At 39.7% G+C, this 59,705-nt stretch overlaps 2 protein-coding genes and 17 non-coding genes across 19 annotated transcripts; all 19 read left to right on the forward strand.

Annotated features, from left to right (window-relative positions):
- Window positions 1-13,983: 13,983 nt before the first annotated feature.
- LOC134326585 (piggyBac transposable element-derived protein 4-like) lies at window positions 13,984-16,369 on the forward strand. Its single transcript, XM_063008750.1, has 2 exons — window positions 13,984-14,205; window positions 14,436-16,369. The coding sequence occupies exon 2, from the start codon at window positions 14,992-14,994 to the stop codon at window positions 16,288-16,290; it is 1,299 nt and encodes a 432-aa protein (XP_062864820.1). The 5' UTR covers window positions 13,984-14,205; window positions 14,436-14,991; the 3' UTR covers window positions 16,291-16,369.
- Window positions 16,370-24,015: 7,646 nt separating this feature from the next.
- On the forward strand, window positions 24,016-24,087 carry trnaq-cug (transfer RNA glutamine (anticodon CUG)). Its single transcript has one exon. It is a non-coding gene; the product is annotated as a tRNA-Gln (tRNA).
- Window positions 24,088-24,862: 775 nt separating this feature from the next.
- Window positions 24,863-24,934, forward strand: trnaq-uug (transfer RNA glutamine (anticodon UUG)). Its single transcript has one exon. It is a non-coding gene; the product is annotated as a tRNA-Gln (tRNA).
- A 1,094-nt stretch (window positions 24,935-26,028) lies between these two features.
- trnaq-cug (transfer RNA glutamine (anticodon CUG)) lies at window positions 26,029-26,100 on the forward strand. The gene has a single exon. It is a non-coding gene; the product is annotated as a tRNA-Gln (tRNA).
- A 775-nt stretch (window positions 26,101-26,875) lies between these two features.
- Window positions 26,876-26,947, forward strand: trnaq-uug (transfer RNA glutamine (anticodon UUG)). Its single transcript has one exon. It is a non-coding gene; the product is annotated as a tRNA-Gln (tRNA).
- Window positions 26,948-28,041: 1,094 nt separating this feature from the next.
- trnaq-cug (transfer RNA glutamine (anticodon CUG)) lies at window positions 28,042-28,113 on the forward strand. Its single transcript has one exon. It is a non-coding gene; the product is annotated as a tRNA-Gln (tRNA).
- Window positions 28,114-28,888: 775 nt separating this feature from the next.
- On the forward strand, window positions 28,889-28,960 carry trnaq-uug (transfer RNA glutamine (anticodon UUG)). Its single transcript has one exon. It is a non-coding gene; the product is annotated as a tRNA-Gln (tRNA).
- A 1,242-nt stretch (window positions 28,961-30,202) lies between these two features.
- Window positions 30,203-30,275, forward strand: trnak-cuu (transfer RNA lysine (anticodon CUU)). The gene has a single exon. It is a non-coding gene; the product is annotated as a tRNA-Lys (tRNA).
- A 1,885-nt stretch (window positions 30,276-32,160) lies between these two features.
- LOC134326175 (maternal embryonic leucine zipper kinase-like) lies at window positions 32,161-37,485 on the forward strand. Its single transcript, XM_063008370.1, has 17 exons — window positions 32,161-32,333; window positions 32,891-32,942; window positions 33,065-33,165; window positions 33,871-33,961; window positions 34,397-34,552; window positions 34,630-34,747; window positions 34,852-34,937; window positions 35,055-35,171; window positions 35,261-35,404; window positions 35,490-35,558; window positions 35,812-35,904; window positions 36,098-36,196; window positions 36,372-36,446; window positions 36,533-36,631; window positions 36,758-36,844; window positions 36,971-37,069; window positions 37,181-37,485. Exons 1-16 carry the CDS (start codon window positions 32,161-32,163, stop codon window positions 37,046-37,048), a joined length of 1,638 nt encoding a protein of 545 aa, XP_062864440.1. The 3' UTR covers window positions 37,049-37,069; window positions 37,181-37,485.
- A 4,084-nt stretch (window positions 37,486-41,569) lies between these two features.
- On the forward strand, window positions 41,570-41,641 carry trnaa-ugc (transfer RNA alanine (anticodon UGC)). The gene has a single exon. It is a non-coding gene; the product is annotated as a tRNA-Ala (tRNA).
- A 139-nt stretch (window positions 41,642-41,780) lies between these two features.
- On the forward strand, window positions 41,781-41,852 carry trnat-cgu (transfer RNA threonine (anticodon CGU)). The gene has a single exon. It is a non-coding gene; the product is annotated as a tRNA-Thr (tRNA).
- A 560-nt stretch (window positions 41,853-42,412) lies between these two features.
- On the forward strand, window positions 42,413-42,484 carry trnaa-cgc (transfer RNA alanine (anticodon CGC)). Its single transcript has one exon. It is a non-coding gene; the product is annotated as a tRNA-Ala (tRNA).
- A 96-nt stretch (window positions 42,485-42,580) lies between these two features.
- trnaa-ugc (transfer RNA alanine (anticodon UGC)) lies at window positions 42,581-42,652 on the forward strand. The gene has a single exon. It is a non-coding gene; the product is annotated as a tRNA-Ala (tRNA).
- A 761-nt stretch (window positions 42,653-43,413) lies between these two features.
- Window positions 43,414-43,485, forward strand: trnaa-ugc (transfer RNA alanine (anticodon UGC)). Its single transcript has one exon. It is a non-coding gene; the product is annotated as a tRNA-Ala (tRNA).
- Window positions 43,486-43,642: 157 nt separating this feature from the next.
- Window positions 43,643-43,714, forward strand: trnat-cgu (transfer RNA threonine (anticodon CGU)). Its single transcript has one exon. It is a non-coding gene; the product is annotated as a tRNA-Thr (tRNA).
- A 2,599-nt stretch (window positions 43,715-46,313) lies between these two features.
- trnak-cuu (transfer RNA lysine (anticodon CUU)) lies at window positions 46,314-46,386 on the forward strand. The gene has a single exon. It is a non-coding gene; the product is annotated as a tRNA-Lys (tRNA).
- Window positions 46,387-47,197: 811 nt separating this feature from the next.
- Window positions 47,198-47,269, forward strand: trnaq-cug (transfer RNA glutamine (anticodon CUG)). The gene has a single exon. It is a non-coding gene; the product is annotated as a tRNA-Gln (tRNA).
- A 326-nt stretch (window positions 47,270-47,595) lies between these two features.
- On the forward strand, window positions 47,596-47,667 carry trnaq-uug (transfer RNA glutamine (anticodon UUG)). Its single transcript has one exon. It is a non-coding gene; the product is annotated as a tRNA-Gln (tRNA).
- Window positions 47,668-55,297: 7,630 nt separating this feature from the next.
- On the forward strand, window positions 55,298-55,370 carry trnak-cuu (transfer RNA lysine (anticodon CUU)). Its single transcript has one exon. It is a non-coding gene; the product is annotated as a tRNA-Lys (tRNA).
- The last annotated feature ends 4,335 nt before the right edge of the window (window positions 55,371-59,705 follow it).

Genomic DNA, 59,705 nt, shown 5'->3' on the forward strand with positions numbered 1-59,705 from the left:
GGTATCTGATCGATATCGGCGATACTGGCCCTGTATTTACTTGGTATCGGATCGATACCAAATTTTGCAGTATCGCAAACCACTAATACAAATGTGCTAATGGAGATGTTTTACTGCTAAGCTGCTGTTCAACTCCAGTCCAGTTGGTGGCGCTGGTGCGTCCTAAGTTGTTCTGCCAACCGCCATTAAACATCATAAGAAGAACAAGAAGCTGCTGTGTTTGTACTGTAGAGCCTCATCTGTAAGTAAAATATGTATTTAATTATAACCCTTATATTTAATTATAACCACATTCTAATTAATAATAAAACTAGAGTTCATAATAAAACATCACTGTGAGGATTTGAGGAGCTTTAACTCCAGTTTTATTTAAAAAAACAAACTATTAGCTGCTCCGCTAACTGTTACCATCACACATGATTCAGTACTGATGAACCGATTCATTGAACCGATCCAGCAAAATGAATCAATTGAGCGGAACTGATTGAGTTTCTTCATGATTAAATCTCAGTTTTATATAAACACGTCATATTTTTAAACTTTGTTTATAGTTGAACTTTGTTTACAGTTGAAATTTGTTTACAGTTGAACTTTGTTTACAGATGAACTTTGTTTACAGTTGACAGTTGTTTACAGTTAAACTTTGTTTACAGATGAACTTTGTTTATAGTTCAACTTTGTTTACAGTTGAACTTTGTTTACAGTTGACAGTTGTTTACAGTTAAACTTTGTTTACAGTTGAACTTTGTTTATAGTTGAACTTTATTTATTGTTGGTATTTGTTTATAGTTTATAGTTGAACTTTGTTTATAAGTGAACTTTGTTTATTGTTGAATATTGTTTATAGTTGAACTTTGTTTATAGCTGAATAGTCTGTCTGTCTATTAGATCTTTAATAATGCAGTCAGCAGAAGAGGGAGACGTCACCCCTGTGGATCTACAACATGAAGAATTTCAGAAAAAAATAACACAAAAGGAGGATGATGATGATGATGATTTCTTCTGTAAGTAAATATAGAGCATGATGCCACTTTTCCACCGTGAGGTACAGTACAGTGTCTGGATTTAAGTTTTAATCTAACTAGGATTTATTTATGATTAGTGTTAGGATGAATCTTTTGGTTCAAAAAGGTCCTGAAGAAAGCAGTCGGGAAGTCCAGAAAGTACTCTTTAAAACACTTTATTAAGTGTAAAAATGATCTGTGAATATATATCAGAGCTAAGCCGACCGGCGCTCCTTACTCCTGCAGTCTAGAAAAACCACGTAAGAAAGAGGCAGACCTGAGCCCGCCATCCTTTTTTAAACTAGTCTAGGCTCCTCCTCCTTTACTGCTGGTGGAGCCAATGAAGTGTGCTAAAAAGCCCCGGGCTCCGCCTCCCCCCTTCGGTATGAGTCAGGGGGGGGGGATCCGGGTCACGGCGTCATTTTGAACACTAGACCATGTGGCCTGGATGTAATTTATGTTTAATAATGATGTTATGTTAAAAACCTAACAACTCCCCCTTGAAAGCATCTTAATGCTTTCACAATAACTTTTAACTATAGGTTAGGTGTTTCTAGATCCCAGGAGATAAGGATAGCCGTCAGCAACCCCCCAATTTAACCCCTTCTGACTACATGGCCACTGGGCTGAATTTTATACAATAAAACGTTTCTAAAAATAAAAAGGCTACCAATTAAACTAAAGGAACCGTACCTATCGCAACAGCTCCTAACCCTAAAACAAACGAACAAACAAAAAATAATAAAAACAGGAAATCAAAATAAAGTAATTAAAAAAAATAGGAAATCAAAAAGAGAAGAAAAATAAAATAAAAACAATGGGTGCGTAGCTTCTACAGGAAGTCCGTTCAGGTTGTCCTCCACCAGACGGAGCTGCAGATATTCAGAAGGGGCCCATAGCTCCTGTGTCTCTGCATGACTCCTAATGTCTTATGGATTCTCCCCTGTCGGTCTTACCTGTTTCCACAGCAACACAAACATTTAAACGATGTAACACAGAATATCCTTCCTAAAAGTACCAAACATATATACATTGTAAACAATCCTGAACTAACCCCTTGCGTTTTGTAGCTAAACTATGTGTGTTGCACTTAACTAGTGTTTTCAAAGATGGTCTATGTGTCTGCGAACTATATGTTTATGTTTTTGTCTCCTAGTCTAACTAAATTCTCCCCCCTCGTCTTGTTCCGCTCCGTTGATTCCGCTGGACTCTTCTTCCACATGGTTGGTTTTGTCGGGCTTTCTGCTGTGTTTAGTTCCCTGTAGGCAGGTCCAGTTAGTGCCACTTCTGTCCCTTGGAGTGGGTCTTCCAGTCCCCTCAGTGTCTGCCTCTGCCAGTCCTTCCGAGTCTCCTTCCTTCATCACGGTGTGTGATCAGTAGTGCTGGTCCTCTCTCCTCGTCTTGTCTGGTCGGTTTTACCTTTAATTAAGCAGAGTTAGTAGCACTTATGCCGCTCGAAGTGGGTCTTCCGGCCCACCTTCAAGGGTATCCTCCTCATCATCATCTACCTGATATCTCGACAAATCAGCCAACACCATCTGGATAACTGGTGGATCCTGCCCCCCTCTGCTTCCTCTACACACTACTTCTATCACAAATTTTTCTATTAATACCCTGATGCACGGGATACCACAACAACAACATATCACTAAAATTATCAATCCTACACATACTGACCTCACCAAGACCCCGGTAAGTAGTTTCCCTGACCAGTTCTAGCCTCACTGACTTTACTAACCAATTGCTAACCATGCAATAGGAAACTTAATCAATTCCACTGATTATTCCACAAAGCAATTGCTATATTGGTTTTCAGGGCCGACTGCTCGACACGGACCAGAAAATAACTTACCACGCAAACGGTTGGACTTTAACCAACCGACCTGAACCCGTTCAGGCTTTCACAGTTGGACTCGGACCAACTGACCTGGTACCAGGCTTTGAGTTTGGACTCTAACCAAACTGGCATGGACTCTAACCACACCGGATCCTTTTGGACTCACCAGGAGTCAAGGCATGCCCACCATACCTTTGTCAGTGAAAGAGGAACCACACCTTAACATTTATCAGTAATTATTTCTAATTATCTACAAGAGAATTCTCAACATACCACTAAAATTGCCAATCCCACACTCTCATACTGACATCACTAAACCCGTAATAACTTCCTTCCATGGCTCAAACATCCCTTCTAGCCACTTAACCCATTCATACACACATACAATCATACAACAGACAAACATATAAGCTACTTACCCAGCCCTCACCGTAGCCACCCCACTCCCAACAACGGGATACACGGCCACGGTGAGCTTAGACACCACTGCCGCAAGGCTTTCTGGGTAAAGCCCGTGCCAGACCCAGTGGCGACGCTACACTGTCCCCTCCCTAATGGTCAACCGTCCCGGTGACCCACTCACCAGCGTCTACTGGGTGGCTCCATGTCTGGACCGCACCCCATTACACTGCCGAGTCGCTCTTCCACCCACTGCTGGACCGGGCACCCTGCCCCTACAGCCACCTGGGCTAGCGCACTCGGACAGACCGGGCATATTGGCTCACCAAACCATCAGAGCCACCCAAACACCACGATCCCACTTCTGACACCAATGTGGCGCCGGCGAGTAAGGAAGGTTAGCGTCAGGGCCGCAAGTGAGCTGCCTTTGGCAGTTCATTCAGTGTTTCAGCGACAGACACCCATTCATACACACATCCCTTCTGAAAAATGTCCCCTGTTTATCGGTTCTGGTTTGTTGCTCCTGTAGACATTTTAGACCGCTTTAAACAACCTTTCGAGCAAAATCTGTAACACGTATTAAGAAAAAGATAAACTGATAGGTTTTAACGAGACACACCCTAGAACAGAAGATTCCTGCCTAGTCGAAGAATACGAGTATTCTTTTAACATTCACTGGCACAACTCACTCCGTTGTCCAAACACAACTCAGACAAAAGAACGTAAACCTCAGTACAACAACAGTGTCTACTGGAAACAAACAATTACTTCACCGCGACCGACAATGGCCCTATGGAAACAAACATATACTTCAGGGCAATCGACAGTGATCCCCTGGAAACAAACAATCACTTCACCGCGACCGACAATGGCCCTATGGAAACAAACATATACTTCAGGGCAATCGACAGTGATCCCCTGGAAACAAACAATTACTTCACCGCGACCGACAATGGCCCTATGGAAACAAACATATACTTCAGGGCAATCGACAGTGATCCCCTGGAAACAAACAATTACTTCACCGCGACCGACAATGGCCCTATGGAAACAAACATATACTTCAGGGCAATCGACAGTGATCCCCTGGAAACAAACAATTACTTCACCGCGACCGACAATGGCCCTATGGAAACAAACATATACTTCAGGGCAATCGACAGTGATCCCCTGGAAACAAACAATTACTTCACCGCGACCGACAATGGCCCTATGGAAACAAACATATACTTCAGGGCAATCGACAGTGATCCCCTGGAAACAAACAATTACATCACAGCGACCGACAATGGTCCTATGGAAACAAACATATACTTCATTACTTGTCTCTCATACTGCATTAACCCTTCCTGCTATATAAAATTTAACTTCAAATAGTTCAAACTGATCAGAGCAGAAGGTGCATACACATTACATCTAACATTTTCTACACTTATTCTACTTCATCATCGTCGCATGCTAGAGAGCCTTCAAATTTTCTAAATCACATTTTTCCCAATACAAATCACCAATCCACTATTTATTATTTACTCTGCCATACTTAAAATAACAACCGCTCTGCTATATCAACTTCCATCAGTCCTACAAACCCCTGACTTATATTATTTATTCATTCAGATTTTTTACCCCAACTTTTGGTCACTGGTACTAACACACCTCCTGCTTCTAACAATACAGACTCCATTTCCCACAATCCAACAGACTCTCACATGACCATCTCCTGCTCCTAGTCAGCCAATCCCTCATGCTCATCATCACTAGCGCTTTGATCCACTTTGGCCATCTGAAATCACATTGAACTCTACTTAAACAGTTCCATTTAGTTAACTCACTGCAAAGTACTACCAACCTATACTATCTCTATTGTATTATTGTTACATCTCCCTACAAATGTCATTAACCCCACATCACTATGGTACCTGCATCCCTACTCTCACTAAAACACAAGCACTTGTAGCTCTTTCTAATTTACTCTTGTAACCAAAACTTTTTCTACACGAATTATTGTTATTCTAATACCTTACTGTAAAATACATCCAAAACCTCTATAAGATGTTACCGAACCCCTCACTTTTTATTATGGAACCCAGATCTTCAGGTGGATGTCTATTAAAACACACTACTGTCCCACACGGTCTTGAGATTTCACTGCATAACGTCTCCATCCAGTCTCACATCAGCTTTCCCTTCCTCTTGTCTGATGATGTCATTACTTTGGCATTCTGTACCTCAGCACCCCATATGCCTCTTGAACACTGCTTTACTCAAACATCAGAATGCAACAACAGCCATGACACACATCTGCAAGATCTGGTATTCATAATTTTTACATCATCTTTGGTACTGCATAAGTGTCCACCATCCTCAGCCCGTACACAGTAGATTAAATATCAGACTTCTCTTTACTCATGCAGGGCCTGCAGTTTATGGCCTCAACCCCCCGCTGGGTTGCTGTGTGTCTGTGAAACCTATGACCTGGGTCTCCAGTCACCCCCCTTCATGTACTTCTCTCCTAACAAGTTATTTTCTTCTCACTATTCCCTCAATCTTTAAATTGCACTCATCTATGATCATGCATAGTATTGCCACAAGGTTTACTGCACCACATTGAACCAATCTAACTTCTTCAATAAACTATATAATATAAACTGAGTGAGTTGACCTGATCAATTAGCTAGAAAAGATTCATCGGATACAACACAAGCATCAAATATTACCAATTGCCAATTAACAATTTCCAAAAAATATTACCAATTAAATTGAATCTTACCGGAGTCCGTGTAAGCAATTATATTTAATCTCCTGAGACCCGAGCTTTGATTTTTTCAATGCATTTTCCCTATTCCTTTTGTTTTTAACCTTAGTTTGGGCGACACGGTGGCTCAGTGGGTAGTACCGTCGCACTCTGTCACAGCAAGAAGGTCCCCCCTCCGCGGAGCCCGCATGTTGTTGTGTGGATTTTCCCCGGGTGCTCCGGTTTCCTCCCACAGTCCAAAGACATGCCAGCGAGGCGAACCAGAGACACTGAACTGTCCATGTCTGTGCCCGATATAACCTGAATCCCGTGCAATGAGCAACCACCGCTCCTGTCATAAATGTAACCAAAGTGCAAAACATAACGTCAAAATCTTAATAAAGAAGCAAACAAACTTTATTAGTGTTCTAGTACTTTTGCTACCACTAGCTGGCAGACAAAAATGTCCACTAATGGGGACAATCGATCGAAGTTTAGCAGGTCAAGGAATAAGGCATAACAAAACCAAAATTTAATGTCCTCATATGTGAGGTAAGACTGAAGATTACCTTCACCAGGCGTCCCTGAATCTGCATGCATATACATACCTGAATCTGCATGCATATCCGTAGGTCTGCCAGTCCAGCTGCCCCAGCACAATGTATCACAGGATTTAATACACAAAGCGGCATATTAAACATAAATTCTTATTCCTGCCATAATACTCCTGCCATATTTAAACATAAACTCTCATTCCTACCATTATACTCCCCCCTTTTTTCAAATTTTACAATCAAATCTTGAAAATAAAACATTACTAAATGTGTTTATCCTGTTGGAAAGCACAGAATTTTAAAGTTAGTTCAATCAAAGTCTGGTGTTAGCTGGACCTGTTAAACAAATAATGTCGTTATTGAGCAGTGGAAGGTGTGCAACAGCTTTGTCAGCAGTGTCACCTCTGGCATTGTCCTGTAAAATTGGAACAAAACTTTACTTAAATAGTTCCACTTAAATTGAATAAGAGGGACAATGACACAAAGTATCATTTGCTAAAATTTTAATTAAGGAGATTTTCCTTAATTATGTGTGAAAATGTCCTATGTCACACATGGATGAATTCCACTCTAAGTACCCCCTTTCCTGGTTTAAGAACCTTAAAGTTCAAGAACGCTATCTACCTTAAAACACACTTAATAAGGTACCATAAATACTTCATCTTAACTCAGTTATCTTAAGATTATAAAAATAAAGTTGATTATAAAATTAACTGCAGCACTTACCCAATCCAGGCGTACAAAGACAAAGATAGCCGATGGACAAGAGATACGGCAAGCCGCGCACATAGAGCCAAAAATGGCGGATAGCCAGAAAACCACGCTCAGCTCTCCCAGAGCCAAAATGGTGGACAGACAGAAAACCACGCTGCGCTCTCTGGTCCAAAATGGCCGCCGAACAAAAGAAACCACGCTGCGCAACCCAGAGCCAAAATGGCGGACAGACAGAAAGCCACGCTGCGTTCTCAAGAAACAAAATGGCGGATAGACGGGAGACCACGTTGCATTCCCAAGACAAAATGGCGTACAGACAGAGCCAAAATGGCGGACAGACAGAAAACACGCGTGTGCAAGATGGCGGACAAACAAAAGGTTACATATAAATACGCACAGAAACACTGACAAACAAACTGCCGATGTACTGTTTTCGAACCAAATTTAGAATTTAAAGTAGTCTAATTAACCGAACTCCGTTCCCAAAACAGTCAAGTCCGAATTTTAGGACAATCTTTTTCATAGAATCCCGTCCTTTGAACAGCCAGACTCCTAAGATTTCCACGTTCAAATCATAGAACCCCGTCCTTTGAACTGCCAGGTAATAGATTTCCAACGTTCGCTCATTCATAGAATCCCGTTTTTTAAACTGCCAGACCCTAGGTTTTACAACGCTCGAATTATAGAATCCCGTTTTTTTAAACTGCCAGACCCTATTATTTCCAACGCTCGAATCATAGAATCCCGTTTTTCAAACTGCCAGACTTCTAGATCCAACGCTCGAAAATTTGAGATCTATAGAATTAACCCAGTCCCAGACTCGTTAAAACTTAGATCTTTCGAATCACGCGCCCCTGCTTTTGAAACAGACAGACACGTTTCGCTCCAATGGTGTTCCGGGTGAAGCCTCTGCCGAACAGCCCTTTACCGTTTATTTTGCTCGGTCTGATTCAAACTCAGCAATCAGGAAACATAAATTTTTTAGCTCCAACATATATTCACAGTTTTAAACTATCTAATGATACTTTAGTAATTTAATCAGACACTTACGGATTCTGAGATTCACTTTCACACTCAGTACACTAAATAATAAATGCATCTAATATATATACAGAGAACGTCTGTTTACCTTAAGTAGGCGCGCCCTTGTACTGAGTACAAAAGATTTTTTCAGAATTCCTGGTCTTACCTCAGTCAGCTGAATCGATTCGATGCTATCCTCAGACCTCCTGAACCATCCTCTGGCTACCATTTGTTAGGATGAATCTTTTGGTTCAAAAAGGTCCTGAAGAAAGCAGTCGGGAAGTCCAGAAAGTACTCTTTAAAACACTTTATTAAGTGTAAAAATGATCTGTGAATATATATCAGAGCTAAGCCGACCGGCGCTCCTTACTCCTGCAGTCTAGAAAAACCACGTAAGAAAGAGGCAGACCTGAGCCCGCCATCCTTTTTTAAACTAGTCTAGGCTCCTCCTCCTTTACTGCTGGTGGAGCCAATGAAGTGTGCTAAAAAGCCCCGGGCTCCGCCTCCCCCCTTCGGTATGAGTCAGGGGGGGGGGGGATCCGGGTCACGGCGTCATTTTGAACACTAGACCATGTGGCCTGGATGTAATTTATGTTTAATAATGATGTTATGTTAAAAACCTAACATTAGGAACCAAACCCACAACCTTCAGTTTCCTCCAGTTGTTGAGATTCTTCTTCTCATATTGATGAATTTCAGGTGAAGTCACTTTAATCCCTGCAGAACATGTTGCTTCTGTGGAACTGCTCTTCTCAGAGGACCAACAGTGTGGAGGTTTCCAGATGAAGCCTGTGAAGAAAGAAGAACCTGAAGATAAAGATGAACTCAGTAAGACTTGAGCAAAATCATTTCTCTTAATTTGGTCGTGTCTGAATTTCTTGTAATATTTTTGTATATTTAGTGCATAAGTGAGCAGGTGAGTGAAATGAGGAGACAGAAGATAAAGAAGATTAAACGGTATATTAAAAGGTATTTCTTATACTTGATGTTGAAATAGCATAGACTTATTTTCAAACTCTTTTATTGGAGATTATGAACAAGCATGCTCCCATGAGGAGTTTCAGAGTGAAGGGACGAGACAATCCTTGGTTTTCAGAAGAATTGTCAGAACTTATTCATGAAAGAAATTTGGCTTGGATGAAAGCAAGAAAATCTCATTTGGCAGTAGATTGGTTGGCTTTTCGATTGTTGAGAAACAGATGTACAATATCTGTTTGCAAAGCCAATTTAAAATGTTATCTTGATGAAACAACAAGAAATCTGAATAATCCTATTAAATTCTGGAAAACAATAAAGTCATTGTCTTTCATCCCATTATCCTTCTCTGTTATTAAGCAATTACTTGTAAACAATCAACAAGTTACTGATAGAAAGGAAATGGTGAATTGTTTTAATGAGCATTTTATTCCATCTGGGTTCAATTTTAACTGTGTGTCAAATAAGAACATATCAGATAAAACATGTACAGAAGTAAAGGACGGGCCTAAATTTCATTTTAGACCAGTTATGAAAAATGAGGTTTTGTCAACCCTTAAAAAGCTAAACGCTAGGAAGTCTGCAGGGCCTGATGAGATTGAGCCAATATTCTTGAAAATTGCAGCTAATATTATTGTTGAGCCACTTACTTATATTTTAAATTCATCATTGGAGCAGAATATTGTACCTGACGCTTGGAAATCTGCTATAGTCCTAGTACTTTTTGATGGGGCTTTTTCTGAAAAGCTGGTTGTTAGAAATGGGGTGCCACAGGGCTCTATTTTTGGACCGCTGTTGTTTACCATTTATATCAACAGCCTTGGCGATAATGTGTGCAATGCTAATATTCATTTTTATGCAGATTACACTATTATCTATAGTTCAGCCTCATCACCTGCAGAGGCTCTTTCAAATCTACAGAAAGCATTTGTGACTGTTCAGCATAATCTTAATTCTCTAAGATTTACACACTGTCTGGTAAACCAATAGAATTAATTTAATCTTATAAATATTTAGGTTTTATGTTGGATGATAGTCTGTCTTTTAAGTTGCATGTTGAACATATGATAAAAAAAGTTAAAGCTAAAATTGGGCTTTTATTTTAGAAACAGTTCTTGTTTTACTCTACAGGCTAGAAAGAAATGAGTTGAAGCTACTTTTTTACCAATTCTAGACTATGGAGATATTTTATACAGACATACCTCAAAGACAATATTGAACTCCCTAGATTCGGTTTATCATTCTGCATTAAGGTTTATAACACGTGCGAGTTATTCAACTCATCACTGCACACTTTATGAAATGACTGGTTAGCTTCCACTTTCAGTACGACGGAGAGTACATTTTGTCATTTTTGTGTAGAAAGCAATTATTGGTCAGCTCCCACCATACTTGTCTAAATTTTTATCATCAAACAGGTCTTTGTATGACTTACGATCCAGTAGCTATATACAATGGGAAGTTCCAGTAGTTTGGTCGGAATCTGGAAAGACAGCATTTAGTTACAGTGCACCTTTTGTTTGGAATGATTTACAGAAATATTTTAAATTGAAGCAGTTTATTTCTTTGACTGAATTTAAAGAAAAAGTCAAAAAAAATTTATACATATGTTTGTTCTTGTTAAATGTATACATGTATATATACAGTATATCCTCCCTATGTTGTTGATGGAGTAATTTTTGTGTGATTTGCTGCTGTCTTGGCCAGGGCTCAATTGTAAAAGAGATTTTAATCTCAATGTGACTTCCCTGGTTAAATAAAGGTTAATAAAATAATTTAAAAAAATAAACAGATCATGCTGACTGTACCGTGTTTACACTAGTATATAATTACAGAGTAATGCCAGGTGAATACAAGTGGCTGAATGATTGGGTAATGAATGAGAAGAAATAAAGTCGAGTATATAAGCTGATATGTTCAATATATACGTGCCACTCAGCCTCGAGCCGACAAGGCAGAGCTGGATTCGATAGGATGTACTTGAAATTCGGCTCTGGTTGCAGCATGTGTTTTTATCGCTGCGCCACCTGAGCGGCTAGCATTTTTTAACAAGACGATGCAAAACCACCTGCTGCACACATTACAAAGGCGTGGCTGTGGAAGAAGAGGGTACGGGTCCTGGACTGGCCTGCCTGCAGTCCTGAACGGTCCCAACTTTTTTTGGAAAGTGTTGCAGGCCTGAAATGCAGGAATGAATGCTTATTAATAAATGAAATGAAGTTGAGCAGATAAAAGATGAAACATCTCAGCTTCATCCTGTCTGACATCAAATAAAAGTCAAAGTGTGTGTTTATATTATTATTTGCTTTTTCTATACTGTCCCAACTTTTTCTGATTTTGGGGTTGTATTGTTATTATTATTATTATTAAATCTGCTGAAACCCTGTGTGAACAAAGGTTTATAGGTCGTGTTTTTGACAGATAGTATAGAAAAACGTGTCTGTTAGTTCTAACTTAAGTGCTTAATAAAGATGTTGGTCGTTACTACCAACAATAACAAACTTATTTTTCTTCTTTCACAAAACAAAGAAATTTCAGGTGAAGGAACCTCGATCCCTGTGGAACACGTCACCTCTGAGGAACACCTCACCCCAGAGGACCAACAGTGTGGAGGTTTCCAGATGAAGCCTGTGAAGAAGGAAGAACCTGAAGATAAAGATGAACTCAGTAAGATATTTTTTATCTTGAGTAAAATAAGATTTGGATTGAATAGAATCAGAGGAACCTGGGATGAAGCATCATACAGTGAAAGCTTGTATTGTGCTCATGCAGATCAGTGTGAGCAGGAAATGATGAATGCAGGATGAATCACGTTACAGGACTTTAGCATCAGATCTCAGTTTAACAATTACTAACAGTATTTATTATTTATAATGTTATGAATGTATATGATTATTTATAATGTTATAAATGTGTTTGATTATTTATAATGTTATAAATGTATATGATTATTTATAATGTTATAAATGTGTTTGATTATTTATAATGTTATAAATGTGTTTGATTATTTATAATGTTATAAATGTATCTGATTATTTATAATGTTATAAATGTATTTGATTATTTATAATGTTATAAATGTGTTTGATTATTTATAATGTTATAAATGTATATGATTATTTATAATGTTATAAATGTGTTTGATTATTTATAATGTTATAAATGTATCTGATTATTTATAATGTTATAAATGTATTTGATTATTTATAATGTTATAAATTTATTTGATTATTTATAATGTTATAAATGTATTTGATTATTTATAATGTTATAAATGTATTTGATTATTTATAATGTTATAAATGTGTTTGATTATTTATAATGTTTAAATGTATTTGATTATTTATAATGTTATAAATGTATTTGATTATTTATAATGTTATAAATGTATATTATTATTTATAATGTTATAAATGTATATTTTTATTTATAATGTTATAAATGTGTTTGATTATTTATAATGTTTAAATGTATTTGATTATTTATAATGTTATAAATGTATTTGATTATTTATAATGTTATAAATGTATATTATTATTTATAATGTTATAAATGTATATTTTTATTTATAATGTTAAAATGTATTTGATTATTTATAATGTTATAAATGTATATTATTATTTATAATGTTATAAATGTGTTTGATTATTTATAATGTTATAAATGTATATTATTATTTATAATGTTATAAATGTATTTGATTATTTATAATGTTATACATGTATTTGATTATTTATAATGTTATAAATGTGTTTGATTATTTATAATGTTATAAATGTGTTTGATTATTTATAATGTTATAAATGTATTTGATTATTTATAATGTTATAAATGTATTTATTATTTATAATGTTATAAATGTATTTGATTATTTATAATGTTATAAATGTATTTGATTATTTATAATGTTATAAATGTATTTATTATTTATAATGTTATAAATGTATTTGATTATTTATAATGTTATAAATGTATTTGATTATTTTCTGCTTCAGAACTGAACAAGGATTTCTGCTGCTCCTCGTGTCCACGTTCCTCTACAACCCAAAATCAGCTCCACAATCACATCAAGAGCTGCAACCATGATAAATATGAGACTCTGGTGAAGATTAAGACTGATGAGGATCTGACGCCCACCAGAAGCTCCAGTAATCAGCAAACGTCCTCTGGTACTGTCAGCATTAACACCTCTCTCAGTCCCACACAGGAAGAAGGAAACGTCTGCTCACAGTGTGGGAAGAGCTTCAGGTTCCTGAGTCATCTCAAAATACACCAGCGCATTCACACAGGAAAGAAACCATATCAGTGCTCACAGTGTGGGAAGAGCTTCAGTACCCAGGGTGCTCTCAAAATACACCAGCACATTCACACAGGAAAAAAAACATATCAGTGCTCACAACGTGGAAAGAGTTTAAATACACAGAGTTATCTAAAAAAACACCAGCGCATTCACACTGGAAAGAAACCAAATCAGTGCTCACAGTGTGGGAAGAACTTCAGGTGCCTGAGTGCTCTCAAGATACACCAGCGCATTCACACAGGAGAGAAACCGTATCAGTGCTCACAATGTGGGAAGAGTTTTAATACACAGGGTAATCTGAAAAAACACCAGCACATTCACACTGGAGAGAAACCGTATCAGTGCTCACAGTGTGGAAAGAGTTTTAATATACAGGGTGATCTCAAAAAACACCAGCGCATTCACACTGGAGAGAAACCGTATCAGTGTTCACAGTGTGGAAAGAGTTTTAATATACAGGGTGAACTCAAAAAACACCAGCGCATTCACACTGGAGAGAAACCGGATCAGTGCTCACAGTGTGAGAAGAGTTTTAAAAGTGCAGAAGTAGTTTCTGAATTGGAACGACTGGAAGAAGAAGAAGAATTGCAGGTATCAGAAGAAAGTGACTACGATTCGTTTGAAGAAGACGCTTTTCTTCATGGAGAAGATGCTGTTCTTGACTTGTAAGTACTTTTTTTTTTTTTTTATACCAAATTTACATTTGTGTTGTTGCATTGAAAAGTTTATTTTAGTAGTAAGGTAAAAATGCCAAGATCAAATTATTGTTTTCCAACTTTTATAACTTTTAAAAGACTATACTGTTGTTTCCAAGTTTATTATATATAATTTTGTTACAGCTGTGCATTTATTACAAAAACTTATGTTGTATTTTTCTTTTTGTGGTTTATAATAGCAATTCTGAGGATTCAGGTGATGACTGGGTGCCAGCTGCTCAGACTAAGAGAAAGAGGCATTCTTCCCCACCCCACCCTGAATCCACATCAAGGACCATTCACACAGATCCAGAAAGTACTGTAACGTCTGTCGAAGTGGTGCCAAGTACTTCATCCACCCACCTCCCAACAATACAGAAGACCAGGTCATCAGCAACACGTGCGAAGAGGCAATCAAGAGGACGTTCTCACCGAGTTCCTGCACAAACAAAAAGGCCAGGCAGTGTTTCTACAACCGAAGATGAAGATGATGTTTGGCATGACATCACTGATGTTGATGAGGCACCCAGCATTCCAAAATTTTTGCCAAAGCGACCTCCAGGGCTACAGCTTCTATCGAACACTGTATATTCCCCACTGCAGTTGTTTCAGCTGTTTTTCAGTACGTCTGTGGTGAAGACTATTGTAGATAACACCAATAAGTATGCTGAGATCAGAGCAGCTGCAAATCCATCTTACAAATGGATTCCTCTCAGTGTTAGAGAATTCTACAAATTTATTGCATTGGTAATATACATGGGGATTGTGAAACTAAAATCTGTTGCAGACTACTGGTCTGGAAAGGAATATTACCGCCTTCATTACACCGCAAAAGTGATGACGGGCAAAAGATTTTTGGCAATCTCTAGTAACCTGCATCTGTGTGACCCAAAAGAGGACGAAGATAACACAAGGAGAAAGGGAACCTCAACATATGACAAACTTTTCAAATTGAAGCCACTGTATACAGAGTTGCTGACAGCATGCCGGACATATTTTCAGCCGGACAAGGACATTTCGATTGAAAGCAAGAATCTTCTAATCTGCATCTCTAAAGCAAGAACTGGCCTGAAACAATACATGAAGGCAAAGCCAACAAAATGTTGCTACAAAATGTTTGTTCTGGCTGATTCAACCACAGGTTACACTTGGAATTTTTTTATTTATGAAGGCAAGCAATCCGTTTGCTCAGGCCAGGGACTGAGCTATGACTCAGTTATGTCCCTCATGGATTTTGCCCTTCTTGGCAAGGGGTACCACCTCTACACTGACCATTATTACACAAGCCCCATGCTCTATTTGGATCTCCTGAAGAAGGAGACTCTTGCTTGTGGTACCATCCGTACCAACCGGAAGGGGTATCCAAAAACAAAAATCAATGATCTCACCAGGCAGGCAAAGAGAGGAACCATCCGCTGGCACAGACGTGGACAACTTCTTTTTGTAAAGTGGATGGACACAAGGGAGGTGGTGATGTGCTCCACAATGCACAAGGCATATGATGGTGACACAGTGATGAGGAGAGTAAAATATCAGGAGGGGGTTAGGAATAAAGTGAATGTTCCAGTTCCTGCAGCGGTCAAGGATTACAACAGGCACATGGGAGGAGTTGATTTGTCGGACACCTTGATTTCATATCACAATGCCTTACACAAGACAGTCAAGTGGTACGAGACATTATTTTACCATTTCATTGACATTGGGATTGTAAATAGTTTTATTTTACATCAGCAAATATCAAAAACAAATGCACAAGAGGCTCTAACTCAGAAACTCTTTAGAGAGAAACTGATGTCGGAGCTTGTGGCCTTTTCAGGGGACACCACCCAGGATGAGTCTGCTGCAGGACCCTCAGGTGAAACAAAACAATGCCTGCCAGCATTTTACAGCGATGACAGTTCAGCTGGCAGGCGAAAATGTGCCATGTGCAAAAGGTCTGGCAACCCTGTGAAGACACCAGTGTACTGCACAAAGTGCGATGTGCCATTGTGCGTTGTGGCCAAAAGAAACTGTTTTTACAAATGGCACAATATGGGGCACCACAAAAACCTGTAAATATTTGTAAAATGTAAATAGACATTGTAAATAGTTTTGAGTTGATTGTATTTTTCAAAAAAATTTGTTTTGCTAATCATTCAATTGTTGTGTTTTATTTTTGGAAAACATGTTTATAAAACGTTTGTAACATAGGTACCTAAATACAATGCATTATATTGAATTCAGAGGTTGTTTCTAGTGTAAAAAGGCTAAAAAAAAAAAGCATGTAGAAAAGCTAAAATAACATTTGGAGAGGCTAAAAGGACATTTGGAGAGGATATGTCAGGGTCATGCAATTATTATTTTCACTAAGGTATGTAGATCTGAACCTAAATTAATTATGTTGTCACCATAAAATACAGATCATTTATTTTTGAAATATAGCTTGTTTTTCCCTATTGGAAGGTTTTGGAGAGGTTTTGGGCACATTTGGAGAGGCCGATATGGACTGTTGTTACTCCAACTTGTATAACTCCAGATCAGTATGGGTGATCATCAAAAAAAATTTGGTATGGTGGTAGTAAACAACTTTGGCCACAGACATGATGTGTTGGCAATGTTATACCAGACCTATATTCATACTTACATTTACATTTTCAGCATTTAGCAGACGCTTTTATCCAAAGCGACTTACATTACAGTATACAGTGTGAGCAATTGAGGGTTAAGGGCCTTGCTCAAGAGCCCAACAGCAGCAACCTAGCAGTGGTGGGGCTTGAACCAGCAACCTTCTGGTTACTAGTCCAGTACCTTAACCACTAGGCTACTGCCTGCTTGCCCATACTTATGCATATTTATGCATACTTATACTCACTAAAACTTTGGACTAAAACAAAAAATGTAAAAATCGTTTTTATCATCATTGCAACATGGTAAAATATCATTATGACCTTTAGCAGTTTCTACTGATACTTTATGGGGTTTTCAGTCACATTAAACCATAAATTTCCTTAAATCATATGTACTTTGTGAATAAACAGCATTAAAATTTGGGTATGCCCTTCAGACGGAAAATGCACAAAAATAGACTGGACAGCCAAGGGGTTAATCAACTGAGTAATCTCAAAAAACATCAGCGCATTCACATTTTACAGAAATGATGCTCACAGTGTTGGAGCTGCTTTGCTTATTTTTCAGCACTTAGACACAAGTGTGACTCATCAGATTGTACCAAACAAGCTAAAATATAAAAATATAAAATATAGTGAGTGAGTGAGTGTTGGGGAGAAATGGTTAGCAATGAATGAATTATACTGTGTAATTAATAGGTAATTAATTACACAGTAAACATTAATAAGTAAACAGTAATAATAAAAGTATAAATCTTTAGGTTAAACTATTACTGGGAAATAATGTGATTATCTATAGTGGAGTGAATGGTGGGTAGAAGCAGGAGGTTTAGAGCCTGATGTAAGTGAATGCTATCAATTAATAGTGGAAGTGAATTGAAAATAAAAGGTATTGGATCGGCTAGCATATATTGGTCTTAGTGATGCTGTGCTTGATTGGTTTTCTTCATACATTTCTAGACATGTACAGTATGTTCACATTAACTCCTGTTACTCCTGTTACTCCTGGACAGTGATAGCTCAGTGGTTAAGGTACTGGACTAGTAAACAAAAGGTTGCCGGTTTAAGCCCCGCCACCACCAAGTTGCCACTGTTGGGTCCCTGAGCAAGGCCCTTAACCCTCAATTGCTCATTGTGTAAGTCGCTTTGGATAAAAGCGTCTGCTAAATGCTGAAAATGTAAATGTTACTAGTGGTGTCCCTCAGGGCTCTGTCTTGAGGCCTATACTGTTTTTAATTTACCTGCTTCCCATTGGACGTATCTTTAGAAAATACAACATTCAATTTTATTGTTATGCGAACGACACCGAACTATACCTGTCCACTGTGCTCACGGCTACTCTTCCTCATCCATCTCTCTCTGATTGTCTAATAGAATTAAGAACATGGTTCTCTTACAATTTTCTCAAATTAAATGCTGATAAAACTAAAATTCCTCTTATAGGTAGAAAATCTCCTCTCTCTAAATCTAACAAATTCTCAGTGATGATGAAGAACTCAGTCGTTTCTCCTTCCACTCACAATCTTTCATTTTCACGATCTGCTTATTTCCATTTACGTAACATAAATCGTCTACGTCCATTCCTTTCTCCTAGAAGTGCTGATGTTCTTGTTCATGCCCTGGTCACATCTCGATTTGATTATTGTAACTCTCTCCTTTTTGGTCTACCTCATATGGCAGCTAGAGCTTTTAGCTACTCTGCCCCACGTCTCTGGAACTCTCTCCCTCCTGACATTCACACCATTGATTAAATTCCTAGTTTCAAAACATGCCCTAAAACGTATTTCTGTAAACTCGCCTACCCTTAATCTGTGTCGTTAATTATGTACGGATGTTTTGTATTGTAAGGTGTCCTTAAGAGTTTTCAAAGGCGCCCATAAATAAATATATATATATATATATATATATATATATATATATATATATATATATAAATATATGTTGGCACAGATATTACTTATATAACTTGTGTTTCACACGTTTTCATTGTTTGGCTTATATAACTTGGTACAATCAGTTTTGTACAATCTGATGTTTTCATATACTTGAGCAGTTGCTACAGTCTGGACAAATGGCCACCTATCCAGTCTAGAATTAGTATTGTTATGTTCATTTATGTGTCATTTATGTATTTTGCTTGTTATTGCTTGTTTGCTAATAAAATATCTACATATTGAACCTTAATCCTTGGTCTCATTATTGATTCCTGAAAGCTTCTGTCCTGTTTTTAGATGAATAAAAACACCTCCCAGTCAGTGTACTGAAGAGCAGAGAAGGCTATCGCTAGGCAGGTCTTTACCTGTATTAGTTCTGGTTTGTAGCAACTGGTGAGCGGTCTGTATGCTGGAATCAACATAAGTCCCACAAAGTCCACATAGGAGTGAGTAAACTGACATTGTTCAGCTCACGTATGGCACTAAGGTAAAATATATTTGGTATAATAAGAACATCAACATTTTTCATGGTTTTGTTTTCATTGGTTAAAAAAGTCTCCATATAGATATTATATCATTAATTACACTTAGCACTGATTGCTAAGTGCAGTTCATGCCTGTTATTGAGGATATCGACATTTTCCTCAGGCATGTTGTTACATTTTAACAAAAAGCATCCATTTTTTGCTGAGATAACAATTACTACACTTTGCATTGTTATTGTACTGGAATTCTGGGGTCAGCTATCAGTGATATCATAATATATCAATTATTACACTTAGCATTGATTGCTTTAATTATTTTTTTATTAAGTACAAGTAAAATTACTTGTCTAAAAATCTACTCAAGTAAAAAGTAACTAATTTAAAATGTACTCAGAGTAAAGGTTACTTATTACTTTACTTACTTAATACCAAACTTTTGAAGCATAATCTGTCACTCTGTTTATATCATTGCACACCTGGACATTTAATGCCAAAACACTTTTTTTATTATTATTGACATTGTGTATATATTTATTTCTACCAACATTGTACTGCAATACATACTTATTATTATTCTTATGCACCTTTAGCCTATTTAATTATTAATTTTTAACTGAGTCTTTTATTTACTTTTTTCTATTGTACCCTGAGCTGTTGTAATACTTGACTTTCCCTCTGTGATTAATAAATCGATCTATCTATCTATCTATCTATCTATCTATCTATCTATCTATCTATCTATCTATCTATCTATCTATCTATCTATCTATCTATCTATCTATCTACTTTTTTAACAGCGGTGGTGGGGGGGGGGGGGGGGGTGTCTCCTTTGCAACGCAAAGTGGATATATCTTACAATATTTGTTTTTAATTAAGATATAACAGAAAAAAAACATGTTGATTCAACATTTAAAACATTTAGGGATGTGTAATGTGTTATTTTAGTACAGACCATCCCATAATACTTTTTCAAACTGTCTAACCACTGAAGCTGGCATTAATTGTGGATTCTATAGACCAGCCTTCTTTTCATCACCAACAAATACCAAACAACATCATACTGCAAATCTCAGAACTCAACACAAGTCAAGGTAGTAGTTTAAAAGTGACAGTAAGTCTGTGTCTGTTTCTGTTGTTTATTTGTGTTTGTGTGTAAACTGTGATTGAATTAAACCTACATCTCTCTGATGGTCTGACTGATAAGCTGTCTGTTCTGACCTGCTGCTTAAGCCTGACTAGCTCAGTCGGTAGTGCATGAGACTCTTAATCTCAGGGTCGTGGGTTCCAGCCCCATGTTGGGCGAGTATCTTCATTTAACATCTACAGAAACCAAAAGAACGTTTTTCCATTTTGTATAGCCGGTCTCCGGTGACTTATCAGGTGGATATTTGTGCTTGTAGGACTTGCTTGTTTTTCTTTTCTACAATGTAAGTTCACACCTTCAGGTTCATGTTATTTGAGATCTCTACATAGATTTCTTCCTCATGTACAGAAAGACGCAGTTCAGTTTGAGAAGCTCACAGCGGGAGAGCGAGTGAGTCTGCGTGTTCAAATGAATCAAATGAGTTGATTCTTTAATCCGGTTCTTTAAGTTGAACGACAGGAATAGACTCGAAAGAGTCTATTCACTAAGTTGATGGTACTCAGCAATGAGCAATTTGAAGCTGAGGGAGTCGATTCTTTTTGATGAAGTCAACATTTTATAGTAAAAAGCGTCGGATCACTATCGTTAGGTGTCATTTAAAAATGAATTGCGGGTCAATACAGAGACAAACCATCTCATCTAATACAAAATAGAATAAATAATGTATAACAGTTTGATGATGCATCATACATACAGCCCTAGTCAAAATATCCTATATCCTACATAACCTACAGTATATATCCTATATATCCTATATCCTATTCTCAAACTTTTTAGACCAAGTACCACCCATTATCAAACCAAAACTTCCAAGTACCACCTATATTTCTCATCACAGAACCACATATGGCACACATTAATTAGGTGTGTGTGTGTGTGTGTATATACAGGGGTTGGACAAAATAACTGAAACACCTGGTTTTAGACCACAATAATGTATTAGTATGGTGTAGGGCCTCCTTTTGGAGCCAATACAGCGTCAATTCATCTTGGAAATGACATATACAAGTCCTGCACAGTGGTCAGAGGGATTTTAAGCCATTCTTCTTGCAGGATAGTGGCCAGGTCACTACGTGATGCTGGTGGAGGAAAACGTTTCTCCAAAACACCCCAAAGTGGCTCAATAATATTTAGATCTGGTGACTGTGCAGGCCATGGGAGATGTTCAACTTCACTTTCATGTTCATCAAACCAATCTTTCACCAGTCTTGCTGTGTGTATTGGTGCATTGTCATCCTGATACACGGCACCGCCATTGGATGCACATGGTCCTCCAGAATGGTTCGGTAGTCCTTGGCAGTGACGCGCCCATCTAGCACAAGTATTGGGCCAAGGGAATGCCATGATATGGCAGCCCAAACCATCACTGATCCACCCCCATGCTTCACTCTGGGCATGCAACAGTCTGGGTGGTACGCTTCTTTGGGGCTTCTCCACACCGTAACTCTCCCGGATGTGGGGAAAACAGTAAAGGTGGACTCATCAGAGAACAATACATGTTTCACATTGTCCACAGCCCAAGATTTGCGCTCCTTGCACCATTGAAACCGACGTTTGGCATTGGCACGAGTGACCAAAGGTTTGGCTATAGCAGCCCGGCCGTGTATATCGACCCTGTGGAGCTCCCGACGGACAGTTCTGGTGGAAACAGGAGAGTTGAGGTGCACATTTAATTCTGCCGTGATTTGGGCAGCCGTGGTTTTATGTTTTTTGGATACAATCCGGGTTAGCACCCGAACATCCCTTTCAGACAGCTTCCTCTTGCGTCCACAGTTAATCCTGTTGGATGTGGTTTGTCCTTCTTGGTGGTATGCTGACATTACCCTGGATACCGTGGCTCTTGATACATCACAAAGACTTGCTGTCTTGGTCACAGATGCGCCAGCAAGACGTGCACCAACAATTTGTCCTCTTTTGAACTCTGGTATGTCACCCATAATGTTGTGTGCATTGCAATATTTTGAGCAAAACTGTGCTCTTACCCTGCTAATTGAACCTTCACACTCTGCTCTTACTGGTGCAATGTGCAATTAATGAAGATTGGCCACCAGACTGGTCCAATTTAGCCATGAAACCTACCACACTAAAATGACAGGTGTTTCAGTTATTTTGTCCAACCCCTGTATATTAGTGATGGGAATTATGGCTTTTTGAAGGGTGCCGGATATTTTGGCTCGGTTCCTTTTAAAGAGCCGTTCAACAAAATGTCTCTTCGTTCTTCAGGAGGCACTAAACTTCGGCAGGTGTTAAACTATAAGACTTAACTCTGTGCAGTTATTAATAGTGCGGCGTTTTGTTGTGATTTTGATACTTGGGTGGCAATGTTTAGCAAAAGAATAGTTAAAATGTACTGCCTAAATCTACATTATTTTAGAATTATATGAATCCCGTCAGTTTAAAAAATCTGAGATGTTAAAGTCTAAAGTTGTGTGTGTGTGTATTTTTCTTTTTCAGCTTTATTTATTTAGCAAATGGCAAGTTTCATTTGGGAGCCGGTGTGAGTTTCAAGGTTTAGAAACATTAGCACTTTCAGGATGGTAGCGTTCAGCGCATGTGCAGTACAACAGAGCGCTTGTGGGGTGTAGACCACAACTGTTTGTGCTAGTAGTGTAAACCAAGCATATCACCATTCAGGAAGGTATATCAGTGCCAAAATACGAGCCAGTTTGTTTAGTAGAACTTTATAAGCCAACAGCAGCGAATAAACCTAAGAGTCACCTTAGATTACATGTCAGTTCCGGAAGCCTTCCGCATATACATAGCGGCTCCCTGATGCCCGCAAGTCAGATAAAATCTCCCGGAATCTAAAATAAGCGGCCAAGAACGCACACACACACACACACACGCAGGCGACACAGACTTTTTCCCGATTGCATATTAAATCCGTTATCTGATATACAATCTAGTGCACTATGCAAGAAACACAAATCATCATCTAGTTATTCTTTCTAGTGCACTCTGTAGTGAACATGAATGCGTTATCTAATACACTATCTAGTCCACTATGTAGGAAACATAAATCCGTGATCTAATATACAATCTAGTGCACTGTGTAGGGAACATAAATTCATATCTAAAATACTATCTAGTGCACTATGTAGGGAACATAAATCCGTTATCTGATATACAATTTAGTGCACTATGTAGGGAACCTAAATCTGTTAACTAATACGCTACCTAAAGCATTATGTAAGAAACAAAAGTCTATTATCTAGTACACTATTTAGTGCACTAAGTAAAAAACATAACTTCTTTTTTAATATACAATCTAGTGCACTATGTAGGGATTATAAATCAATTATCTTTCACACTATCTGGTGCACTATGTAGTACACATTAATGTGTTTGTGACGCGAACTGTTAGTTTAGTAGCTCAGTTACCAGCTCCTAAAAGTTCTGTTATCACCCATATACTTTGCTGTGTGCGAGAGGGTTTTTAGCTTTTTTTGTAGCTCCCTGAAATGAGTTTTTGCAACTTGGGATGTCTGACATGTTAACTTCCATCTATCCATCCAGCTCAAATACCATAAACACTACATAAAACATGTGGAGTTAATGGTGTAATTATTAACCTTTGTGCTCAATTCTTCATTACAAAACATTTCTTTTGTGGTTCCGTGGTGTAATGGTTAGCACTCTGGACTCTGAATCCAGCAATCCGAGTTCAAATCTCGGTGGAACCTGGCTTTATTTAGGTAAAAACACAGTTATCAATGATGAGAAGACAATAGTGTTCCACATATGACTGCTCTATGCCAAATTAGAACACAAAGTGGCAAGTCATTGTTTACAGCGCCATCTACCGACCTACTGCGTCTTGAACTTACTGCAATTTTTCAACAGTGGAACTTTTTGTTGTGATTTTGATACTTGGGTGGCAATGTTTAACTAAAATTACTTTTATTTAGTGTTTAAAACATCTAAATTACCTCATTTTTTTCAATTGATTTCAGTCAATTATATCAATCACGTAAGTTTAAATCACTTGAGATGTTCAAGTCTGAAGTTGTGTATTTTTGCTTTATTTACTTAGCAAATGGTGAATCATTACGTTTAGTTTTCATGGTGTCAGGGTTCCATGGTGTAATGGTTAGCACTCTGGACTCTGAATCCTGCGATCTGAGTGGGACCTTACTGCTTTTATTTGGGGCCCGGTGTGAGGTCCAAGATTGAGAAACCTTAGCAGTTTCAGAATGGTAGCATTCAGCGCATGTGCAGTACAACAGAGCATCGCAATTGCTTGTGCTAGTTTAGAGTCACCTTAAATGACATGTTCATTTCCATCCATTCATCCAGCTTTAATATCATAATAGCACTAGTAGTGTTATAGTGTTCCACATGTGACTGCTCCATCCCAAAATATAATCGCTAATCATTGTTTACAGCGCCATCTAACAGCCAACTTGCTCTTAAATGACTAATTATTAACTTTTGGGCTTAAGTAAGACCTCACTGTGTGGTTCCATGGTGTAATGTTTAGCACTCTGGACTTTGAATCCAGTGATCCGAGTTCAAATCTCGGTGGAACCTGGTTTTATTTAGGTAAAAACACTGTTATCAATGCTGAGTAGAGAATAGTGTTCCACATATGACTGCTCTATGCCGAATTGTAGTACCAAAAGACAAAACATTGTTTACAGCGCCATCTACCGGCCAACTGGGTCCTAAACTTAACTCAGTGCAGTTTTCCAACAGTGGTATAGTTTGTTTTTTTGATACTTGGGTGGCAATGTTTAACTAAAATTACTTTTATTTACTGCCTAAAACTTCTAAATTACCTCAGAATTATATCAATCACGTACGTTTAAAAATCTGAGATGTAAAAGTAAAGTCTGAAGTGTTAACATGTTAACTTCCATCTATCCATCCAGCTTAAATACCATAAACACTACATATAAAACATGTGGAGTAAAACAGTATCAAACATATAAATATAAAACATGTGGAGCTATTCTTACTACAGTAAAACACACTGAACTGACTTTTAAAGTGAAGTTCAAAATGTTGTACAGAGATCGTTCCCATCTAGTGGTGCTAGATAAATTACAGCTTGTTACTTGGGTACAGATTTGTGACATTATTATTAAATTGTTGTTGTTGTGTTTGTTGTTATTTTTTTAACTGTTCATGTTTTTAAGTGTAAAACCATAAACAGCACCGTCTATGAATAAATGAATCACCTTGTGCTTCCACTTGAGATTTTTGTTCACGTGAACAATGTCTGAAATTTGACGAGCTTGATTAGTAAGTAAAAAACATAACTTCTTTTTTAATATACAATCTAGTGCACTATGTAGGGATTATAAATCAATTATCTTTCACACTATCTGGTGCACTATGTAGTACACATTAATGTGTTTGTGACGCGAACTGTTAGTTTAGTAGCTCAGTTACCAGCTCCTAAAAGTTCTGTTATCACCCATATACTTTGCTGTGTGCGAGAGGGTTTTTAGCTTTTTTTGTAGCTCCCTGAAATGAGTTTTTGCAACTTGGGATGTCTGACATGTTAACTTCCATCTATCCATCCAGCTCAAATATCATAAACACTACATAAAACATGTGGAGTTAATGGTGTAATTATTAACCTTTGTGCTCAATTCTTCATTACAAAACATTTCTTTTGTGGTTCCATGGTGTAATGGTTAGCACTCTGGACTCTGAATCCAGCAATCCGAGTTCAAATCTCGGTGGAACCTGGCTTTATTTAGGTAAAAACACAGTTATCAATGATGAGAAGACAATAGTGTTCCACATATGACTGCTCTATGCCAAATTAGAACACAAAGTGGCAAGTCATTGTTTACAGCGCCATCTACCGACCTACTGCGTCTTGAACTTACTGCAATTTTTCAACAGTGGAACTTTTTGTTGTGATTTTGATACTTGGGTGGCAATGTTTAACTAAAATTACTTTTATTTAGTGTTTAAAACATCTAAATTACCTAATTTTTTTCAATTGATTTCAGTCAATTATATCAATCACGTAAGTTTAAATCACTTGAGATGTTCAAGTCTGAAGTTGTGTATTTTTGCTTTATTTACTTAGCAAATGGTGAATCATTACGTTTAGTTTTCATGGTGTCAGGGTTCCATGGTGTAATGGTTAGCACTCTGGACTCTGAATCCTGCGATCTGAGTGGGACCTTACTGCTTTTATTTGGGGCCCGGTGTGAGGTCCAAGATTGAGAAACCTTAGCAGTTTCAGGATGGTAGCATTCAGCGCATGTGCAGTACAACAGAGCATCGCAATTGCTTGTGCTAGTTTAGAGTCACCTTAAATGACATGTTCATTTCCATCCATTCATCCAGCTTTAATATCATAATAGCACTAGTAGTGTTATAGTGTTCCACATGTGACTGCTCCATCCCAAAATATAATCGCTAATCATTGTTTACAGCGCCATCTAACAGCCAACTTGCTCTTAAATGACTAATTATTAACTTTTGGGCTTAAGTAAGACCTCACTGTGTGGTTCCATGGTGTAATGTTTAGCACTCTGGACTTTGAATCCAGTGATCCGAGTTCAAATCTCGGTGGAACCTGGTTTTATTTAGGTAAAAACACTGTTATCAATGCTGAGTAGAGAATAGTGTTCCACATATGACTGCTCTATGCCGAATTGTAGTACCAAAAGACAAAACATTGTTTACAGCGCCATCTACCGGCCAACTGGGTCCTAAACTTAACTCAGTGCAGTTTTCCAACAGTGGTATAGTTTGTTTTTTTGATACTTGGGTGGCAATGTTTAACTAAAATTACTTTTATTTACTGCCTAAAACTTCTAAATTACCTCAGAATTATATCAATCACGTACGTTTAAAAATCTGAGATGTAAAAGTAAAGTCTGAAGTGTTAACATGTTAACTTCCATCTATCCATCCAGCTTAAATACCATAAACACTACATATAAAACATGTGGAGTAAAACAGTATCAAACATATAAATATAAAACATGTGGAGCTATTCTTGCTACAGTAAAACACACTGAACTGACTTTTAAAGTGAAGTTCAAAATGTTGTACAGAGATCGTTCCCATCTAGTGGTGCTAGATAAATTACAGCTTGTTACTTGGGTACAGATTTGTGACATTATTATTAAATTGTTGTTGTTGTGTTTGTTGTTATTTTTTTAACTGTTCATGTTTTTAAGTGTAAAACCATAAACAGCACCGTCTATGAATAAATGAATCACCTTGTGCTTCCACTTGAGATTTTTGTTCACGTGAACAATGTCTGAAATTTGACGAGCTTGATTAGTAAGTAAAAAACATAACTTCTTTTTTAATATACAATCTAGTGCACTATGTAGGGATTATAAATCAATTATCTTTCACACTATCTGGTGCACTATGTAGTACACATTAATGTGTTTGTGACGCGAACTGTTAGTTTAGTAGCTCAGTTACCAGCTCCTAAAAGTTCTGTTATCACCCATATACTTTGCTGTGTGCGAGAGGGTTTTTAGCTTTTTTTGTAGCTCCCTGAAATGAGTTTTTGCAACTTGGGATGTCTGACATGTTAACTTCCATCTATCCATCCAGCTCAAATACCATAAACACTACATAAAACATGTGGAGTTAATGGTGTAATTATTAACCTTTGTGCTCAATTCTTCATTACAAAACATTTCTTTTGTGGTTCCATGGTGTAATGGTTAGCACTCTGGACTCTGAATCCAGCAATCCGAGTTCAAATCTCGGTGGAACCTGGCTTTATTTAGGTAAAAACACAGTTATCAATGATGAGAAGACAATAGTGTTCCACATATGACTGCTCTATGCCAAATTAGAACACAAAGTGGCAAGTCATTGTTTACAGCGCCATCTACCGACCTACTGCGTCTTGAACTTACTGCAATTTTTCAACAGTGGAACTTTTTGTTGTGATTTTGATACTTGGGTGGCAATGTTTAACTAAAATTACTTTTATTTAGTGTTTAAAACATCTAAATTACCTCATTTTTTTCAATTGATTTCAGTCAATTATATCAATCAAGTAAGTTTAAATCACTTGAGATGTTCAAGTCTGAAGTTGTGTATTTTTGCTTTATTTACTTAGCAAATGGTGAATCATTACGTTTAGTTTTCATGGTGTCAGGGTTCCATGGTGTAATGGTTAGCACTCTGGACTCTGAATCCTGCGATCTGAGTGGGACCTTACTGCTTTTATTTGGGGCCCGGTGTGAGGTCCAAGATTGAGAAACCTTAGCAGTTTCAGGATGGTAGCATTCAGCGCATGTGCAGTACAACAGAGCATCGCAATTGCTTGTGCTAGTTTAGAGTCACCTTAAATGACATGTTCATTTCCATCCATTCATCCAGCTTTAATATCATAATAGCACTAGTAGTGTTATAGTGTTCCACATGTGACTGCTCCATCCCAAAATATAATCGCTAATCATTGTTTACAGCGCCATCTAACAGCCAACTTGCTCTTAAATGACTAATTATTAACTTTTGGGCTTAAGTAAGACCTCACTGTGTGGTTCCTTGGTGTAATGTTTAGCACTCTGGACTTTGAATCCAGTGATCCGAGTTCAAATCTCGGTGGAACCTGGTTTTATTTAGGTAAAAACACTGTTATCAATGCTGAGTAGAGAATAGTGTTCCACATATGACTGCTCTATGCCGAATTGTAGTACCAAAAGACAAAACATTGTTTACAGCGTTATCTACCGGCCAACTGGGTCCTAAACTTAACTCAGTGCAGTTTTCCAACAGTGGTATAGTTTGTTTTTTTGATACTTGGGTGGCAATGTTTAACTAAAATTACTTTTATTTACTGCCTAAAACTTCTAAATTACCTCAGAATTATATCAATCACGTACGTTTAAAAATCTGAGATGTAAAAGTAAAGTCTGAAGTGTTAACATGTTAACTTCCATCTATCCATCCAGCTTAAATACCATAAACACTACATATAAAACATGTGGAGTAAAACAGTATCAAACATATAAATATAAAACATGTGGAGCTTTTCTTACTACAGTAAAACACACTGAACTGACTTTTAAAGTGAAGTTCAAAATGTTGTACAGAGATCGTTCCCATCTAGTGGTGCTAGATAAACTACAGCTTGTTACTTGGGTACAGATTTGCGACATTATTATTAAATTGTTGTTGTTGTGTTTGTTGTTATTTTTTAACTGTTCATGTTTTTAAGTGTAAAACCATAAACAGCACCGTCTATGAATAAATGAATCACCTTGTGCTTCCACTTGAGATTTTTGTTCACGTGAACAATGTCTGAAATTTGACGAGCTTGATTAGTTTGTAATATGTGTTAAGATGATGAATGAACCTAAACACTTGATTTAATTTTAGTTTCAATACAACGTGACACCGGCAAGATAAAGAAAGCAAAAATAAAGTGTCCCAAGTGTTTTTGTAACGTGTTGTAGACCTGCAATGGCGACTGTTTTTGGTATACAGGAAAGAAAAGTCTGAATGCAGGTGAAAATGTTATTTGGCAACCAGCACTGTGTAAATATTGGACAGAACACATGATGGGTTATTTTAACTTGTTGGGTTGTGCAGTTTAACCATTGTGCTGGATTAAATAAATGTAAGAAAATACAGCATTAAAGCATAATCTCAATAAAATACGCTACAACTGAACACTATAATACAATACAATACAGCGACAGTAAGTCTGTGTCTGTTTCTGTTGCTTATTCTGAATTGTGTTTGTTTGTAAACTGTGAATTAGTTCTTAATCTGGTCGTGATGTTAGTGAATTAAACCTACATCTCTCTGATGGTCTGATCGATGAGCTGTCTGTTCTGACATGTTGCTTAAGCCTGGCTAGCTCAGTCGGTAGAGCATGAGACTCTTAATCTCAGGGTCGTGGGTTCGAGCCCCATGTTGGGCGAGTATCTTCATTTAACATCTACAGAAACCAAAAGAACGTTCTTCCACTTTGTACAGCCGGTCTCTGGTGACTTATCAGGTGGATATTTGTGCTTGTAGGACTGTTGTTTACTTAATGTTATCAGTTACTTATTTCCACTATTCTGTGGGACTACATGTTGTTGTGTCTCATATCCGTTTCATCAACAGGCAGGTTGTGCAATAAAAGACACTCGTCCCTGGGTGGGCTCGAACCACCAACCTTTCAGTTAACAGCCGAATGCGCTAACCGATTGCACCACAAAGACACACGCACAGCTGTTTCATTGGATGGTACACATGAGTCACATGACTTGCTAAGGTTTACAGAAGGGTAATTAAGTTTGGCAAATTGAAATAATGGCATGTTTCTGACCTGAATGAGAGGGGCATTAAAAAGATCTCACACTTGTCAGAGACAACGATTTGGAGGTTTGGATCCACACCTGGATTAAGCCAAGAATCTGTGATTATCATCATACACGTTTTCTGTATAGATGTTTGTGATGTTAAACTTAGTCTCAGTTCATCCATCATTTGAAAGTGACCTGACGTTCGTGACAAACAGACTCGGTAGCGGTGGTCTGTAAGGGGCTCTTTAGCTCTGCTAAGATACCGGACCAGCATCTTCGTTTTTGTCGTCTCTCCCTCCATTGTCTTCGTCGCCTTCCGTTGGGTGTGGTCTCAAGTTCGTCTCGGCTGTAGGAGAGGAGACTTAAAGAGTGAATTTAGTTTAAATATTAATTAAAAAAACTTACCCATGATGATTTACCAGGTCGTTTGTTACAGTTTCCTTTCCAGTCGTACCTCCACAAAAACCAAAACACTCAATCTGTAAAAGAAAGACACGTGCATGAATGTGATGAGGTTCTAAGATCTCTGAATATAATCCTGATCATCCCTAATGAACCCAAATGTAATTCATACTGCACATTCACTGCACTATACTGCACACAGAACATACTGACACCCACCGTCACCCTTATACTGCACCTCTATCTGTTACTGCACCACAGTCAGTATACATACTGTAACCAAACGTATTCAGACACTTTACACCACACACACCACACACACACACACACACTCACACACTCAGTACCAGGGTGTGTCATGGTATGGGGTGTGTCAGTACCAGGGTGTGTCATGGTATGGGGTGTGTCAGTACCAGGGTGTGTCATGGTATGAGGTGTGTCAGTACCAGGGTGTGTCATGGTATGTGGTGTGTCAGTACCAGGGTGTGTCATGGTATGGGGGTGTGTCAGTACCAGGGTGTGTCATGGTATGGGGGTGTGTCATGGTATGGGGTGTGTCATGGTATGGGGTGTGTCAGTACCAGGGTGTGTCATGGTATGTGGCTGTGTCAGTACCAGGGTGTGTCATGGTATGGGGGTGTGTCAGTACCAGGGTGTGTCATGGTATGGGGGTGTGTCAGTACCAGGGTGTGTCATGGTATGGGGGTGTGTCATGGTATGGGGGTGTGTCAGTACCAGGGTGTGTTATGGTATGGGGGTGTGTCAGTACCAGGGTGTGTCATGGCATGGGTTGTGTCAGTACCAGTACCAGGGTGTGTCATAGTATGGGGATGTGTCAGTACCAGGGTGTGTCACACACACACTTATACCTAGGGTACCCCATTACCCCCAAGACAATAGGAGAACATGCAAACTCCACCCGGGAATTGAACCCAGGATCCTACAGAAGCCGTCCCACAGTGGAAATCAAGTCAGTATATGTGCAGTCACATGAATCCAGTCATGCCCATATATGGTAAAGGTAAATTCACTCTGCTCTCTTCGAACGCTGTGAAATCACAATGTGGACCTGTGCTCTTCAGGAGCAGCATTTTGATTTTCTCCTCATTTACGATGGCTGCTTCTCTGAGACAGAGGTTTCTGCATGTGCTGTGTTGCAGGGTGCGTCCCCGGGTGTCCTCCGGGGGCGACCCGGGTCACGGGGGCGGCACGGAGGCCGAGGAATCGCTCCTGATGGAGGGGTTTCTGTTTAAGAGGACCAGGAGTGTGTTAAAAACCTGGAACAGGTCTGTACACTGATGCTTAGTGTATGTATTAGAAATTCTATATATATACACTCAATATTATATATACACTCAATATTATATATATATACACTCAATATTATATATATATACACTTAATATTATATATATACACTCAATATTATATGTATACACTCAATATTATATATATATATATACACTCAATATTATATATATATACACTTAATATTATATATATACACTCAATATTATATGTATACACTCAATATTATATATATATACACTCAATATTATATATATATACACTTAATATTATATATATACACTCAATATTATATGTATACACTCAATATTATATATATATACACTCAATATTATATATATATACACTTAATATTATATATATACACTCAATATTATATGTATACACTCAATATTATATATATACACTTAATATTATATATATACACTCAATATTATATATATATATATATATATATACACTTAATATTATATATATATACACACTCAATATTATATTTATACACTTAATATTATATTTATTTATATTTATGCAGGCGGTGGTTCATCATACAAAACGATCAACTTCTCTACAAGAAGAGGTTTAAGGTAGGTCACATGACTTTACATGATCCAAATCAGCTCTGTGAAATACCCATAATGCACCGCAGTCGTACACCCCTCATAATTCGACTGTATAAATAAGAAGGTTTTATGTTCTATTCCCTCAGCGTGACTTCACGGTGCTGGCGGAAGACCTGCAGCGCTGTTCGGTCCAGAGCTGCGAGGATGCCGGGCGCCGCTTCTGCTTCCGGGTGGTCACGCCCACAAGGTAAGTCCAGATCTATAATCATCAGAGATAGACAGACACACAAATGATCAATAGACAGACAGAAGATCAATAGACAGAACGATAGGCAGACGGACAGATAGACAGACAGATAGATGATCAATAGACAGACAACAAATAGACAAGATGATTGATAGACATAGATAGACAGACTGATAGATAGACAGACAGACTGATACATAGACAGACAGCTAGATAGATTATCAATAGACAGACAGACAGATGATCAATAAACAGACAGACAGATAGATGCTAGATAGACAGATGGATAGACAGATAGACAGGAAGATAGATTATAGATAAATAGATAATCAAAAGACAGACAGATATAGACACACAGACAGACATATGATCAATAGACAGATCGATAGACAGACTATTTACCTATCTGTCTATCCATCTGTCTGTCTGAATGTCTGTCTATCTATCTGTTTATCTATCTACTCAATCTGTCTATCTGTCTGCATCCTATATAATCTGTATCTATCACCGAGTGTGTACAGGAGCTGTACGTTCCAGGCCGACTGTGAGGCAGGTAGACGGGCGTGGATCAGCGCCATTCAGAACCTGACTGAGAGAGAAGAGGGAACAGTCGAGAGCGAGGTGAATTATCATCACCACTATACTCCGGGAGGGGAGGGGTTCAGTTCTCGACTCTTTAACACCAGTTTAATGCGTCTGAATCAGGAGGAATCAGACGAGTACAAGAATGATTCAGAATCAGATTCCTCGAGCAAGCAGACAGACTCCCAGGGACCGTATGGTGGATGGGAACCAGGTGAGTATCAGTTTTTTGTGTTGATCCTCCCCTGGATCCTCCTATGGCTTCAGATACCTGTGACGACCTACCAGGACTTTATTGGGTCATTGGGATGGATGGGATCTTCCAGCATGGCTACAAGAGCATGACCAAGACTTCAGAGTACTACCCTGGTCCTCTAATTCCCCAGACTTGAACCCAGTTCAGCATCTGTGGGACCACCTCAAGCAGCATCATGGCTCCAGATACCTGTGACCACCTACCAGGACTTTATTGGGTCACTGTGGCGGATGGGATCTTCCAGCAAGGTATAGAAACGTGCCACATTGGTTGGAAGAGCATGACCAACACTTCCGAGTACTACCCTGACCCCCCTGATTCCCCAGACTTGAACCCACCTCGATTCTTATGTTGGCTCAACTGATTCTGCCCTGGATCCTCCCTTGGCTCCAGATACTTGTGATGACTTTCCAGGAGCTTATTGGGTCACAGGGACTACCGAGTACCACCCTGGCCCCTGACTGCCCTTTAGCCCCAGACTTGAACCCAATTGAGCATCTGTGGGACCTCCTCAATGGTCGTGTTGGCTTTTTGGATCCTCCCCTGGATGTAGGATGAAACATGTAGGATGAAACAAGAAGAGGCCAAATCAGTAATAATAATAACATGTCTCTTGTGGGCAGCAGGTAGAAGTTCCATGCGCTGTACCCGAGACAGACGACACCACAGAGGGAACGTCACGTGTGGTTGAGGACGTCTCTGAGCTGCACAAGTGCTATGAGGTTTACAAAACCATTGGATCAGGTAACTGGTACCACTTTCAGTCGTCTCTCTGCCTTTGTGTAACACAGATGTGCATCTTTTAAAACCTGACTTAATATATTTTTTTTTATTCAATCGTTCTTTAGGTGGTTATGCGACGGTCAAGCTCGGCAGGCACATTCAGACTCAAGAGCCAGTGGCCATCAAGATCCTGGAGAAGAAAGAGCTCGGGGTTAGTTTCAGCAAAACCGTCTGTTAAAGACGGACATGTCTCAGTTTCCAAACGTTTGGTTCTCCTAATTCTGATCTGAAAAGTCATAAAACTGTTCCGGTTTCATCCCCATTGCAGGATGAGTTGTCTGATTTGAGGATCGAGATTGAAGCCCTGAAGAACCTCAATCATCAGCACGTGTGCCGCTTGTACCAAGTCATGGAGACTGCTGACCAGATCTACCTGGTTCTTGAGGTACCATCAGTGGTTAGAAACTATCAGATTTGATTCAATCTCTGGATTTACGATGATTTGCTGCTCACTTGACTCGCTCTCTCCTCCAGTTTTGTCCGGGTGGAGATCTGTTCGACCACATCGATAATAACGACATGTTGTCGGAGGAGGAGACGCGCAGGATCTTCCGTCAGATCGTCTCGGCACTGGCCTACGTCCACAGCCAGGGATACGCCCACCGTGACCTTAAGCCAGTGCGTCAGCCAAACGATTTCCACTTATACTTTGTGCTCTCTCTTTGTTAGTGCTTGTACATGTGTGTTTTATTTTGACTCTCAGGAAAACATGATGCTGGATGAGAAGAACAACATCAAGCTCATCGACTTTGGTCTCTGTGCCAAACCAGAGGTTCGTGTCTCTCCTAAGACTGTAGTGTATACTTAAATCAAGAGTGCCATTCAGAGAGTCTAGTAAGGTGGTGTGCTTACCCCCATCCATCATGCTTTAATGAAGCCTTGCACACATGGTGTCCACAATTAGTTTCAGTGATCAGTTAGATGAACAGGACATCACAGAGCCATGCTGGTTCAGTTTGTGTGCTGTGTTGCAGATGCTAGTCAACAGTTGGACCTTCGGTTGATAAAAATCTGTTTTGTTGTAGGGTGGATTGGGTACTGCTCTGATTGAGGGCTGTGGAACCCCTCCCTACTTGGCACCAGAAGTCATTGATGAGCAACCCTATCATGGTGCAGAGGTAGGTTTGTGTGGGGTGTGTCCCCAGGTTATTCCTGATAAACTTCAATTGGAGAGTCTCCAAATCCAAGGTGTTCAGTCCCCTCTATAGCCCCATTCATGACTTATTCTATGAGGTCTGGATGAGGGGACTGACCAGGGTAAAGCATGGTTAAAAAAGACAATGAAGATGTGTGTGTGTGTGTGTGTTTTAGGCAGATGTTTGGAGCTTGGGTGTTGTCCTATATGTCATGCTGTGTGGCTACCTCCCGTTCGACGGTGACAACTTTGTGGAGCTCCATGAACAAATCACTGTAAGTCTTGGAACTACAATGAAACACCATTGGCATACACGTCTTGTTACGATTATGAAATTGAATCCATTATTTAATGCTCAGCAGCATGTTAAACATACAGTAAAAGTAACAGTAACGGCTTGTGGTGATGTTCTTTGATCAGATGTGATTGTTTTGCTCTGTGTTTCCTCAGAAAGGACATTTTGACACTCCTGACTGGCTGTCTCCTGGTTCTGTACTGCTGATTAAGGAAATGCTGCAGATGTGTGTTTATGGTGTGTTTAATGTAAGCAAAGTGGGTGTGTGTTTCTCTGTGGGCTTCATCACCTGAAGTTCTTGTATCTTGTCCTGTAGGTGGTTCCAGAGCAGCGCATAAAGGTGGAGCATCTGCTGGATCATGAGTGGGTAATGAAGGGCTACAGCAGCCATGTGGAATGGCACAGCACATGCCCGGTACAACATCCACACTAGACATAGTACAGTAGCATGATGGAGATCCATCGTACAGAAGATTGTATCTTTATTATCTCACATACTCATATATTTGTGTCTGTGTGTGTGTGTGTGTTTGTGTCTCAGCTGGATCATCTAGATGAGGAGAGCATCACCGAGATGGCTGTGATGTTCAGACAGTCCAACCAAAGCACCAAGCAGCTGGTGTGTGAGGTACATTTCAGTACTTCTATCAGCATCAACACAGATGCTAAAATGTAGACACATATTTATTAATACTGAGGTTCTTGTGCTCCGTCTAATAGAGATGTGTGTGTGTGTGTGTGTGTGTGTGTGCAGTGGAAGTTTGATCAGACCACAGCTACGTATCTTTTGCTCTTGAGAAGGAAGCAGCGCAGTAGTCCAGTGTGTAGCTGAGCGGACGTGTAAGAAATCCAGGTAACATTTCCACAATCAGTGTATTTTACCTGATAAATGCTGCTCTACATGCTCATCTGTCCAAACACTACAGCTTCTGAATGTTCTTACACCTCTTCTTGTTTTATTTAGCAGGAGACGTTGTCGGCGCATCAAGGAGGGACGATGGTGGAGCCGTCCAATCAGGACTTGTTACATCTCAATTTCACATTTCAATGATTGTTGCAGATGTTTCTCTCTAACCCATCCTCTCTCTCTCTCTCTCTCTTTCTCTTTTTACCAGAACAATGCATTTTGGGTATCTGTGTGTGACTGGTTAGAGGAACTCCACTGAGGTGCCGCCCTTGTTGATCCACACAGCTGTATGAGAAGTGTAGAACATGGATGACCAGGATCAACAGGCCTCAAAATCTTATAACATTAAATAATAAATAAATAAACTCACTGAATATATGAAGGTGGATGGATGTTTATTTTCACAATAGCAGATTTTTTCTTCATCATTTTGTGTATGAAGTCAGCAATATGACGTGAAAGAAGGCACAACGTTTCCCGACATGTTACAGAACAATGAACTCAGCAGTGAAGATACAGACCTACTGTCAGCTCACTCAGAGCAGCCTGAGATCGTTACCCTAAAACGTAATGAACTCATGTCTCTTAAAGAGGTCCAGTTACAAAATACACTATATTACCAAAAGTATTCACTCACCCATCCAGATTATTGAATTCTGGTGTTCCAATCAGTTCCATGGCCACAGAGGTATAAAACCAAGCACCTCGGCATGCAGACTGCTTCTACAAACATAAGTGAAAGAACAGGTCGCTCTCAGGAGCTCAGTGAATTCCAGTGTGGTACCGTGATGCCATCTGTGCAACAAGTCCAGTCGTGAAATTTCCTCACTACTAAATATTCCACAGTCGACTGTCAGTGCTGTTATAACAAAGTGGAAGCGGAACAACAGCAACTCAGCCATGAAGTGTTAGGCCACGTAAAATGACAGAGCGGGTCAGCGGATGCTGAGGAGCATAGTGCAAACACTCAGTCAATCACTACAGACCTCCAAACTTCAAGTGGCCTTCAGATTAACTCAAGAACAGTGTGTAGAGACCTTCATGGAATGGGTTTCCATGGCCGAGCAACTGCATCCAAGTCTTACAGCACCAAGCGCAATGCAAAGCATCAGATGCAGTGGTGTATAGCACACCACCACTGGACTCTAAAGCAGTGGAGATGTGTTCTCTGGAGTGATGAATCACGCTTCTCCGTCTGGCAATACGATGAACGAGTCTGGGTTTGGCGGTTGCCAGGAGAACGGTACTTGTCTGACTGCATTGTGCCGAGTGTAAAGTTTGGTGGAGGGGGGATTATGGTGTGGGGGTGTTTTTCAGGAGTTGAGCTCAGCCCCTTAGTTCCAGGAATTCTTAATGCTTTAGCATACCAGAAGATTTTGGACAATTTCATGTTCCTAACTTTGTGGGAACAGTTTGGGGATGACCCCTTCCTGTTTCAACATGACTGCACACCAGTGCAAAAAGCAAGGTCCATAAAGACATGGATGAGCGAGTTTGGTGTGAAAGAACTTAACCGGCCTCAACCTGATAGAACACCTTTGGGATGAATTAGAGTGGAGACTGCAAGCCAGGCCTTCTCGTCCAACATCAGTGTCTGACCTCACAAATGCGCTTCTGAAAGAATGGTCAAAAATTCCCATAAACACACTCCTAAACCTTCCCAGAAGAGTTCAAGCTGTTATAGCTGCAAAGGATGGGCCGACATCATATTAAATTAAATGGGACCTCACTCAATTTCTTTTGCGTGTGAAGGCAGACGAGCGTATACTTTTGGCAATATAGTGTAGTTTTTATAGGACAAACATATAAGAACCTACAAAAACTCTTAGATGTGTATTAAGAAAGTCTGAACATAAGAAATGACTAGACAGTGATGTCTGAAGCAGGACTGAGATCTCGGATCATTAAAATAACATGAAACTAGTTACGGGTTACAAATGGTTTTTGTGCTGCCATGCAGCTGGTTGAATGGAGTTAGTGTAGAATTATGTAAAAAGATCTAAAGAAAATAGATGAAGTGGCTGCTTAGCTCAGTTGGTTAGAGTGTAGTGCTAATAACGCCAAGGTCGCGGGTTCGATACCCGTACTGGCCACACCCACTTTAATGATTAAAGGTAGCATGGCTGAGAGTCAGGTGAGCATGTGCTGTGTATCAGGACTTTCTAACCTGAGTAATTTAATCACTGAAAGTAAGAATACCGCCCTGTTCTTCTGCCATCTTTAATTCTGGCTTCATTTCACCTAATGAACGTGGCATGACCTTTATAAATGCTTACAATCAATTTTGTCAATAAAATGTTGTCAATTTTGTCAATAAAAAAGAGAACTGCTGTGTAATTTAGTGAATTTAGTGAAAAGAAATTTAGACCGTGTAGAATAAAAGTATTAGGAAAGTATGAGGTTAAAAGCATCAGCTTTTATTTATTCTTAAAAGAAAAATACATGAACCTCAGTCATCTCACACGAAGATCTGTTCTGCTCAACAACAGTAAAGCTCTCCATCGTTTCTGTGTGGCAGCTCCGTAACTGAAGGGCTGTCAGTGTAGAATCGGGTATGTGGGTATATGCCCTAACCTTCGTATACAGGCCGGTTAGCTCAGTTGGTTAGTGCGTGGTGCTAATAACACCAAGGTTGTGGGTTCGATCCCTGTAAGGGCCACACCCACTTTTGGACTAACAAACAAACACCTTCACTAACTAGCAGGTCCTATTAACCTGGGCTTCAAACGTTGTCTCTGACAAGTGTGAGATCTGTGTACTTTGGTCAGTGGAAGTAGTTTTATAGATTTATGAAAACATTGTACTTACTTACTATTTCCATTCTTGCAGGAGTGTGAGTTTACCTTCCACTTCAATAGTGAGGCGTGTCCAGCCCTGCTACACAAACTGTCATTTTTGTCCCTGTTAAAAACTTTAGCTTATAGCAAATAAAGACACATTTAACAATTCTCATCTTTTATTACAGGTTTAAAGTTGCATAAAACAAATGTTTGCACAAATAATATAAAACCAAAGTACAAAATAAACATTTCTCTTATTTTAATTATCTCACAAATCACAAAGCTGTTAACATTAAATATCACTAAAGAGGAAATCCTGAAGACAGCAATGCAAACCTTTCATTTAAATACAAGCTTTAGTAAAGTTACATACACTGTAAAACATTTTAAGTTGGTTAAACTCAGAAACGAAAGTTGCCTTAAAAAGCTGAGTAAACTCAACTTGAAGAAAACCGTTGTAACAACTCAAGAAGTTAAGTTAAAAAAGTTGCTTAACTAATGATTATTGATTGTTTCAACTTAATGTACTATGTGAAAATAACTTACTATGTTTATTTTATCTATTTTAGAAAATGAGCTATCTAGTTAAATAAACCTACAATTCCTCACTATTTTAACACACACTTTCAAGTCAATACAACTTCAGCTATATTCATATAACTTATTGTCTAACGTTAACAGTGCTTATGTTTGTCATTTCTAGACTTCATGTTGACTAATAAAAGTTTTCCCAGTTTCTTTAAACTTTACAATGAATCAACTTACAACTTCTGTTCACAAATAACATTTATTTAAACAAATGTTACAAAACACTTCCAACATGCAACAAGCAAGTTTTCTCCTCTCATTGCCCATAAGTGCAAATTATGTTTTTTTGCAAAAGTCTAGAGACAGACCTTTTAAGAACAATACATGTTTTAAAAACAATACGTTTTAAGAACAATACATGTTTTAAGAACAATACATGTTCAAAAACAATACATGTTTTAAGAACAATACATGTTTTAAAAACAATACATGTTTTAAGAACAATACATGTTTTAAGAACAATACATGTTCAAAAACAATACGTTTTTGCCTTTGGCTATTTTTACAAGATTTCTCTGCGAAAACAATGTGGAACAGATTACAACATTTCCTCTATTTTTTTTTTTTACATGGCCTGCAAGCACCTTGAACTAAACTAACTAAACATAACTAAACTGTCCCCCAATTATACACTATATTGCCAAAAGTATTTGCTCGCCTGCCACACGCATATGAACTTGAGTTCATTCTGAAAAACTTCCCATATAGAAGCACTTTGTAGTTCTACAATTACTGCCTGTAGTCCATCTGTTTCTCTACATAGTTTTTAACCTGCTTTCACCCTTGTCTGTTTAAATATTTACCTAACTAATTGGGCAAAAGGGCCAGGGGTTTGGTCACTTTTGGCCAGCCTTTCCATTTGCTTTATTGACACGGTGCAGCTTGTTAACTGAGTGTTTAATGTGTTTTGGAGCCAACTGGCTTGCAGAGCCAATTCTTAACAGCTACCACAGATTACTCTGCAAGTGTGCCTTTAAATTTTCAATCCCCTGCCTGCTAGAGGCTAAAGATACCTGGTCATGGGTCTCTTTTTGTTTTTGCAAAGAGTCCTGTACCTGTTGCATTGGTGCCTGTTCTGGGGGATGTAGCTCAGTGGTAGAGCGCATGCTTTGCATGTATGAGGCCCAGGGTTCAATACCCTGCATCTCCAGTAGCTTGATGTTTCACTTTGCTAGAAAAAAGCTTCTAGTGTGCTTCTAAAGGCTATATGGCTTTAAGAATGATCACTATCAAGCTGGCGTTCTGCTTGTTACTCTTGAACTTTAAGAATGTGCTCAGAGACCTAGAGCGGCACGATGGCCAAGTGGTAAGGTGTCGGTCTCGTAAACCGAAAATCACGGGTTCAATCCCCATTCGTGCCTTTAAGATGTGTGTTCTTGTTTTAAAACATGACCAATATGCTCTAGTTCACATTCCCCCTAGGCTAATTTAAGAATCACAACTCATTTCCTATTTTTCCTTGCAGGTCTTATTTACCACATTAATGCTGTGCTTCCACACCAGCACATTTCCTCTACATAGGGATGGCAGCTTAGAGGTACTGCATGCCGTGCCTGTATGAGCTCCAGAGTGTCACAACCACTTGATATATCCAGGTACTTAGTCAGACTCAATCACGAGCTTGTTTTAAATTTCACCCAGCTGACTGAGCAAAGGTACAGGAGTTAGATGAGTTTTGGATTGGACTTTCTATTGGCTTGCATGACATGATGGAGCTTGTTAACCGAGTGTTTAATGTCTTTTGGAGCCAACCGGTTCAGAGAGCCAGTTCTTAACCGCTACCACAGAAGACTATGCAAGTGTGCTGTTAAATCTGCAATCATTCACTTGAAAGACGCTAGAGATTCCTGCTCCTGGTTCTGCTTCTCTTTTTGCAAAGACTTTCGTACCCGTTGGAGGTTTACCCTGGGAAGCGCAAGTAGGGGATGTAGCTCAGTGGTAGAGCGTGTGCTTCGCATGTATGAGGTCCTGGGTTCAAGCCCCAGCATCTCCATTCAAAAGCTTTTTAATAAGGGACCATGTCTTGCCTGCCGGTCTTATTCTCTACAATAGAGCTATAGAGCCACATCAATCCTGCTTTGTCAGAAAAGGGGATGTAGCTCAGTGGTAGAGAGCATGCTTTGCATGTATGAGGTCCAGGGTTCAATCCCCTGCATCTCCAGCTTGTTGTTTCACTCACTTGAAACAAACTCCAAGTTTGCTACCACACCCGGTAGCTTTAAGAATTAGCACTTTCAAGCTTACATTCCAGTGCTTACTCGTGCACAGGGAAATTTTCAGTGTTTGATCTTTCTTTGCTGTGCTGCCATGGCCATGGGCTAAGGTGTCGCTCAAGGAAACCAAAGCTCACGGCTCATTCCCAGAGTGTGTCTTATTCGTGCTTTGTTTTTGAAGTCACAAACAAAACGCTCCTTAAAACAAACACTTGGCCGTTAAAGACCCAATCACAAGTGTTTTCTTTTGTAAACTTCACCTGGCTAAAAAGATCAACGGCTATAGGACAGCACAAGAGAACTTACCTAACACATCAAAGCTGTAATTCCACAGCAGCATCATATTGCTACACAAGGATTGTAGCTTAGATTAAACCATTCAAGTATCCGGGTAGTTGTTCCAGACCCATTCACAAATCAGTTTTAATCTTTACCTAACTAATTGGGCAAAAGAGCCAGGGGTTTGGTCACTTTTGGCCAGCCTTTCCATTTGCTTTATTGACACGGTGCAGCTTGTTAACTGAGTGTTTAATGTGTTTTGGAGCCAACTGGCTTGCAGAGCCAATTCTTAACAGCTACCACAGATTACTCTGCAAGTGTGCCTTTAAATTTTCAATCCCCTGCCTGCTAGAGGCTAGAGATACCTGGTCATAAGTCTATTTTTGTTTTTGCAAAGAGTCCTGTACCTGTTGCATTGGTGCCAGTTCCGGGGGGTGTAGCTCAGTGGTAGAGCGCTGGCTTTGCATGTATGAGGCCCAGGGTTCAATCCCCTGCATCTCCAGTAGCTTGATGTTTCACTCTGCTCGAAAAAAGCTTCTAACGGTCACTATCAAGCTGGCATTCTGCTTGTTACTCTTGAACTTTAAGAAGGTGCTCATTTTCCAGTTGTTACTTTTGCACAAGAACTTTTTTTTAACTTTCTGCCAGCTATCTAGAGAGGCGCGATGGCCAAGTGGTAAGGCGTCGGTCTCGTAAACCGAAGATCATGGGTTCAATCCCTGTTCGTGCCTTTAACGTGCATGCTCTCATTTTAAAACATGACCAATATGCTCTAGTTCACATTCCCCCTAGGCTAATTTAAGAAATACAACTCATTTCCTATTTTCCCTTGCAGGTCTTATTTACCACATTAATGCTGTGCTTCCACACCAGCACATTTCCTCTACATAGGGATGGCACCTTAGAGGTACTTCATGCCATGCCTGTATGAGCTCCAGAGTGTCACAATCCCTTGAAATATCCAGGTACTTAGTCAGACTCAATCACAAGCCCGTTTTAAACTTTACCCAGCTGACTGAGCAAAGGTACAGGAGTTAGATTAATTTTGGATTGGACTTTCTATTGGCTTGCATGACATGATGGAGCTTGTTAACCGAGTGTTTAATGTCTTTTGGAGCCAACCGGTTGAGAGAGCCAGTTCTTAACCGCTACCACAGAAGACTATGCAAGTGTGCTGTTAAATCTGCAATCCCTCACTTGACAGAGGCTAGAGATTCCTGCTCCTGGTTCTGCTTCTCTTTTTGCAAAGACTCTCGTACCCGTTGGAGGTTTCCAGTGGTGTATAGTAACGAAGTAATAATACTTCGTTACTGTACTTTACTGGAGTATAAAAAAATTCGGCAACTTTCACTTTTACTCCACTACATTTCCTAAAGAAATTGGGTACTTTTACTCCGATACATTTGCTGTATGCGAATTCGTTACTCGTTACTACAGAATGAAACGACAAGAATTTTTTAGCTAAATAATGTGAGATGTGTGACAGACTGCAGCAGGTTTGGTGAATCTGCGCTTGTAAATTACATCAGCGGTTAAACGCATTAATGCCCAGATGCAAACGTTTTGTAAAAGTGCATCGTTCACTCAAAGATACGGAATAATCGTCATTTCAGAATCTCCCCGTCTAACACACTGATGTAAGTTAGGAATGATTAACAAAGTAAAGCCACAGCACCATTGTTTTTATTATTATTATTATTAGCATTAACATTGTTCAGATATCTAGCTACCGATTACATTCGAACCACAAATAAAACGTTTCACTACATTAGTTTGTAATTAATTCAGTGCAGACATGATGTGTCCCATCATTTTTAAAAACTCATAAAAAATATTTCCTCAGATAACTTCTGTATTACACTAACAGAGGAAATATTCATGGTGCTGAGGAACATGCATGTCTTTAACACTAGCTTGACTGAAAATCTGAGATTCTGAGGACAAACCCCTCCTTCTACACAACCATTAGAGTGCTATCAGTCCTCTTTTGTCATGCAAATGCTAGCAGATAACACACTATTCAACCCACCCCCAACGTTTATCCCAGCAAACCTGTGAGTTACCTTTTCCTAAGTAATTCCACTACAGGCTGGAAAGTCTCAATATGGCTAGATTACATGTGCCACAAAGGTGGTGGGAAACTAAGCCTTGTTATGGTCTGACCAAACTCTGAACTTTGAATTTGTGATCTTGAACTTGTGATGTACAGGAGAAAAATGTACACAGGACAAAACGTAAAGGGTTCTGAACATGTTTATTTAGCACAGGATGCGTTAGAGTTGATTTTTTGAAAACCCTGTTAATTTTTCCCATTGGAAATCGCGCTTAGACCCAGGTCTCCAAATATGGGCATAACGAGGACTACAGAATGACGCACGACTTCAGTGGTCTATTGATCTAAGAAAGCAATAAACTAAAAAAGCAAATAACTTATGAGTTTAATGCAAATAACTAATAAAGTATAAAATTTCCTGTCACACTTGTTAGAGATCTCGGACTAACTACAGAATTTCTTTATTAATTTCTATATGAAATTGAGAAACCAAGGACACTAATTAGTGCATTTTTTCTAAGTAGAATTTTTCTCTGTTCTTGCTTGATACCACATTTTAGCAGCTTAACAGTCACACACAGCACACACCCTATATTTCTGCACTCTATTGTCTCTAAAGTCCCAATATGCGCCCCTGCATCAATGGTAAACCAGACCAGTTGGCATTATCACCTTTTTGCACTCATGCATTTTATTCACAGATTTAAATATTACAAATCTTTTATGAGTTTAGTCCAAAAATTTATTTTTTTAACAATATTAGGCCTGCTGCATTTGTATTGCACAGAAGTGCCATACCTGTTTACACATGTTTGTATGCCACCTAATATGAGCTCAAAACAGCTCTGATTTGCGAATACATCAGCATTACAAGACATCTGATATATCAGTCTGTTATCTGTTAGCAGGACATTACCAGCAGGAACTTCTACCTCTGTATGTTGTGAAATCAATTGCCGTATGTTGCATTCCAGTACCATGTATTAAACAGAAAAGCAATGCGCACATTGTTTGAGCCATAAAGGTGTGCGTATAAATAAATATCTACGCTGCACATGATGTCCCTGGTATCCCCTTGGCCATATACAGTGGGGTCAAAAAGTATTTATTCAGCCACTGATTGTGCAAGTTCTCCTACTTAGAAAGATGAGAGAGGTGAATTTTGTTTGTTTGTAAACTGTGAATTAGTTCTTAATCTGGTCGTGATGTTAGTGAATTAAACCTACATCTCTCTGATGGTCTGACCGATGAGCTGTCTGTTCTGACCTGCTGCTTAAGCCCGGCTAGCTCAGTCGGTAGAGCATGAGACTCTTAATCTCAGAGTCGTGGGTTCGAGCCCCACGTTGGGCGAGTATCTTTATTTAACATCTACTGAAACCAAAAGGACGTTCTTCCACTTTGGACAGCCGGTCTCCGGTGACTTATCAGGGGCATATTTGTGCTTGTGGGACTGTTGTTTACTGGATGTTTTCAGTTACTTATTTCCACTATTCTGTGGAGCTACACATTGTTGTTGTGTCTCATATCCGTTTGATCAACAGGCAGGTTGTGCAATAAAAGACACTCGTCCCTGGGTGGGCTCGAATCACCAACCTTTCGGTTAACAGCCGAACACGCTAACCGATTGCGCCACAGAGACGCAGGCACAGCTGTTTCATTGGACGGTACACACGGGTCACATGACTTGCTAACTTTTACAGCAGGGCAATTAAGTTTGGCAAATTAAAATAATCACATGTTTCTGACCTGAATGAGAGGGGCATTAAAACGACCTCACACTTGTCAGAGACAACGTTTGAAGCACAGGTCAATGGGACCTGCTAGTTAGAGAAGGATCACTTGTTTGTTAGTTTAAGTACTAAAGTGGGTGTACAGCTCCATCTACCGGCCAACTGAGTCCTGAACTTGGTGCAATTTTCCAACAGTGGAACGTTTTGTTGTGATTTTGATACCTGGGTGGCAATGTTTAACTAAAATTACTTTTATTTAGTGTTTAAAACTTCTATATTACCTCAGTGTGTTCAATTGATTTCAATCAATTATATCAATCACGTAAGTTTAAATCACTTGAGATGTAAAAGTAAAGTCTGAAGTTGTGTGTAGTTTTGCTTTATTTACTTAGCAAATGGCGAATCATTACATTTAGTTTTCTTGGTGTCAGGGTTCCATGGTGTAATGGTTAGCACTCTGGACTCTGAATCCAGTGATCCGAGTTCAAATCTCGGTGGGACCTTAATGCTTTTATTTGGAGCCCGGTGTGAGGTCCAAGATTAAGAAACATTAGCAGTTTCAGGATGGTAACATTCAGCGCATGTGCAGTACAACAGAGCTTCGCAATTGCTTGTGCTAGTTTAGAGTCACCTTAAATGACATGTTAATTTCCATCCATTCATCCAGCTTGAATATCATAATAGCACTAGTAGTGTTATAGTGTTCCACATGTGACTGCTCCATCCTAAAATATAATCGCAAATCATTGTTTACAGCGCCATCTAACAGCCAACTTGCTCTTCAATGACTAGTTATTCACTTTTGGGTTTAAGTAAAACCTCACTGTGTGGTTCCATGGTGTAATGGTTAGCACTCTGGACTTTGAATCCAGTGATCTGAGTTCAAATCTCAGTGGAACCTGGTTTTATTTAGGTAAAAACACTGTTATCAATGCTGAGTAGAGAATAGTGTTCCACATATGACTGCTCTATGCCGAATTGTAACACCAAAAGCAGTGGCGGCTGGTGCTAAAAAAATTTGAGGGGGCGCAAACAAAACAACAATAAAAAAACAAGCCTTTAAAAGTAGCACTATTTGAACATGAATTTTGCCCTCCTTTCCTTCTGTCTTGCAAATTTCTCAATGACATTATGGTTAAAGTCAGTAATCTCAGTCACTAGTCTCTTCTCTATTGACAACATGGCCGATGCATTCAGCTTGTCCGGGGTCATTGAGTTTCTCATAAAAGTTTTAATTCTTTTCAAGGTTGAGAAGCACCTTTCAGCTTCTGCTGTGGTCATGGGTGTGGTGATGAGGATCTTCAGGAGAGTGACAGTCTCTGAAAATACTTCTTCAAGATTATTTTCCATAAACATCTGGAATAGGCCCACAGCACCACAACAGGCTTTGAACTCTTCCCTGCTGTAGATAAGACTAAGCTCTGTCTTCAGCTTACCTTGATTGAGCACTGGATAGGCTTTTAAGGTGTTGCTCAGTGCATCTTCAGGAAATGCTGTCTTGTATTGTTCAAACCTGTCCCCCTGCAAGAGTGTGGCACTAACAAGGTGGTTTGTGAAGGAAAAGTGCTCACTGGTGTGTCCCAGTATGATATCACAGACCTAGAGAAGGATAAACATGAAAATTATGAAGTGATCATAATTTATTTATTTCACATCTAAATAGTTATTTTTCTATCACTGTTGAAATGTAGTCATAGATCAAGTCATAGAAATGAGTTTGCTGTTATTTTCAAGACAAAATGTGTTAAAGCATTTTTGGAACAGAATTTTTGTGGAACAGGTTTATAGAAAATCCAGGAACCAAATGTTATGAGAATTTGTTTTAATCCATATTACCCATATATTGCAGTACAGCAAGAATAATAACATATATTGCTGACAAGCATTACACCCACATACACTGATCATTCATGCATAGCATAGAAACAGCTCTAAACAAATCTAATTGGACTGGGACTTCCACAACTCACCTCTGCAGCAATCCTTTCATGGTCTTCTACACTGAGTGTCCGACGCTTCTTTACTGGCTGACTGCTACCTTCACTGCTTTGTCCAACCATGGAATGGAGAGAATTTCTGCAAAGGAAAAAAATTACAATAACAATAATAATAACAATAATACTAATAAACAAAAGAGGAAAATGTACAACGATTACCTGATCTTTTGAATGTCCTGCTGGAACTGCTGAATGCTCTCCTTGATATAAACTGAATCTATGACCTTCTTCTGGAGTTTGGAATAGAGGAGGTCCACATGAGGCATGATATGGTGGAAAAGCTGCAGAAAGAACTTAAAATCCTGATCCTCCAGTAGCATGGCAAACGCACCTGCCTCTCTGACAGTAATGGGGTCAAAGTCACCAGAGTCTCGTATGCTTTCAAAACAGTGAATGAGGTCCTCTCTGTGTTCAAACACAGTATTGATGGTACGGCTGTGAAAGTTCCATCTGTTGTTGCTGGATGCTGGTAGTCTGTGCGCCACAACTTTATCAAGAATACTTGTGCGCTTGGGTGATCTGGAAAAAAAGCTGGCAAATCCACCAAGGTTAGAAAAAAAAATTCTCACTTTGGTTATGTGAGAAGTAGCCTGCTGCATTATCAGATTGAGCTGATGTGCGTAGCAGTGGATGTAGTGTGCATTTGGGTACATGTCTTGTATCTTCTTCTGAACACCTGCAGTGGCACCCCTCATCACGCTGGCTCCATCATACAGTGGGGTCAAAAAGTATTTAGTCAGCCACTGATTGTGCAGGTTCTCCTACTTAGAAAGATGAGAGAGGTCTGTAATTTTCATCATAGGTACACTTCAACTATGAGAGACAAAATGAGAAAAAAAAATCCAGGAAATCACATTGTAGGATTTTTAAAGAATTTATTCGTAAATTATGGTGGAAAATAAGTATTTGGTCACCCACAAACAAGCAAGATTTCTGGCTCTCACAGACCTGAAGCTCTTCTGTCCTCCACTCGTTACCTGTATTAATGGCACCTGTTTGACCTCGTTATCTGTATAAAAGACACCTGTCCACAGCCTCAAACAGTCAGACTCCAAACTCAACCATGGCCAAGACCAAAGAGCTGTCGAAGGACACCAGGAAGAAAATTGTAGACCTGCACCAGGCTGGGAAGAGTGAATCTACAATAGGCAAGCAGGTTGGTGTGAATAAATCAACTGTGGGAGCAATTGTAAGAAAATGGAAGACATACAAGACCATTGATAATCTCCCTTGGGGTCAAGATCTCATCCCGTGGGGTCAAAATGATCATGAGAACGGTGAGCAAAAATCCCAGAACTACACGGAGGGACCTGATGAATGACCTGCAGAGAGCTGGGACCAAAGTAACAAAGGGACCATCAGTAACACACTACGCCGAGAGGGACTCAAATCCTGCAGTGCCAGGTGTGTCCCCCTGCTTAAGCCAGTACATGTCCAGGCCCGGCTGAAGTTTGCCAGAGAGCATATGGATGATCCAGAAGAGTATTGGGAGAATATCATGTGGTCAGATGAAACCAAAATGGAACTTTTTGGTAAAAACTCAACTCGTCGTGTTTGGAGGAAGAAGAAAAACCCAAGAACACCATACCTACTGTGAAGCATGGGGGTGGAAACATCATGCTTTGGGGCTGTTTTTCTGCAAAGGGGACAGGACGACTGATCCGTGTTAAGGGAAGAATGAATGGGGCCATGTATCGTGAGATTTTAAGCCAAAACCTCCTTCCATCAGTGAGAGCATTGAAGATGGAATGTGGCTGGGTCTTCCAGCATGACAATGATCCCAAACACACCGCTCGGGCAATGAAGGAGTGGCTCCATAAAAAGCATTTCAAGGTCCTGGAGTGGCCTAGCCAGTCTCCAGACCTCAACCCCATAGAAAATTTGTGGAGTCCGTGTTGCCCAGCGACAGCTCCAAAACATCACTGCTCTAGAGGAGATCTGCATGGAGGAATGGGCCAAAATACCAGCTACAGTGTGTGCAAACCTGGTGAAGACTTACAGGAAACGTTTGACCTCTGTCATTGCCAACAAAGGTTATGTTACAAAGTATTGAGTTGAACTTTTGTTATTGACCAAATACTTATTTTCCATTATAATTTACAAATAAATTCTTTAAAAATCCTACAATGTGATTTCCTGGATTTTTTTTTCTCAATTAGACAAACAGACTAATTAATTTCATAATTATTTTGCAGTATGTAATTTACTTATTTTAACATCTTAATAATTTTAAGGGGGGCGGTGCCCCTGCACCCCGTATTGGCCAGCCGCCACTGCATTTAGGGATGTGTAATGTGTCATTTTAGGACAGCCTATCTTATAAAACTGTTTTTAAACTGTATAACCACTGAAGTTGGCATTAATTGTAAATTCTATAGACCAGCCTTCTATTCATCACTAACAAACACCAAACTGTAATATTCATGCATGATTGCACTGAATATGTTGTATGATTGATTTGGAGTTGATTGCATATTAAAGGGATGCTGTGATTGGTTAATGAGCATGCCAGTTTGCTATTGGTTGAATTATGCAATCTGTATGTATGTAGTGGGTGGGACGTAAGGAAACGCTAGTAGAAATGGCAGAATAGTAATGTGATATGTAAATGCGCTGTTATTCAATAAATTACGCTTAAAATACCAATAACTCGTCATCCTGAATCTCTTTAAAAACGAGAATTAAAACATGGTGTCAGAGTGAACGGAATCGCGAATTCACAATGGATATCGCCGGAGTTCCTTCGCCGCGCATGGCATGGGAAATCATTTTGCAAAAGTTTGCCGCACAAGCCGCAAAAAAGCAGTGCATTCGTTGGAAGAGCAAGAAACCGACGAGGCATGCACTGAGGAGTTTTTTATTGACGTGGTCTCACAGGAGAGCCAAATTTCCCATAGAGAGCAAGCTTTTGTTCCAATTAATATTGGTGCGCAAGAAAAAGTAGTCAAGTTCAAACTCGACACTGGTGCACAAGTCAATGTGATTCCTTTACAAGACTATTACGATATGGGAGAAAAAACATGTTTGCTACCAACATCTCTCAAACTGTCAGGTTATGGAGGTGAACCCCTCGCAGTTAAAGGTATGTGTCGTTTGCCATGCAGATACAAAGAAAAGAAAATGTCTTTGGATTTCTATGTGGTTGACACACGTGCCCCACCAGTCCTAGGCTTAAAAGCATGTTTAGATATGGGAGTTGTGCAGTTAGTTTTATCCATATCCAATCAGGCTGTTGAAACGTCTATTACGGATGATTTCAAAGATATCTTCACAGGTATAGGGCTTTTTCCTGGTGAATGCACTATTCATCTGAAGCCAGAGGCCACTCCTGTGGCGTACCCACCAAGGCGTATACCTCTTGCTTTGCGAAGCCGCCTTAAAGATGAGCTGCAGACAATGGAAAGGCAAGGTGTAATTGCTAAGATCACGGAACCTACGGATTGGGTAAATGCACTAGTCGTAGTGGAAAAACCTCGCACATGTAAACTTCGCGTATGTCTTGACCCAAGAGATCTAAATAAGGCTATTAAACGACCCCATTATCCTTTACCAACGCTCGATGACATCACGTCAAGGTTAGCAGGTGCTCGTTTCTTCAGTGTCCTCGATGCTAGATCTGGGTACTGGGCTATTAAGCTTACAGAAGACTCATCCAAACTGACCACGTTTAACACAGTGTTTGGATGCTATAGATTTCTTCGTTTGCCTTTTGGTATAATTTCAGCCCAAGACGAGTTTCAACGGAAAATTGATGAAACATATGAAGGCCTTGAAGGCGTCACCGCAATTGTTGATGACATCCTAGTCCACGGAAAGACAAAGGCAGAGCATGATAAGAACCTCTGTGAAATGCTTCAGCGCTCTCGTGAACAAGGGGTAAGACTAAACCCTGAAAAATGCATCATTGGAGCTAGTGAAGTAAGTTATTTTGGACACATCTTGACCAGTAAAGGTCTCAAACCAGATCCTGCAAAAGTTGCTGCTGTGAGAAACATGGAGCCACCAAAAGACAAGGGTGAACTTCAGACGGTATTAGGAATGGTGAATTACCTTGCAAAGTTTGCACCCAGTCTATCTTCTATCAATGCTCCGCTACGTCAATTGCTAAAAGAATCAAATGAGTTTGCTTGGGAGGCACAGCATGACAGAGCATTTAAGCAAATGAAAGACCTCTTAACAAAAGAACCAGGCCCTGTGTTAGCATATTTTGATCCACAAAAAGAGGTGCAGTCCTGCTGCAAGAGGGTAAGCCTATAGCATATGCCTCCAAATCCCTCACGGATAGCGAAAGCAACTATGCACAGATCGAAAAAGAGCTATATGCCATTTTGTTTGGTTGCAAGCGTTTTCACACGTATGTCTATAATCAACACACAGTAGTTGAAAGCGACCATAAGCCTCTCGAATCGATCATGAAAAAACCCCTTGCATCCGCATCCCCAAGATTACAGAGGATGATCATTCAGCTCCAGAGATACAGCCTCACAATCGTCCATAAATCGGGTAAGGACATACCTGTTGCTGATACACTATCCAGAAAGGCATTACCATGTCATGACAACAGTCTTCATGAAGGAATGGATGTTCAAGTGCACATGCTATATGACAATTTGCCTGTTAGCAATGCGCAACTTAACAAAATTCAGTCGGGAACAGATAATGATGCACAGCTCACAACCTTGATGAAAGTTATCAAGGAAGGATGGCCAGCTGAAAGAAAGAAATGTGTACAAAGTGTAGCTGAATTCTGGAATCACCGTGACGAAATGTCTGAGATAAACGGGATCATTTTCAAAGGTGAGAAGATAGTTATTCCCTATTCTCTCAGAGCTGACATGCTGTCACGAATTCATGCTGGACACTTGGGCATGGAAAAGTGTAAACAAAGAGCCCGTGATGTTTTGGCCAGGAATGTGCAAAGAAATAGAGGACATGATTGGAAAATGCACCATTTGCCTTGAACATCATCGTTCAAATGCCAAAGAGCCTATGATTAACCATAAAATACCAGATAGGCCCTGGCAGGTATTAGCCACAGATTTGTTTATGTGGAACAACGAAGACTACATGGTTGTTGTCGATTATTACAGTAGATACTTTGAACTGGAAAAGCTCAACTCTACCACAGCGTCGGCAATTGTGCACAAATTGAAAGCTATTTTTGCACGACACGGTGTTCCGGATACAGTCATATCTGACAACGGTCCACAGTATAGTGCCAGAGAGTTTCAAGCTTTTGCTAATGCTTGGGAATTCACTCACTTCACAACCAGCCCGCACTATCCACAAAGCAATGGTCTCGAGAAGTTTGTGCAAATTGCAAAATCGTTGTTGGAGAAGGCAAGGGCAGACCACAAGGACCCTTACCTAAGCCTTTTGGAATACCGCAACACTCCTGTAGACAGTTTCAAATCCCCGGCACAGCTTCTAATGAGCTGCCGCCTTCGTTCTATTCTTCCAAACACTGACAAGCAACTCCAGCCAAAAGTTGTTGATCGGCAGCAAGTGTGGAAGAAAAGGGTGGATAGACAGCGCCACCAAAATAAATATTATGACAGATCAGCAAAGTCACTTCCACAACTACAGCCAGGTGAAGTCATCAGGCTACAAGAGCATGGTCGATGGAAACCAGCTGTCGTTCTACACCCAGCTGACACTCATCGTTCTTACCACGTGAGGACTGCTGATGGTTCGGAATATCGCAGAAATCGTCGTCATTTGCTCAACACAAAGGAAACACATATAGATGAAAACCCCGACTTTGATGTTGACACATCCAATGACACTAAGCATACAATCAATACATCACACCAACAGGAACAGAAGGACGAAACAATTTCACCTCACTATTGCACAAGGTCAGGTCGTCAGATTAAACCCAGAGTTATCCTCGACCTGTAAATTGTAAAAGGGTGTAGGCGGATCGCTGCCCTTTAGTTCAAACAAGTTTGTAATCGACTAATATAAATGTTTGAAAGAAATAATTGTTAATTATTTGTTATATAATAACTTGTTTATTCTTTATTTTGAAAAAAGGGGGATGTAATATTCATGCATGATTGCACTGAATATGTTGTATGATTGATTTGGAGTTGATTGCATATTAAAGGGATGCTGTGATTGGTTAATGAGCATGCCGGTTTGCTATTGGTTGAATTATGCAATCTGTATGTATGTAGTGGGTGGGACGTAAGGAAACACTAGTAGAAATGGCGGAATAGTAATGTGATATGTAAATGCGCTGTTATTCAATAAATTACGCTTAAAATACCAATAACTCGTCATCCTGAATCTCTTTAAAAACGAGAATTAAAACACAAACAACATCACACTGCAAATCTCATAACTCAACACAAGTCAAGGTAGTAGTTTAAAAGTGACAGTAAGTCTGTGTTTGTTTCTGTTACTTATTCTGAATTGTGTTTGTTTGTAAACTGTGAATTAGTTCTTAATCTGGTCGTGATGTTAGTGAATTAAACCTACATCTCTCTGATGGTCTGATCGATGAGCTGTCTGTTCTGACCTGCTGCTTAAGCCCGGCTAGCTCAGTCGGTAGAGCATGAGACTCTTAATCTCAGGGTCGTGGGTTCGAGCCCCACGTTGGGCGAGTATCTTCATTTAACATCTACAGAAACCAAAAGGACGTTCTTCCACTTTGGACAGCCGGTCTCCAGTGACTTATCAGGTGGATATTTGTGCTTGTAGGACTGTTGTTTACTGGATGTTTTCAGTTACTTATTTCCACTATTCTGTGGAGCTACACATTGTTGTTGTGTCTCATATCCGTTTGATCAACAGGCAGGTTGTTTTTACAGTTTAAATTTTTACAGAAGGGCAATTAAGTTTGGTAAATTGAAATAATGGCATGTTTCTGACCTGAATGAGAGGGGCAGTAAAAAGATGTCACACTTGTCAGAGACAACGTCTGAAGCCCAGGTTAATAGGATCTGGTAGTTAGAGAAGGATCACTTGTTTGTTAGTTTAAGTCCAAAAGTGGGTGTGGCCCATACAGGGATCGAACCCACGACCTTGGTGTTATTAGCACCACCCTCTAACCAACTGAGCTAACCAGCCAGTTTATCTACACTCTTTATCTACACTCTTTATCTACACTCTTTAGATCTTTGTACATAATTCTACACTAACTCCATTCAAGCAGCTGCATGGCAGCACAAAAACCATTAGAGAGTCTGCACACTTTCAGTGAAGATCTGCAGAAATGAGCGGCTCCTAAACTGAATTTGGTTGTTATTGCACCAGAAATGCAGCAGTTTCGTGTTATTTTAATGATTCGAGATCTCCGTCTTATTTGAGACCATGCATTAATGCAGTAGGTCAGTATGCTCTCCACAGAGCAGTGGTAGAATGCCACCAAAAGCTCCATGTTCAGGTTGGTTTTCCTGAGTGTTTTCAGGTGGTGTTTGTGGTCCGGGTGAGGTCCTCTATGATGTGGCTTCCCAGAAACTTGAAGCTGGAGACTCTTTCCACTTCTTCTCCTTTGATGTTTAAGGGAGTGAGGTTCTCATGGACATGCTGAAGATTTTACTGGTGGGCACAGTCTCTGAGTTCTCTTCCTGGGATCCCATCAGGCCCTGCAGCCTTTCTGACATTCACAGATCTAAGGGATCTTTGCTCTGCTCTGTATCCTCTAGTGATGTTGGCATAGACACAGCACCAAGTATTATATAGAAGCACACGCCCTCTCTGTGACTCTTACCGGAGTCTTTGTTTCTGTCTCTCTGGTGGATTGAGCAGCCTACTAATTCAATAGCTGCATCTGGCACATCTGGATTAAGCTAAGATTCTGTGATTATCATCATACACGTTTTCTGTATAGATGTTGGCGATGTTAAACTTAGTCTAAGTTCATCCATCGTTTGAAAGTGACCTGAGGTTCGTGACAAACAGACTTGTTAGCGGTGGTTTGTAAGGGGCTCTTTAGCCTTGCTAAGATAACGGACCGGCATCTTCGTTTTTGTCGTCTCTTCCTCCGCCGTCTTCGTCACCTTCCGTTGGGTGTGGTCTCAAGTTCGTCTCGGCTGTAGGAGAGGAGACTTAATGAGTGAATTCAGTTTAAATATTAATTTAAAAAAACGTACCCATGATGATTTACCAGGTCGTTTGTTACAGTTTCCTTTCCAGTCGTACCTCCACAAAAACCAAAACACTTAATCTGTAAAAGAAAGACACGTGCATGAATGTGATGAGGTTCTAAGATCTCTGAATATAATCCTGATCATCCCTAATGAACCCAAATGTAATTCATACTGCACATTCACTGCACTATACTGCACACAGAACATACTGACACTCACTGTCACCCTTATACTGCACCTCTATCTGTTACTGCACCACAGTCAGTATACATACTGTAACCAAATTTATTCAGGTACTGTACACCACACACACACACATTTTCTATTGTTGTGCTCACTAATAAAAGTCAAAAAGTTTTAAGGGTTTTTTTCTGCTCTTAAACATAGTAGAGGGCCACCTAAGAACACACCAGGGTTGGGTAAATTGTCAAAGTGCATCTTTTACAGGGACTATAACAAAGTACATACATAACACATAAAAAACAGTTTAACGTAGAAAGCACTTACTAGTCTAGAGGTTCATGTCAAAGTGTCTGAATTGAGATTTGGCAAGTGGAGCAGTGAAATCCTCAATTTGTTTTGGATCATTTTTTCCAAGCGCATTTGTGATGGACCTGAGTAGGTCGAGCTTTTCATTATGTTGTTGTAGCAGCAGCTCTAATACAGTCAACATTTCTCTCTCCATTACTGTTAGTAAAATATCATTTACAATATTCAGTTTATAAATACACACACATACACACACACCTTATACACACGTAATACACACACATCATACACACACCTTATACACACATGTAATACACACACACATCAGTACACAATCACACGTCATACACATGTATGAGGTGTCAATACCAGGGTGTGTCATGGTATGGGGGTGTGTCAGTACCAGGGTGTGTCATGGTATGGGGGTGTGTCAGTACAAGTACCAGGATGTGTCATGGTATGGGGGTGTGTCAGTACCAGTACCAGGATGTGTCATGGTATGGGGGGGTGTCAGTACCATGGTGTGTCATGGTATGGGGTGTGTCAGTACCAGGGTGTGTCATGGTATGGGGGTGTGTCAGTACAAGTACCAGGGTGTGTCATGGTATGGGGGTGTGTCAGTACCAGTACCAGGGTGTGTCATGGTATGGGGGTGTGTCAGTACCAGGGTGTATCATGGTATGGGGGTGTGTCAGTACCAGGGTGTGTCATGGTATGGGGGTGTGTCAGTACCAGGGTGTGTCATGGTATGGGGTGTGATTCACTGGGTGGAATTAACAAACCACTCTGGACAGGTTGCCAGACAAACGTAAACAAACACACTTATACCTAGGGTACTCCGTTACCCCCAGGACATGGGGAGAACATGCAAACTTCACCCGGGAATCGAACCCAGGATCCTACAGAAGCCGTCCCACAGTGGAAATCAAGTCAGTATATGTGCAGTCACATGAATCCAGTCATGCCCATATATGGTAAAGGTAAATTCACTCTGCTCCCTCGGAACGCTGTGAAATCACAATGTGGACCTGTGCTCTTCAGCAGCAGCATTTTGATTTTCTCCTCATTTACGATGGCTGCTTCTCTGAGACAGAGGTTTCTGCATGTGCTGTGTTGCGGGGCGCCTCCCCGGGCGTCCTCCGGGGGCGACCCAGGTCACGGGGGCGGCGCGGAGGCGGAGGAAGCGCTCCTGATGGAGGGGTTTCTGTTTAAGAGGACCAGGAGTGTGTTTAAAACCTGGAACAGGTCTGTACACTGATGCTTAGTGTTTATATTAGGATTTATATATATATATATACACACTCAATATTATATTTATACACTCAATATTATATATATATAAACGATGTGTTTGATCTGCAGGCGGTGGTTCATCATACACAACAATCAGCTTCTCTACAAGAAGGGGTTTAAGGTAGGTCACATGACTTTACATGATCTAAATCAGCTCTCTCCTGGACCCATAATGCACCCTCATCTTTTGGGCGCATCACAGCAGAGGTCGACTTCTGTGCCGGGCTGTGTCCCACACCGCCCCATCATGTTTAAGTCTGGGACGATTTCACCGGCGTTTATATCATTGACTGTATAAATAAGAAGGTTTTATGTTCTATTCCCCCAGCATGACTTCACGGTGCTGGCTGAAGACCTGCAGCGCTGTTCGGTCCAGAGCTGCGAGGACGCCGGGCGACGCTTCTGCTTCCGGGTGGTCACGCCCACAAAGTAAGTCCAGATCTATAATCATCAGAGACAGACAGACAGACAGATGATCAATAGACAGACAGACAGGTAGATAGACAGACTATTTATCTATCTGTCTATCCATCTGAATGTCTGTCTATCTATCTGTTTATCTATCTACTCAAACTGTCTATCTGTCTGCATCCTATATAATCTGTATCTATCACCGTGTGTGTACAGGAGCTGTACGTTCCAGGCCGACTGTGAGGCAGGTAGACGGGCGTGGATCAGCGCCATTCAGAACCTGACTGGGAGAGAAGAAACAGTCGAGAGTGAGGTGAATTATCATTACCACTATACTCCGGGAGGGGAGGGGTTCGGTTCTCGACTCTGTAACACCAGTTTAATGTGTCTGAATCAGCAGGAATCAGACGGGTACGAGAATGATTCAGAATCAGGGTCACACCCACTTTAATGATTAAAGCTAGCATGGCTGAGAGTCAGGTGAGCATGTTCTGTGTATCAGGACTTTCTAACCTGAGTAATTTAATCACTGAAAGTAAGAATATCACCCTGTTCTTCTACCATCTTTAATTCTGGCTTCATTTCACCTAATGAACGTGGCATGATCTTTATAAATGGTTACAATACATTTTATCAATAACATTTTGTCAATT

This window comes from Trichomycterus rosablanca, chromosome 14 (genome assembly GCF_030014385.1).
Source record: "Trichomycterus rosablanca isolate fTriRos1 chromosome 14, fTriRos1.hap1, whole genome shotgun sequence".
In the NCBI taxonomy this organism is placed as follows: domain Eukaryota; kingdom Metazoa; phylum Chordata; class Actinopteri; order Siluriformes; family Trichomycteridae; genus Trichomycterus; species Trichomycterus rosablanca.

What these genes read in the sequence shown, in the direction of transcription:
- LOC134326585 (XM_063008750.1), top strand. Translation starts at nt 14,992, where the DNA reads ATGGGGATTGTGAAACTAAAATCTGTTGCAGACTACTGGTCTGGAAAG.
- LOC134326175 (XM_063008370.1), top strand. Translation starts at nt 32,161, where the DNA reads ATGGCTGCTTCTCTGAGACAGAGGTTTCTGCATGTGCTGTGTTGCAGG. An exon ending in CGGGTGGTCACGCCCACAAG is followed by an intron (nt 33,166 to 33,870) that starts GTAAGTCCAGAT and finishes CGTCTGAATCAG; the next exon opens with GAGGAATCAGACGAGTACAA. An exon ending in GTCTCTGTGCCAAACCAGAG is followed by an intron (nt 35,559 to 35,811) that starts GTTCGTGTCTCT and finishes GTTTTGTTGTAG; the next exon opens with GGTGGATTGGGTACTGCTCT.